The following is a 72,089-nucleotide window of genomic DNA, read 5'->3' as shown; positions in this document are numbered from 1 at the left end:
AGTGTTGACAAGACTGTGGAGCAAGGGGCAGGTATTCACACATGGCTGGCAAGAGTTGGTATTGTATAAATATTTTGGAAAATAGATGGTGTTATTGACTGAAGTTTAATATAAGCATATCCTATGGCCCAGTAATTCCACTCCTGGATATATACCCAATATAAATGTGTGGACATGTATCTCAAGAGTCATGTCCAAGAATGGTCACAGCAGCATTATTCATAACAACCAAAGATTGTAAACAAGCCAAATATCCACCAGCGTTAGGTTGGATAAATCATGACACAGTCATTCAATAGAATATGGTATAACAGAGAAAATGAGTAAATGACAGCTACAGGCAACAACGTGGTGATTTCACAAACAAAATATTGAGTGGAAAAAGTGAAGCATATAAGAATTCATACTGTGTGATTGCTTATAACTCATCATTGATGGAAGTAATACATGTTGAAATCTGAGGGATGCCATTGAAAGATACTTCTAGGGGAATTTATAATCTTTAATGTTATCTATTAGGAAAGAATATTTAAAGTCTAAATGAAGAAGTTAATAGAAATAAAATAAGCCTCTAGCTAGAAGGAAATAATCAAGATTAGAGCAAAATGAAAATAAGGGTAAAATAGAAAGGATCAACCAAATCAAAAAGGTCGTTCTTTGAAAATGCTAATAAAAATAAACAAACATCTAGAACAAGTGACCAAGGGAATGAAAAGAGAGAAGCTATTAGCATATAACACAAGGAATCAAAAGGGGGTATAAGTATAACAGAAAATTTAAAAATAACTATAGGCCATTATTATGTCAATGCATTTGAAAACTTTGACAAAATGGACAATTACTTGAAGAAACAAAACTTTAAAGTCTCACAAAGAAATAGAACACCTGAAGATGGCCACGAACATTAAGGACATGTAGTCAGATTTAAAATCTGCTCACAGAACCAACAATGAGGAAATCAGGTCCAGAGACCCCTGTAGCTGTGTTCATCGGATGCTTTCAAACGCATCATCTCATATCAGACAAGATCTGCCAGTTTGTAGAAAAGGGAGTGTGCCCCTCCACTCACACAGGGAGAGTGACGTAACTGTGATGTCCAGGCCTTCTCTGGGGCAGGACCCAGCCACCCACCCCTCTCCTCCTCCAACCAGTGGGGGAGGGGCTGACGTCACACATGGAAACCAACCCAACGGGCTGCCACTCCCCAAGCATTTCCAGTTTCCTCTTTTGCCCCGAGTGACTGGAGAGTAGGGTCTCCCTCAGGGAGGGAGGGGCAGGCCAGAGAGGCACCCTGAGGCCCAGCACAGTCCTGAGGAGACAGCATCCAGCCCCCCCAGGAGGGTCCCACAGCAGGATCCAGCACCCCTCTGGGCACACACCTGCTCTTGGGCTCCCTTCTCTTGATCTACCTGCCTCTTTTGTCTCCAGTTTCTTCCCTGAGTTTATTCCATGCATCTTTTCTCAACATCTGGTGTTGAACACAAAGCTCATTAATTTTCATTCTATCTTTTTCCCTAACATAACACCTAAGGTTATAAATTTCCCTCTTGTGCCCTTTTACCTGCATCTCGTGGGAGTCCATATCTGCTGCTTCTGTTACTGCTTGGTTTGTGTCTTTTGTAATTTTCCATTATCATTTCCCCTTTGGCCTATGAATTTTTTTGGTTTCCAGATATATCTGGGCTTGGGGCCTGTCCTTCTGTGATTGACTTCTGATGTTATTGTGTCTTAATTACACAGCATGTCCCATATATCATCTTCAGTATTTGTTGAAGCTTTCTCTGTGGCAACTATGTGGTCAATATTATAAAAGTTCCATCTGTGCTGAGAAAACATGAATGTCCAACATATTGGGTGTGGGTTCTATATCTGCCCAATATGTCAAACTTAAAAATTGTGTATTTCAAATCTCTTTATTTTCATGATTTTCATTGTGCTTGATGCATCACTTTCTGAGACATGTGTTGAATCTCCCAGTATGCTGGTGAACTTGTTAATGTCTCCTAAGTGTGTCATTGTCCCTCTGAGGCTCCACTGTTGTTTATGCCTCCTGGTGCGTTATCTCTGTCATTGCCCTATTGCCACATACCATGTCACTATAGCCCCTTCATCCCTGCCCTGCTTCCTGCCTTAATGGCTATTTTCTACATCGGCTCTCTTTGGGGTAGAATGTGTCAAGTCCCTTTTCCTATCGCCTCACTTTTGACTTTGATATGTTGTTGTATTTCGTGCCTCCCTACTACTTCTCTTCCTGCTCCTCCTCCTCCTCAACATCCTCACACTCCAGGTCCTGCTTCAGTCCTGGTTACTGTTGGTGTTGGTTTTCCCTTTCACTCATCATCTCTGATCCCATTCCCGACATGCCACCCCAGCCCCGCAGCCTCTCTCATGTGTTTGATATGTGCCTTTCCAGTCCATTTATTTATTTACATATGTTGGCAGAAAAGGAAAATACAAAGTATCATTTATACGAGCTTCTGTGGTGCACATTAATGACGTTGGGCTATAGGGTTCATCCTGATTCTTCCCTTTCTCGCCGGGTATTCCCAATGTCCCCGTCACACCTCCTGTCTACTCTGGGGTCCTGGCCTCATGTCACTCACCGCAGACCTGACGATGGACTTGGCCTTTCATGTGGCCTCAAGAGGTCTATGGTTAGACTCACTCTTTTTCTCCATAACCACTTTTCCTCTGGAATTCTAACTTTGCTGGCGTTGGTTTGTTTGACACAATGAATGCTTCCGTCTAAAGTCTCATGTCCTTCTTTAATTCTTGGAAATTCTCTGTCAGTGTTTCTTCAAATATTTTCTCCCCATTAACTCTTGTCTCTCTTTCCAAGACTCATAGTAGAGGCATGGACACTTCTTTTTCTACCTTCCACACCTCTCAACCTTCCTCCTATGCTTTCCATCTTCTCCCTTCCTGGTGCTTTCTGGAAGAGTCCCTCATTGAAATCTTCCACTCCATTTCAACAAGTTTATTTTTCATACACCTCCAATTGGTCATCTTCAAAACTACTTCTTTTGAACTTCTGTTCCCAGTAAGCTCCCCATGACTCCAAGGACTTTAGTCACTGTCTTAAGTTCCTGCTCTGTCTGTCCCATCAGTCTGTCTGCTCTGGCATAGGCAGCTCCCTTTGGGGTCTTTCTGTCATAGGCTCTGGCTTCTCACCATTTGGCCTTGTGACCTCATATTTATTCCCTTGAGGCATCAGCCACCTTGGCCGGGCATGTCCCCCAGGACTGGGTGTCCAGCCCACTCATGCTTCTCCAGGTAAGGCTGGGGTGGGAAGGGGAATGCTCAGAACTGGGCAGGCCCGAGCCCACTGCTGCTAGCTCTGCACCCAGGCTGGCCCCAGCATATCCTTATGTCACCACTCTGGAGACCCCACTTTGCTGCCCAGTGTCCCACCTACAGGGCAGAGGGTGATGGCGGAGCTGAAGGGGCAGGCTGGAGCAGCTGGTGACTGCGCATGCACGAATGTTCTTAGTTTTGCTTTGTTTCTGAGCTTCCTGTCTGCTCTGAGTACTCTCTGTGCCCAGTGGCAGAGGGGCCTCTCCAAGCTCAGAGGAGAGGCTGGCTCAGCCCCAGCAAGTGGATAAAGGGGAGAACCTGGCATGACTTTGAGGCTCCTGTGCTAGTCCTCCACACCTGTGCCCATCATGCCCTCAGTAACTGGGACCAGCCCCTGTCTGTCTCACCAGGCATCCCCAATGGTTTCTCATTTGCTCTGGTCCTGTCTTACAGCATTCCTGGGCTGATGTGGGGGGAGGCTGCCAGCAGCCCTCGATAGTCCACCATTTACTGCAGCACCAGAAGATTTCAAAGTTCAAATGCAAATGCCCTCCTCTATCTCCACTCTCACCATGCCCTGAACACCTCTCATGACCTCTGGTCCTCCTGCTGACTCTAGTAATTACTAGGCCTCCAACCTGAACCTGCCAGCCATCCACCTTCTCTGCTCCTGGAAAAATGCAGCTGTTGCGGTCCGAGTTCCATGAAGTCACAACCTCTGACCTCAGTGGCCCTCACCCTTTGACTCAACCACTCTTGCTTTGTCTCTAATCTCTTCGTCTCTCACTGTCCAACACTGGCGTTATGAATGTCCCATCCCCTGGAACCTCATCCTGCTGTGTCTCCCCTCCACACACATACGCTCACACATTCTCAAATGCACACTCTTACTTGCTCACACACACTCACACACTCACACCACCAAGAGAGGTAATGAGGCAGCTGTTGTTCTGCCAAAGGCCCACTTCCCCATAAGCTCTGGGACCCTCAATCCTGGCTTCCCCCATCATTTTCTTCCCTACTCCTCTCTCTAAGGTGTATATTTCTACTTAAATCACTTCTTTCTTCAGAGAAAAAAAAGGGAAATAAAAAACCTGCCCGAGTCCCATGTTCCTCTTCAGCTCTGGTCCCCTCATCTTCCCACTGCAGCCAGCTTCTTAGCAGAGCTGGTGCCAGCTCCCCAGCTTGGGCCTGAGCACCATTAACTCCCCAGCCCTTGTGGAAGCCCATGTGGTACCGAGGTCCAGCTCTGGGTGGTCGGCCAGTGAGGAGGCTCACTTAGCGTGATAAAGTCGGCATTCCCAAACTTAACTGATCTCAGCGCCATTTCCCATGCAGCCCCCTCACATCCCGAGGAACCCAGTTGGGGGGCCAACGACCACAGCCACTGTCTCCACTGATTCATGCTGATCTCTTCTTGAAGCAGCAAATTGGAAAATCTGAAGGACATCCTTCTGTCCGTTGTCCGCTCCATGGCCCTGATGGCCACCTCACTCTGCACCTTCTCCCTTCCTGCCTTCCATGCCCCTGACTCTACTTCACAGGGCCTCTCCATCTCTCCTGCCTCCCACCTCCAGCCGCCCTCAGCCTTGGCCCTTCTTGCTCTGTGCACTCCCAGGGGCCTCTGGGTCTTCGAGGACCTACTCACTGGGAATCCTTCAATTTCAGTGACCCCAGCCTGAGTTCCCCTGCACTTCAGTCCTGCTCAGTGAAGGACACATCCTATTCCACGGATCCAACACAGAGCTGGTCAGCTGTCCTAGAGGAATGGATCCCCTCTACCCACCCCTGGACACCCAAGCTCAAGCCATGACCCTTGGCAGGGCCCTTGCCTCACCCCAACACCTGTTGGGTCCCCAAGTCCTCGATCTTGTCTCCTCCACGCTTGCCCTCCCCCACTGCAGCCAGACTTGAGGGCCTTCGACGCCTGGCCTTGATCACCAGAAGCCTCCTAACTGATCCCTGCCTCCCCCTACCCATCGTCCTTGAGTGCAGCCTCAGGATCTTTCCGAAGCACAGTCTGACCCAGTGGCCTCCCTAGATCAAGGCTTCCTGTGGCTCCACACCACCCACAAGGGCCAAGTTTAAGCTCCTGAGCATGTTTGTCACCCTCTGAGCCCAGTCTGCTTTCCTGGCCTCCCTTCTCACACCCACCCTGCCTCCCACCAGGAGGACCACCCCAGCTGAGTGAGGATGGAGCGCTTTCCTGGGCCATGGGACTTTCCGTGCTAAAACAGGGAAGTCCTGGGCAGAAGGATGAGCTGATCACTCTAAACGTACCGTTTCTCCTGCCCCCTGGTCTTTTGCTAGCTGTTGCCTCGGGCCAGATCACCCTCTTCCCCGGAAGGCCTGCGCCTGCAGGACTAACTCCTGGAGGACTCTCGCACAGGGGAACCTGTCACCCTCCCCGTGGGGTGGGGCTCCCATCTGTTCCCACAGTCCCTGAGGACTTAGCACCTTACCTCCATAGGCTTTGGCTCCTGGGGAGAAGGGAGATACATTTTAACTCTGCATCCCCCATCTAGTGAGTGCCTGCAGGCACAGGGAGGTGTTCACTTACTGCTCGCTTAATCAGAATGAAAGATGGATTTGGTGTGTCTGACCACAGCCCTCAGTTTCTGGGGGGAAGCGGAACCAGGAAGAATGCAGTAAAGCTTGGTGCCAGATTTGCATGACTCATATCCACCTACGGGGAGCCCGGGACAACAGGCATGCCCTTGGAGGATGCTCTTAGCCTGTGAACCAGGACTGCCACCCCTCAGAGCCCTGAAAGGGGTGAGGCCCAAGGGAGGAACCCCAACACCTTAAACGTCGGCCCTGAGTCCCCGGGTGTGGGACAGACACACAGAAGACAGAGCCACTGCCTCTCCGGTGAGCAGTGAGCCCTCGGTGACTCAGAGCTGCAGGAGAAGGTGTAGGCGGCACAGGGAGACCAAGCAAAGGGTGTGCATCTGAGGACCTCATCTCTCCCCAGCCCGGCCACGGCTGAGGACAGGCCTGGAAGGAGCCTGCGGTCAGCACAGAGGACCCTTCGTCCCCTGCAGGGAGCAAGAAGCACCCCCCAACTCCAGACACCACTGTCCTCTGACAGGAGGATGCCTCCAGCCATCCCAAAGAACACTGGCCTTCCATCCCTGCCATAGACCCACCACCATTGTTTCCAGCAGCCCAAGGGGCACATACAGCTATTACCACTTAAGTAGTGACAGAGGCACTGGGGTGGGGGGGCAAGGACAGGAGCTACCCCATGAACCTCCCAATTGTGATCGTGAGCCGGGGGGCAGGCCAGTCCCCAGGTGATGCCCACCGAGGTGGCCACAGGGGCACATCTCCAGGCACCGCGTCAGCACCAGAGAACTCTCAGACTCCCGTTGGCGGAGGCCCTAGATCGCTCACCAGGCACTCGCCACACTCCGACACCAGCTGGGGGCCAGGAGGACTGCAGCTGACACTGTGGGGGACCATGCAAAGGTGTGTGGGCTGGGCCCTCTGAGACAGGGCAGGAAGCATGATGTTGTCACATGGAGAGGAGAATGGAAGGTGCTCCAGAGAAGGCAGGCCTGAGCAAGATGCTCCAGGCCCTCAGAGTCCATGGGCCGGAGCCCCAGGCCCTGCAAGGATGTTGGCTCACACCCGCCCTGGACACTCTTGCCTTGGTGCCTCCTCTAAGATGGAAATCAGGTCTGAAGGGGCAGCTCCTGGGGAGGCTGGCAGCTCTCCAACACCCTGCTCTTCCACAGACCTGCTGAGCTTCTCCCCAAGGCGGCAGGCAGCGTCCACAGTGCTCTGCCCTCCCCACCCTGTGCAGGCAGTGTCCTTCCTCGGCCCTCGTCACCATGGCCCTCCTGTTGCCATCATGGTCCCCACCTTCTGCGCTTCTCTACTCTTCCACCAGTTCACAACCCGTCTCCCTCAAGACCCCAGGCCCCACGAGGACAGACGTGCGTCTGGTCCAACCCTGATCCATGGACCAGTGCCTGGCACAGGGGGTGCTCAGCGAGTGTTTGTTGGATGAACAAAGGGGGCAATTAGCACTTAGAAAGTCTTTCTATTTAATTCCAACAAAGAAATTTCATCCGTTTTGCTTTGTTTGCTTTTCATGAGTAGCTGAGCTATGTTGACCACCTTCATATCTGTGTTAGTGAGTGTTCTCCAGAGAAACAGAATTAATAGGAGAGATATATATACACAAAAGGAGATTTATTATGAGGAGTTGGCTCACGCAATTATGGAGGCCGAGAAGTCCCACAGTCTGCTGTCATGGTGTAAGCCCCTGTCCAAGGGCAGGAGAAGACCGATGTCCCAGCTCAAGCAGGCAGGCAGGAAGGGAACAAATTCTCCTTCCCTCCACTTTTTGTTCTTTCAGGCCTTCAACTGATTGTATGAGGCCCACCCACACTGGGAAGGGCAATCTGCTTTACTTAGTCTACTAATTCAAATGCTAATCTCTTCTGGAAACACCCTCACAGACACATGCAGAAATAATCTTATTCTGGGTACCCCATGGCCCAGTCAAGCTGACACATAAAATTAGCTACCAGCATATCTTAGTTATCCATGCCTCAGGCCTCATGCCTGGTCAAGTGTCCTGGTGGACTGGCTGGCCTGCTGAGACAGGCTGCTGGAACTTCAGGCATGTTAGCAACCAAAAGGACCCTCATCCATCAATTTACACACCAGTCACAGCACCACACGTTCCAGGCTCACATGACCCTAAGAGGACAGTGATGAAAGAGTAAGCCACACAACTCCCCAGTGGGGAGTGCAGTGTGAACCCTGGTCTAGCCGGCTTCAAGGCCAAGGCCGCCAACCACTGGTCCACTGACTCCCAAGGGGCACAGAGCCTGGGACAGTCTGCCCCTTCCCCCATCACCTGACGATGCCACGCCAGGCACTGCAGAGCCCTGCACGTGACAGAGGGGACACACACCCAGGGGACTCTAACGAGACTTCTAGAATCCTGTAGCTAGAGGCTTGTATATATTTATACATTTATTTATCTGAATGAATTTGTGGCAACTTACAATATAACACAAACATAAGAAAACTGAAAACCATCACAGCTAGACAATGGTTGTGGGTGTTTATGCAACAGTATCACATAGATACCTGTTTGTTGGCACGTGTAGGGACACGCGTGTGTGTCATCCACACCTGCACACAGGTCTGCCCAGTCTTCTGCCAGAAGGGCTGCAGGCACAGCCTTCTGAATAGCTGGGAAGATGACCATCAGCGCCCGACCCACTTGGCATTTGGAAAATGTATTTGATGGGAAGGTCTAGGAAAAGAAAATGGCCGCGTAAGGCTTCAATGATTTCTTAAGGACATGTTGTTAAATGATTTAATTCCTTCCTGAGACACTGCCCATGAATTGATGACCTCTGCTTTTCCTTTCTCCAGTTCAATGAGCAATGGCTTTCCTGACAGGCCAGTAAATTTCTCCCATTGCTTCTGCTAAGAAAATTTCTTTAAAAGATGATGAGAGGAAAGTGCTTTATTGCAAAGCTCTCTGTACCCCTCCTCCTTTCCTCACAGGGCATAAAGCTGCCGTGGAAGGAAGGACAAGCCGGTGGTAGTGCTCCCAGGATGAGCCGAGCCCCGTTAAATTAAAACAAATGAAGGCGACTTCCAGATGGTGACTCACACACAAAGGAGGCCGGAGACTAGGGGACGGCTGGCTGCCTTCCCGAGCGCTGCCCAGGCAACAAGATGAGGCAGGAAGGGAGCACCCCCCAGTCTCCCACCCCAGCCAGGGCACCGGAAACTGCACACTCACATCTGAAGGGGGAGGATCCCAGAGGGACCAGAGTGAACCCCACTGGCCTGCCAGAGCCTAGGGTGCAACCATCCAACAACACAGTCTGACGACCACCTACTGGGGGCCTTTCTGCGGGCCGGGGCAGAGCCAGCCGGCACCACCCGGAAGCGCTGTGCAGAGGCCTGGAGAGCAAGGGAAGGCTCCTGGAGGAGGGGACAGCGCATGACCAGCAGGACAAACAGGAGACTAAGCATCCTAAGGGGAAGGCACGGGGCGGGGCAGGAGGCTGAGGAAACGCTGGATGTGGGGGTCTGCAGCACGAGAAGAGCTAGGAGGGGTCTTGCTCAGCACCTGTGACACTGCCCCTCCCCGTCCCCGCCTCTGCAGCACAAAACTGTCAGCTGGGGACGCGCTGCAGGACTCCCACCCCACCCCCAGGGCAGCTCTCCGCCTCTGAGGCCACGCCCTCCTGGCGTGAGCGCTCGGGAAGGACCTCCCCTCTCAGGTGTGGGCGGGTCTTGGAGAGGCCCAGGGCCCAGGTAAGGAGTCGATCTGGCTCTGGCGATGGGTCTGGCAGTAGCCGCCTTCCAGGGCTGAGCTGGGAGCTCACCCACCCCGGGCCTTCGGATGGACGGTTGACGCCGTGCCCCAGCCCCTGTCTGTGTGTGCCCTTGCCCCAGCTCCCCGGCCTCTGGGGCCTGAGTGGGAATAAAGCACAGTGTCCAGGTTCAGGCTCAAACGCACAAGACGTGCCCCCAAAGACCACTCCAGCCAGGCCGGGCAGCAGCGGGGGTTGGGGTGGGAGGCACGCTGCGGTCAGGAGAGGCAGCCAGGGACTGCAAGGGACAGTCCCCCTTTCGCCGCAAAGTCAGGGCCGTGACTTACCAGAAAACGATCTGAACTTCTGAGAAAGAAACTAAAATGAAAAGGGAAACAGGTAGAAAGATATTTGTATCAAATATGACAGACCTATAGCTAGCACTACAATATATAAAAAATCCCTTCAAAATTTAATGAATTCATCGAGTCCTTGATCGGGGGAGGTGGGGGCGTGGGGGGCAGGACAACCACATAAAGAAGAGCAAACACGGCAGTCAAAGAAGTTGAGACTGAGTGATAAGGTGCAGCTTTATACCAAATTAATGACTTACCGCCAAACCCAACAGCGACAAGTTTGCGGTGCAGAAGCAGGTAACGTGGGGCCGGTGGCCTGGGAACCGGCCCCATCCTTCAGGCTGGCCCCACAGGCTGCTGCATCCAACGCTCCTACTCTGGGGCAGTGATTCCACATGTGGGCGATCACGCCGAGGAAACAACATAAGAGAGGGGCGACACTGCCCGCGCTGACAGGCTCGCGGTAGCACTGTCTGCATCAGCGAAAAACTGAGGACAATCTAAATGAGCCCCAGCAAGAGGTGGGAAGGCCACCACAACACAGGAGGTCATGCAGAGCCTGAGTCCCCTTTTTGTGGCACTAGGTTAGTGAGCAAAGCACAACACAGACATGGCCAACATTGCCTCAGGTACAGGCCAAGACAGCCAAGAAATAGGAAAACCGTGACAGCTGAATGGGGCACAGGGCTTGACCCATTTACCCTCCTGTGCACGTGAGGTTGGTTCATGTTGATTTGCAACACTTCTGTTTATTTCAAGTGTCTGTGTCACACAACACACCATGATGTCACCATAGGTGTGTGCTCCTTGACACCTGCTCCCTGGTTGCCACCCCTGAGGCCCTCAGTCCCCTCTCCTCTTTCCCAGCCTACACGCCTAACCCATCCTCAGCAGAGAGCCCTTCAAGGACACAGTTACCTCCCATCTTTGCTTACTTACTATTTATGCCTGACCTCCTTCCAGAAAGGATATCCCACATTCAGTAATAATGGGCAAAGTATAAAAATTAAACACAAGCTCATGTGATGAAAAGAGAGACCAGGGGCTGTACCAAAAGACCAGCCCAAGGCAAGTAGGTCTGGAACCGAGGGTAAAACTTGTCACTGAGCTTCCTGGAAGCCAAAGTAAAAAGGGAAACAGTATTTATTATAACCCTTATTATCCAGTACAAGAAGCCATAATTATTTGTTGGGAAAGACCAGTGTGTTCCTAACCCTACTCTGGGAGACCTGTTAACGTGTGTTTGCTCATATAAAGGTGATGAAGACACCTCAGGGCCTCCAGTGGTTTCCTGGGTAATACAACATTCTCCACGTGACCTGAACTCACCTCAGCCTCATCAAAATGCCACGTTAAGTTCTGGCTCTCTGACACAGTCTGTAACGTAATCAGGACAGGTCACTTTCTGAACTAATCCAAAACGGAATACCGTCAGAAATGGGAGGCCGTCTTGGCCGCCACCTCTGGTTCCCCGACACAGTCTTGTTTTTCATTCCATGATAGACATCAACATAAGGGAGGAATGAAATGACAGAGCAGCAAGTGGTGCTCGGCTCCTGAGCCTTGAGGGTCCTGGTCCCTTCTAGGGCATAGAAGACTTTGCTGCCATGGGGCTCAAAGGTACCTGGAGGACTCAGGCAGGCAGCAGAATGGAGGGTGCCTGCAGCCCTCAAAGCCCTCCCCGTGGGCCCTCCCCATTTACGAGCCCTCCCCGTGAGCCCTCCCCGTGACCTCTCCCCTTGGGCCCTCCTCGTGCAGCGGATGGCAGGATGTAAGGACACGGTTCTCCCAAGGGAGCTGATCCTGCCCTCCACTGACACCTGCTTCCTCTCCCAGCACTGCCCTGTGGAGGGAGGGGCAGGGGCCCGGAGAGACCTGGCTCCTACCCAGCCCCATTTCTGTGTCAAGTGTGTCATCTGGGACGGGTCACCCACGGTGGGTCACTGAGCCTCCTGAAGCCCCATTTTCTCCTGTGTCATCTGGGGGTGAGGGAGTGTAACCTGCAAGAGTGGTTTAGGGATTGATGATCTGTAAAGCTCCTGGCACACAGTTGGCTCTCAACACCTGGGAACACAAATTTCCTGGGTGGCGTCTTCAGCCACAGAAAGTGCAGCCCTCACACCTCCAGCTGCAGGCCCGGCTCTCAGCGCATTTACAGGAAAGGGAGAGGAGGAAGTCACCGGTGGGACATGAAGCAGCAGGCAGGTTAGCAGAGGAAACTGAGGACGCCGCCGCCGTGTCATCATCGCCATCCTTGCGTTATCTCCCCCTGTCCAAGGCCCTGACAGTTCTCTGTCCAACTGGCAGCCACTCTGACTAGTCGGACAGTGGGGGCGTGGGGTGGGTTTGTGGGGAATCCTGCTGAAGCCAGTGAGATCTGTCTGGGGACCCTCAGCCTCTGGGGCAGATCCAGGCCTGGAGCCCAGGCTTCAAGAAGCCCCTTGGAGACAGCTGACACCACTCGTCATCTCCTTCCTGACGGCTCCACTCATGGAAGCCACAGAGTGCTGGCCAGAGAGCACAGGGAGGGAGGAGGCCAGCCCTCCCCGCCCCCCAGCTGAAGACAGCTCAGAGGGAACTCCACTCAGCCCCACGTGGAGGGCCACATGGGACAGGGGAGCACATCAGGGCAGACACTCGGAGACATGCCCAGCCACTCGGATGCACTTGGAGAAGAGGTTCTCTGGGAGCCACCCAGGAAACCTGCCCTCCCCACAGGGACCAGCTCTCCTGCAGCGTCCTCACCTGCACCTAGTCCTGCCTTGCTTAGAAAACCCAGACCCTCGACTTGGCCCCAGACCCTGACTGAAGCCCACCCTGCACGGCCCCCAAGGCCCCCACTCACCCGGCCATCACTCCTGCCCGTCCCTCTGCCTGGAAGGCCCTGTCCCCACGTTTCGACCTGCACGACACTGAGTTGCCCCTGAGGTCAGTCCTGGGTGCAGCCGCGGTGGGAAGGTGGGGGCTCAGGAAAACCAAGGAGTAAGGTGCACCCTTCATCTGTCCCGTCTCCCCCCCAATCCCAGCGTCTGCTGAGGGCACACTCTGGGCCGTCCTGGGGAGAGAGCCCACGGGAATGAACACAACGCTTTGTTCTGATTACAGCTTTTTCCCACAACAGAGAGAATTTCTGGACTCTCCCCAAATTTCCTCTCCTCTTAAAATTTTCGATTAAGAGCCTAACCTTGATGGAAAATGGCTGTTTTCCGGAAGGTTCTCCAAGGTGCTGATTCCTCATTGCTGAGTGCTTTTTCTAAACAGATGAAGACTCTTGATAATTCTGAATTAAAAATCAGAGCCCAGGACTTCACTCAAAGAAGGGAGGAGGGGACAAGACACCCTGGTGAGGCCGGCCCCGAGCTGGCCACTCCCTGGGGGCTGTGGTGAGGCCGGCCCCGAGCTGGCCACTCCCTGGGGGCTGTGGGCTGTGCAGGGGCTCGGAGGCCCTTCCAGCCTGGAGAGAGGCTGTCAGCCGAGGAGCAGCAGGGATGTCCCGGGAGCCAGGCTGGGCTGCCAGCACAGCAGCTGAAGTCTTGAGGAAACTTCCTGATTGCATTAACGAGGTGGCACCACCAGGACATAATCAGATCTCCCTGGAGGACGTGGCTTCCAGAAGGGCTGCTGCTCACACGTGGCAGAATTAGGGCAGCCGGGGCCAGACCCAGTGGAAGGAGGGAAGCCCGTGCTGGGACCTAGGGCAGGAGGTCCGGGGCTGCCCCGCAGGGGCTTGTGGGTGCAGGGCCAGCGAGCAGTGCCGTGGCCCAGCCCTAGGAAGCAGCACTTCCCAGCGATCACGTGTGCAGGCACCTGGCGTGGGAGGCCCAGTTGCAGGCCGAGCAGCCCCCCATCACAGGCCTTCCTGGTTTGACAGGTCAAGAGGGGTGCCTAGAAAAGCTGCGTGCTGCAGGCAGGAGCAGACCTGAGCCGAGCCTCTCACCCCGCTCAGGGCCATGAGCCTGGACTCAGAGGACGGAGAGAGCGAGCTCTCGTTCCAGCTCCCCCATCCTAGCTCCGGCCCGTCTATGCCTCAGTGGGGCAGGACTAATCACAACAGCTTGTCAAGATTGCTGTGAGGACCACCGAAAACCCCAGCACAGGGGCTGTATGATGCAGGGTGTAGGTGTAAGCATCAGAGCTCCACAGGCCTGGACAACCTAGGCGCTTGCCTGCTGCTGGCTGAGACCTTGGGCATCTGCTTATCCTCACTGGGGCTCAGTTTCCTCATCCATGAAATGGGGTAATCCTAGGGTGGTTCTGAGGTTTGAAATATCAGAATGTACGTAAACCACAAAACAGAGCCTGGCCCAGAGAAAGCACCCAGTAGACATCAGTGGCTGATGCGAAGTTTACTGTCACTAGAAAGAGACGACAGGACCACTCCTGCCAGAGGTAGCAGCTGAGGCAGGTTGTGGGGGCAGTAATCTCAAAGTCTGCTCCTTCACTTTGCAGTTCCAAGACCCTTGGGGACACAACTCCTATTAACCCAACCTCAGAAGACTAAGGGTTATACCCCAGGCCAACGTCCTGCAATGATGCCTCCTGGTTTCCTCTCTAAGAATACTTTTTATAGAAGTTCCCAGGGCAGCCAGCTCTATATTCCTATCTCCTGACCATGAAGAGAAAGTGTATTCGAGAGTTTCTCAACATAGGTTTGATGAAGAAATGTACAAATGCAGGGATGAAGGACACAGCCAGAGACCACGACACAGAGCAGCTCAGGCGACCTGCTGACATGCACAGGGCAGCCTGCTCTGGGCCTCCATCCCCAGCAGGACCCCTAACCCCCTTCCCTATCCAGCACAGCCTCCGTCATCTGGGCCAGCCTCATCCTGCCCTCCTCTGCCTCCGACCCCCTTCACCTCTCTTCTCTTCCCTCGGCCCTGGGACTTTGCTGATGCTGACTGCTCTCACGGCCCCCAAGCCTCACACCTGCCCGAATGCATGTCCATGTCACCCACTTGAGTTCTGGGAGAGGGCGTTTGTCCTGCTCGCCTGTATAGAGTGGGAAGGACTCGGCTCTGGAACCTGGGTGTGGACCCGGCTCTGCCACATGGCCTCTCTGTGCCTTTGTCTCCTCGTCTGCTCAGTGAGGCTCACCAAGTCCTGGACTCACAGCAGAGCCCAGGCTCAGCACACAGAACGTGCTCAGTAGCTGCACCTGACACAGGAAGGCCTGACGTAAACTAAATGCCCAATGAATGCTTGGTGACTGAGGAGAGCATCGCTTCTTCCAAGAGGAAGAGAAAGAAAGAGGACTAGAGACAGCCGAGATGGTTTTGAGTGTGGCCTTGAAGGATGGGCAAGGATGGACAAGCAGGCAGGGGAGGGTGAAATTCAAGGTGCAGAAACAAGAGGGCGTGGGAGTGCGTGTGTGCATGTGTGTACATGCACATATGTGCACGTGTGCCGGGAGGAGGCCCTGAGTGCACTGTGAGGCTCATAGAACAAGATCCCTCTAGAACCTCACCCTGTGCCTGAAGTCAGGGGGACAAGGTGACTCTTCAACAAGCATTTGTGGCTCCTTCATGTGGGCCAGGCCCTGTGGAGACCCTGGCGGCAGTCCGCCTTCCCAGAGCTGGGAGAGCCAGTCAGCTCCATCCCTCAGGGAAGCCCTGGGGCTGAGGGGCCGATGGAGCTCCCTGAGCCCCCTGGATGGACCCAAGGAGGCTTCTGGCAGGATCTCTGTTAAGATCAGAAGGGAAGCGGGCACAGGGAGAATGGATGGGCTGGGGGCAAGCCAGAGGGGAGGAGGATGGAAACAGTGACACCCTTGGTCTCGTCACTCCACCTCTGCAAACTCCAGTGCCTCTTCAGTAAATGGGGTGACAATCATGCCTCTGCTTCTAGTACGAGGGCGGAGACGAAGTTCCTGGTAAAGCACCTGAAATTGGGCTTGTGCATGGAAAGTTTCTCCATCCACACCGGAGTGATGGAGAGGATGGTGGAGAAGGTGGACGTGGAGATGGCAAAGCAGCACAGAGCCAGGTCCACCCGGGAAAGCCCACGCCCACCGGCCGCAGGGAGGCCCGGGGCAGATCCCTTAGGACAGGAGACGACAGCCAGCAAGTCCAGCTGTGGGGAGATTTCAGCAGCAGTAATATCAGGACTAAGTGGCATCACAAAAGAAAACGATCCAAGTATTAAAATCAAGTGGGTAAGACAAGATTACTTAGAAGCGTATCTTTCCATGACTGCAGCGATGGGGAAATAAGCAGGCCTGGAAAGAGCCGTGGAAGGGGCTAAGCAAGTTCAAGCAGGTCCTTAGGCCACGGTCTTGGGGGTGTGGACTTTTCTCTCTTCCCCAAACCTGTAGCAGCAGGTGATGCTTGCGCCCAGGATGGTCTTGGGGTTTCAAACACTGTGTCTCCCTGAGTGTTCCTCTCTCCTGACCCAGGGAGCCTGGACGTGCAAGGCGTCCACGCAGCTGAGGAATCCCTGGGGGCAGCAGCAGGAGAGCCCCCACCCCACCCGTGTTCTGTGTGGTCCTCAGAGGCCCCCCCCTCCACTCCCTCACCCCTGCTTCCTGGGATCACCGTCAAATTAACCACCAGCTTTTCTTTTTTTATATTTCTTCTCTTTTTCACATTTAAAATTTTAATCCATTTATTCTAAAGCATAGTGTAAGAAGTGACTTTATGTTTTTTCAATGGATTAAGCACAGTCATGCACCAAGGAACAACATTTCAGTCCATGACAGACTGCATATATGACGGTGTTCCCATAGGATTGGTGCCATATAGCCTAGGTGTGTAGTAAGCTAGACCATCCAGGTTTGTGTAAGTGCTGCAGGGGAGGAAGAAATTTTCCTCTACCCTCTAGGTTCTTCTGGCTGGCCTAAGAGTTAAATTGACATGAGACAGATTAACAGGAGAAAAACAAACAAAAGTTTAATAACATGTGTACAGGGGAGAAATCCAAGAAAACTGAGTAACAAAATGGTCGAAGGCCTCACCTTAAATACCATCCTCAGCCAAAGACAAAAGAAAATGTTGCGGGTGGAGAGAGTCAGGGACGTTTTCAAAGGGAGGGAAGGCAACTCACAAGCAGGTGAAAAGGAACAAATATTTGGAAAACAAGTGTTTGGCTGCACAGAAACAGAACCCAGAGGGGAGCCCATAGAACAGGCTTTTCCAGGTTCCTCCTTGTCTGCCAGCTTGTTCGTGTTGTGCTAAGGTGAGAGCTCGCTTCCTGAGACAGGTTTTTTAATCCGAATTCTTTTAGGCAGTTAAGGGGGAGGTAGCAAGAAAAACTGAGTCTTGTTTCTTAAAAATAATCAGCCTAAAATAATCCTCATTTTGGGGTGGCAAATTTTGTTCCCCTTTGGCACACTCTGTGATGTTTGCACCATGAGGAAATAATCTAACAACGCGTTTCTCAGAACACGTCCCCGTCATTAAGCAACGCAGGACTGTAGTTGTCTGAACCACACTTGTTAAATAACTCATCTCTCCCTCGTTTCCCTGGCGCCTTGAAGTGGCACCCCCATTGTTGTGTGCCCACTGTGTGGGTCCCCTTCTAGGGTTTCTGTTCTGATAATCCCATGAGCATAATCATGTGGAGCAGCCACCTTCCCAAGGGTCAGCCTTGGCCCAGGCGCCAAGATGCCCTCGCGGCAGCCTGTGCATTTCTTGATGTCTCGGACTTCCCCTGCCTTCTCTGACCACTCGCTCCATCTTCTCAGTCATGCTCCCTCCACCTCCCCTGAGCTGTAGCACTGTCCTGGTCCAGCCCCCAGCACTCCTCTCTCCCTACCTTAAACAGGCTCCCCAGCTTCTTGCCCCAAAACACGACCCCCAGGAGGCATCCTCATCTCAGCTTCTCTCCTGGGCACCAAACGCCCAGCATTAGCTGCCTTCCCAGCATCTCCCCTTAACTCCTCAACTCCACCCCTGGGGGCCTTAATGCACACGTGGTGCAAGCACACAGGCACGTATATGCCAACACACACACACATGTGTACACACACACAGTTATGCTAAAAAATCTATTTTATGTAGAAGAATCTCAGGTTCGAAGATGTGTCGAAAGTCATGCAACTACTGAGTGGCAGAACTCAGGTCTCTACTACTCTTAGCTCTACTCTGGGTATTTTTTAATAGCAGGTTTACAAAAACACAGGGTTCCAAATATTGGGGAAATAAAGTGAAAGAATCCACGTTATGTGGTCAGCCCAGTGCCAGGGAACATAAGAGCTAAATATGCACTAACTGTGGTGATTCATAATTATTTCTGTTCTTATTGTCAGCCCCTGGCATGGATCAGAGACGCAGACTGCCCGCTCTCTCCGGATCACGCTGAAGAGGAGCCGAGTTCACCTGCGGCCCCTCGGCATTTGCTTGTCTTTGGCGCCCCCTCCTGGCCTCCGTGTGTAACTCCCTGTGACGGGGCCGGGAGGAGCGCAGCGCGCGGGCGCTCTCGCCCCAGGACATTCGACCCCATGGCCGCTCTGAGACGGGCGCACGGTCCTCCTCCTCTAACCCCCAGGATCGTGAGAAGAAGAAAGTCCCCCGCACTGCTGGGAGCTGGGGCTGTCTCCTGTCTGAACACACAAATGCGCACACTCTCACACTGCTATGCGCACACTCAGGTGCGTTCACACATGTGCCCACACACTCCCTCGCACACTCTCTCTCACCTGGGTGGGCCCATTAGGCTTACACCCGACTTGACACCACTTACCATCATAAAGACACACAGTATTAGAACTATGATTACCTCTTATGTTTATTGTATAGTTGGGGAAACTGAGGCCCCAAAGGAAGATACACTATGTCCAACTCACAGCATTGGCTGAGCGGGCACCCGGGCCAGGTGTTAGGGCAGCAAGGAACGTGACATTCGTCATCAGTTCCCAGCCCAGAAGCAGCACCACGGAACCAGGCTGGCTGCAGTGGCGAGGGCCCAGCGAAGGTGCTGGTGCGGCCTCGGTGAGTCACAGCTGAGGACCTCGTCCAGGACCTTAGCATCCAGTGAGGGAAGCAGGTGTCTCAACTACAGACACCTGCAATAAAGTGTTAGGCGAGATGGGACTGACGGCTGTGCGGGGCCCGCGCGGAACTGGGAGGCCTGCGGTGGGGGGCCAGTGGAGGCGACCCCAAAGCTGAGCGTGAAAAACAAGACGTTCTTGGAGGTCATGGAACAAGAAGGGCACGATGGGCAGGGAGGGGTTGCGGAGGCTCCGGTGGGAGGAGAAGCATGGGAAGAAGGCTAGCGATTAACAAGGTGGTAAACCCAGGCCCCTTCTACGCAATCCCCACGGAAGCCCCAGGGAAGGCGGCCGCAGCCTCACAACTCCGCACGGGGGCCTCCTAACAGTTCTGCCAGCATCAGCCCCCGGAGCCATGCCTTCAGATACTAGGATTCCCATTGCACAGAGGAGGCCTGAGGCTCAAGGAGGGTTAGTAATCTGCTTAAGGCCGTAGCACTTAGTGGTCGAGGCAGGATTTGAAACCCGCACACTGGCTCCAAACTCCATGCCCTTTGTAAAAAAAAATTGTGGTAAAATATACATAACATAAAACTTACCATTTTAAGCATTTTTAAGTGTACAGTGGTATAGTGGTTCAGTGGTATAAGTACATTCACATTGTTGTGCAACCATCACCACTGTCCATCTCCAGAACTTTTTCATCTTCCCATCCTGAAACGTGCAACCCATTGGACCACTCCCCATTCTCCCTTCCCAAGCCGCTGGCAACCACTGTTGGACTTTGTCTCTATGAATTTGCCTATTCTAGGTACCTCATAGAAGTGGAATCGTATAGTATTTGTCCTTTTGTCTCTGGCTTATTTTACTAAGCATAATATCTTCAAGCCTTGTCCATGTTGGAGTATGTGCCAGATTTTCCTTCCTTTTTTAAGGCTGAGTAATATTCCATTGTATGGGTACACCACATTTTGTTCATATGTTGATCCACTGGTGGCTACTTAGGTTGCTTCCACCTTTTGGCTGCGTGAATAATGCTGCTATGAACACAAGTGTGCAAATATCTGTTCAAGCGTCTGCTTTCAAAAAATCCACTCTCAGCACCATGAAGAAGTGGTTCTCATAAACCTCAGGGAAGGTGAGTAGCGTGGGAGAGCAGAGTGAGAGCTGAAGGAGCTGGGCAAATGTAGTGCAAGAGAGACAGGCTGAGGGGCCGCCCTGGGAGCTGCCACAGGAGGAAAGCCTGCTGGGGAACAGGCGTGCGGTCTCCCAGACACCCTCCATGTCAGGGCAGCAGCACCCCCGGGGGCTTGGCGCTCTCTCAGGAGCCTTGGTTCCTCTTCATTCCTGCTGGCCCATCTCCACATAGTGGGGCAGCCAGGAGCCCAGGCCAGGTGAGAGGCAGCTAACCTACAAGAAGCAGAGAAGTGGGCAGTCCCTCAGCTGCAAGGACAAACAGAATTGGGACACCACCCCACCCTCACCCCCCCTTAAACCAGGGGAAATGCACCCACCCTGCAACTAACCACCAACTGTGCTCACTACGCTCTGAGACAGCGGAGCACTTACCTGGCAAGGCACAGCTAGAGCAGATGAAAATGTCCCCGTCCTGGGCAGACAGAGCTGGCCTCTCTCCACTGCCCCGCCTCCCGACCCCCTTCATCCTAAGCCGACAGAGAAACATCCTGCATGTGTTCAAAGATTGACTAGCTCCAAAGATCTGAGCAAACTAAACAAACAGGAGAACAGATTGCAGTATCTCGCTCATTTTTACAGAGAGATTTGAACCCACATCCGGCAGAGGGTCAATGCTCCTGTCCGGCTCGTGTAGAGCATTTGGGAACACTAACACTGCCAGATGAGCAAGGAACCTCCACACCTTTCACAAACCACATTCTCTCACCAGGTTACGATAAAAGTAGAAAGAATAAGAAGACAATGTTAAAAATGCATTTTCGAAACAAAATTAAGTTTCATAATGAAATGATGAAATGTTTGGAACTCAATGACAATAAGATGTCCACATAAAAATTATAGAATTTAAAATTGGTATTTAGAGGGAAATTTATGTTCTTAAAATGAATTTATAATAAATAGGATTAAAAAGGCAGAAGGAGAAATCTGATGGGAACTTGGGTTAAAGAGAAAATAAAAACTAAAATGAAAAATTATTGGAAACAGATAATGATAAGAGCATGACCTATCAAAACCCATGGGATGTGTCCAGAGAGGTATTCAGGGGCAACTGGATAGCCTTAAGTATACATGCGTGTACTTAAATATAAGAAAGCTGTAACTAAGCAAATAACACAAGAAGCTTTTTTTAAAGAAAGAAGAAATAAACTGATTTAATTTAAAAACAACCATAATAAAAGTAGATGATAAATAAAACCTCAAACCTGTTCTTTGAAAGGACGATTAAAATAAGCAAACTTCTGGGAAGTCAAGAAAAACAAAAAAGGGAAAAGGTACAAATGTGAAAATAGAAGGTTCACAAAAGAGGCATGACTAGGGATCTGAAGGAAATGTTAAACCACAAGAAGATGTAGGCACAGCTTCATCCTGGCCGATTTTGTTTTATCATGATAAAATGGAAGATTTTCTGATACATAAATCACCAAAATTGGCTTAACAGGAGGCAGAAAACAAGCAAGGAAAAAACTAAAGAGGTAGTGAAGGTATGGGAGGGGCCCCAGCAGCCCCAGGGCTGGAGCCAGCGGTATGGACGTGACCAAAGCGTAGGAGAAAATGGGAGGCTCCCCAGCTCTTTCTACGAGACTAACAAACCAAACAAGGGTCTCACACACACATTCACATGCATGTCTGCACAGATGAGCACACACAGACACCCCTCCGACACACACACACACTCACATGCACACACTGCTGTGATATGGAAAGATCCCCCAAGACACTTATTATAGTTAAAAATAGAAAGTTTCCAAAAAAAACAGTCCTATTTATTCTTGGGGTTTTTTTGGTTTGGTTGGTTGGTTTTGGTTTTTTTGTTTTTTGCTGAGGAAGATTGGCCCTGAGCTAACATCTGTGCCAGTCTTCCTCTGTTTTGTATGTAGGATGCCACTACAGCATGGCTTGATGAGTGGTGTGTAGGTCCTCACCTGGGATCCGAACTCGGGAACTCCAGGCCACCAAAGCAGAAGGCGTGAACTTAAGCACTATGCCACCAGGCTGGCCCCTGTCTTTGTTTTCTAAAGACTCCACCATGCGATTTGTGTTTGTTTTTCAAAGACTCTGAAGTATATGGATGTAAGTGTCCAGAAAGAGATCTGGAAGACACGCTCAGACAGAGGAGCAGGGTTAGCTGTGGAGAGGAGAGTCAGACAAGAGGGCGGGGAGGGGGTTAGAGAGGAAATTCGTTCTTTTTACGCTATTCCTATACTTGGAATGTTTACAAACTGAATATATTCATATATTCCTTCAAAATAGCTAAAGTAACAGTAAATCAATCAATTTATAAAAGTAAATAAAACCAATAATTAACTTAATTCAATTAATATGAAAAGTAATTAAAACTTCAATAATTATGAATTAAATACTTTTAAGCTCAAGAATAAAAATTAAAAATTTAGAAAACCATGTGGAAAGATCTTTTATACCAGGAGGATATTTCAAATAGAAGGTCATCTCTGTAACCAAAGAGGCAGGAACGACTCACCCAAACATGACACACAACCTAAAAGCCATGAAGGAAAATGCCAGATTTGACTGTATGGACATTTAAAACTGCTACACAAAGAAGGGCATCATGGACTAGTCAAAAGATAAGCATCATATTAGGGAAAAAATATTTATAAGATTCATAAACAGCCACAGGATTTATACCCAGAATATGTAAAGAACTTTTACAAAATCAATATGGCAAACAACCCAACAGGAAAATGAGCAAAAGATGCGCATAAATCACAGAAGACATGAGAATGGCCAATAAACGCTTGAAAAGATGCTAAAGCTCTCTAGTTAACTAATAAAAATGCAAATTTAAACAATAATGAAATATTTCTTGTGCCTACCACGCTGACAAAAACTAAAAGCACTGAGCGCATTCACCACTGGCAGGAATGGGGAAAATTTTCAGTTATTTTTTAGATATTTCCTCTTATCTATTGATCTTTTCCTCTCCTCCTGGCTCTCAAGTTAGATACCTGTGAACGCTTCTTCCTCCCCCTCTGTCCCTCCTTAACTCTCTATCTCCTCGGCCCCTCCCTTACTCTTCTGGAAGACCCCCAACCTGATCCGGTTCCTTCTTTTGTTCTGTTCTTTAATTTTCCTGTCAAGTTCATCATTTTGGCACTTGCATTGTTCATACCCAATATCCCCAGCTGGTTCTTCCTCATAACGGCTCGTCTAGCCTCCCGTTTCCAATATCCTCCTGAGGATATTTATCACGCACACGGAAATGCTTTTCCTGTCTGGTCTGTTCATCTGCTCCCCCTGGTGTTCAGTTTTCCCTCTCGCAGTTTACTCTTCTCACATGTCTCATTTTTGGGCCACTCACTGTCCATGGGGAAGGTCAGCCACCTTAGCTGGTCAAGGACACTGGGAGGAGGGGCAGGGAGCCTTAGCCCCAGTCAACACCTCCCAGGTAAGGTTAGGGAAGGTGGGCGAGGGTGAAAGAACCTGGCTCAGCCTCCCCTCTTTGCTTGTCCCCACTGGGCTAATCTGGCCCTCAGGGAACTCCCCTGTCCTTCTAGTCTGGGTGCTGTCTTTGTCCAGGGGCTGCAAACCTGCTTTGTAATTGACTGCCCCTTGGGATGGGGAGGTGCCATGGGGCAGCCAGTCAACCTGCCCAGGTGTAGCACTCACTCCAGGAAGGTTCCGGGCTGCTCTGGCACTGCCTGGACACCTGTGGCTGGTACAGGATCCCTGGGCAGGCAGTAACCCAAGATCAGTGCAGGTAGGAGAGGAGCCACTCCAGCCTGGTCCTGGATGGACTCGGTAGCTGCTTCCACTTCATAATATGCCCCATCTCCCATCGCAGACCCCACTGGGCTCTGCCTCCCCAGGGATTTCTCATGGGTTTTCATCTTAGGTTCTGGGCTCCATCAATTAATTATACCTTTTGTGGCACCTCCAAGGTCTGGGTTCATAGGATACAGCCAGCAGCCCATATTAATTAATCCATCTTATTAGGAACCAAAAGCAAAATTTGAAACAAAAATCATAACATCAGATGTTTTCATGGGTGAAGAAAATGGAGGCATGCTGACATTGCTGGTGGGAATATGAATTGTTACAACCTTCTGGGGGATAGGTGTTGTGGCAACATGTTCCAAATGCTTGAAAAATTGATGACAAGATGGTGTAGACTCACCTGTCACTGCTCCCTCCCTCTAAATATGACTAAATGCACTGGAAATAAGCTAACAGATAATCATGAGGACTCTATAAGGTGGAAAGAGGACGAGACTGGCTGGGAAGCAGAGGACTTGAAGGACTTGAGCTGAGTTTCTGGGTTTTCTTTTTATCTCCCATTGTCTTAGTCCGTTTGGGCTGCTGTAGCAAAAATGCCAAAAACCCCATGACTTAAAAAACAGAAATTCCTTTCTTATAGTTCTGGATGCTGGGAAGTCCACGATCAAGGCACTGGCAGGAGGGGAGGAGGTGGAGAGGAGAAGGGAGAAGGGACTAGGCAAAGAGTTCTTAAAATTGACACCAAAGGTACAATCCATAAAAGAAAAAATTGATAAATTGGATGGAATCAAAATTAAAATTTTTAAGACAAATTACAGACTGGGATAAAATATTTGCAAATCACGTATCTAACAAAGAACTTGTATCTAGAATGTATAAAGCACTCTCAAAACTCAACAATAAATAAACAGAATTGAAAATGTACAAAAGACATGAACAGATATTTGACCAAAGAAGATATACAGATGGCAAGCAGATGAAAGGATGGTCAACATCATTAGCCATTGGGGAAGTGCAAATTAAAACCACAACAAATTATGACTACATATCTATTAGAACAGCTTTAAAAAAAAAAAAGAAAGAAAAGCGATAACACCAAATACTGGTGAGGATGCAGAGAACCAGAGTGTTCATACATTGCTGGTGAGAATGTAAACTGGCACAGCAAGTCTGGAAAATAGTTTGGCAGTTCCTTTTAAAGCTGAAAATGAGGGGCCGGCCCGGTGGCGCAGCGGTTAAGTTCGCACGTTCCGCTTCTCGGCGGCCCGGGGTTCGCTGGTTCGGATCCCGGGTGCGGACATGGCACTGCTTGGCAGCCATGCTGTGGTAGGCGTCCCACGTATAAACTAGAGGAAGATGGGCACGGATGTTAGCTCAGAGCCAGGCTTCCTCAGCAAAAAGAGGAGGACTGGCAGTAGTTAGCTGAGGGCTAATCTTCCTCCAAAAAAAAAAAAAAAAAAAGCTGAAAATGAACTTTCCACTTGACCTAGAAAATGCAATCTTGGGCATCTATACTGGATAAGTGAAAACTTATTTTCACACAGAATATCGTACATGAATGTTCATAGCAGCTTTATTTCAAAAACTGGAAACTATTCAAATGCCCTTCAATGGTGAATGGTTAAACAAACCATGGTACATCCATATTATAGAATACTATCCAGCATTAAAAAGAAACAAACTATTGATATGTGCAACAACTTGGATGAACTCAAGGAAATTATGCTGAGTGAAACAAGCCAATTTTGAAAGGAGAAATACTACATAACTCCATAAAGTTGTGAAGTAACATAATTACAGAGATGGAAAATAGACAGTTGCTAGGGGTTAAGGATGGGATAAGGGGGTGTGGCTATAAAGTGGTAGCATGAGGAGGCCTTGTAGTGACAGTAGTCATGGATCATGATTGTGGTGGTAGGCAGACAAAGCCACACACATGATAATGTTGCACAGAGCGACACACACACAATTACTACATGAATAACTCTGAAATCTGAATAAACTCTGTGGATCGTAGCAAGGCCAATTTCCTGATCGGGATACTGTGTTACAGCTACGCTGTATGTTAGCACTGGGAGAAACTGGGGAAAGGGCAGAAGGAACTTCCCTGTACATTTTTTTGGCAACTTCTGGTGAATCTATAATTATTTCAAAATAAAAAGTATTTTAAAAAATGGCCTCAGGATCTCACTTGTAGGAATTTATTTTGAGGAAAAAAAGGACAGGGATTTCAGTTCAGGGAAAAATGGTATAAGTACATTTCACTCCATGTCTCAGACTGAAATACAACTATAAAAACTGGGTAGAATGCATGGAGAAGCTATTTGAGGACTTTTAAAATCAAATAACAGCAGGAGACTTGGGAAAGGAGACCATAGTTCAAGGTAACACTGAGCCGGTGATGAGTCTTACGATTTCCCTTCCCCAGCACCTCACAGCCTCTCCTCAAGGCAGCCTGAACTCTGAGGTGGACATTGGTGCAAACAGAGAGCTCAGGAAACCCTCGGGCTCAGGCTGAGGAGCAGGTGAGGGTCTCCTAATACCCAGAAAGATGGCGAGAGAGTCCCCCTTTTCGCTACTCTATTTTCTCGTGTCCTAGTCCTCTGCAGCCCACAAGTACCTCCTTTCTTGACAGGTAGAGCTGTGATCCAAGTAGGGTGGCGTTTCTGTTGTGTGTGTGTGTGTGGTTTTTTAAACCATTGTTTCATTACTCTCTGTCCTTTTACTGCTTGACCCTGGATGTGGGCATCGTCACTGCAAGGAAGCTGCAGAATGGAATAAACAATGCCCCAGTTTCTTGGATGGAGGACTAACGAAGAGAGCCCCAGGGAACTAGAAAGTACCAGGGAAATCATGGAGTGGGAGGAGTTCAGGACAGTGGCCCCCAAAAGTTCTTTATGAGCTCCTGGGCCCCCTCCTCAGTTGTGCATGCGTAGATCCAACCCTAAGCAGCATGCCATTGACTTTGAGAATGGACCTAAGAGATAGATCGATGTCTAGGTCCCACATAGGCTACTGGGTAGTGCACATGTGGAACTGACCCAGATAACACTGCAAGGGCTTTGTAAATGGAGCTGACATTGTGACCACAACCCACAGAAGGCTGGTTGGGACTCGCAGCTAAACAGTGCTTACAGAGACATGTACAGTATTCACTGCTTATACTAGAAAAGAAGACAGACCTCAAGTCATTTATATAAGCTTCTACCTTAAGACATTAGAAAAAGAAGAGCAGAATAAAATCAAGGCAAGCACAAGGAAAGAAATAATAAAGGACAGAAACCAATGAAATTGAAAACAGCAAAGGAATAGAGAAAAATCAATGAAACCCCAAAGCTCATTCTTTGAAGAAAATCAATAAAACTAATATACCTCTAGGAAGACTGACAAAGAACGAAAGTAGAGAAGACACAAATCACTAATATTAGGAATGAAACAGGTGATATCACTGTAGACCCCCAAGATAATAAAAGGATATAAGGGAATCCTACAAATAACTCTGGGCTCATAAATGTGACAACTTACACAAAATAAATCAATTCTATTTCATAATCTACCAAAATTCGCTCAAGATGAAAGAGATAATCCAAATAGTCCTATAACTATTAAAGGTATTGAATCCATTGTTAAAAAAACATTTTTAAGACATCTCAAGACCTAGATGATTTCACTGCCAAATTCTAACAAACATTTAAAGAAGAAATAACACCAATTCTACCCAATCAGTTCCAAAAACTAGAAGGGGAGGGAACATTTCCCAACTCACTTTATAAGGCCAGCATTACTCTGATACCATAATCAGATAAAAACACAAGAACTCTCCAGACCCATATCCCTTATAAACATAGATGCAAAAATCCTCAACAAAACATTAGTGCATCAAATCTAGCAAAATATTAAAAGAATAATATACCACAACCAAGTGAAGTTTATCCCAGGAATGCAATGTTGGTTCAATATTTGAAAAATACACCAATGTAATCCACCACGTTAACAGTCTAAAGACGAAAAAAACCACATGATTATATAAATTGATGCAGAAAAAGCATTTGGCAAAATTCAACACCCATTCATGATAAAAATTCCTAGCTAACTAGGCACAGAAAGAAATTTCCTCAAACTGAGAAAGAGCATCTACAAAAAAATTGGGAACAAGGCAAGGATGCCCACATTCACCACTCCAACCATTCCACTTCCATATTATACTAAAGTCCTTGCCAGTGCAATACATCAAGAAAAAAGGGCATATAGTTGGAAAGGAAGGAATAAAAATTGAACCTATTTGCAGACAATACACCAAACATCAGGTCTATGTATAAAACCCCAAGGAGTCTTCCCCTGCCCCAAAAGACCCAGAAATAATAAATAGATCTAGTAAAGTTGTAGGATATAAGTTCAACACACAAAAATCAATCAGTTTTCTAAAAACTAGCAGCAAACAATTTGGCACCTATCATTTGCAATGGCTCCAAAATTATTAAAAACTTAGGCATAAATGTAAAGAAACATGCACAGGATCTGTATGCTGAAAAGTATAAAATGCTGATGAAACAAATCAGGGAAGAACTAAGTAAATGGAGAGATATACTATGTTCATGGATTGGAAGACTCGACAGAGTAAAGATGACACATCTCTACAAATTCACCTACAGATTTAATGCAATCAAAATCACAGCAGGACTTTTTGCAAATGTAGGCAAGCTTATTAAAATTTATACCAAAAGGGAAAGGCCCTAGAATGGTTGCAACAATTTTGAAAACGAGGAATAAATTTAGAAGACTCACACTACTCAACTTTAAGATACTATAAAGCTACAATAATCAAGGTTGTGTGGCAAAGGGATAGACAGAATAGAGAGCCCAGAAATATACCCTCACAAAAAGGCCCAACTGATTTTTGACAAAGATGCAAATGTATTTTAATAGAGAAAGGATAGTCTTTCAACAAATGGAATTAGAACAATTGGTTGTCTATAAGTTAAAAAAAAACAAACACCAACCTAAATCTCACACCTTGTAGAAAAGCTAACTAAAAATGAAAATCATAGAGCTATAAAACTTCTAGAAAAAGACATAGAAGAAAATCTTCATGACCTGGGGCTAGAAAAAGAGTTCTTAGTCATCAAATTCACAATCCATAAAAGAAAAAATTAATAAACTAGATACATATTTAAAATTTTGCCAGATACTGTTAAGAGAATGAAAAGACAGCTATAGACTAGGAGAAAATATTTGCAAATCACATCTGACAAAGGACTTATTCCAAAATATATAAAAAAAACTCTCAAGGTCAACAATAAGAAAACAACTCAAATGAAAAGTAAGCAAAATGCTTAAACATAAACTTCACCAAAGAGGACATTGTATATGAAAGGCAAGTAAGCATATGAAAAGATGCTCAATATTATTGGTCATTAGGGAAATGCAAATTAAAGCCACAATGAGATACTACTACATACCACCACAATGGCTAAAATAAAAAAGTACTGGCAATACCAAGGGTTGGTGAAGCGACAGAGTACTGGAACTCTCCTTCATTGCTGGTGGGAATGCAAAATGGTACAGCCACTCTGGAAAACAGTTTGACTGTTCTGTTAAACCATGTGACCCAGCAGTCCTACTCCTATGTGTTTACCCTGGAGTAATGAAAACTTATGCTCACACAAAAACCTCTACACAAGTGTTTGCAGCAGCTATGTTCATAACTGCCCCAAACTGGAAACAACCACAACGTTCTTCCATTGGTGAATGGATAGCCAACTGTGGTCTGTCTGTGCAGTTGGATACTATTTGGTCATCAAAAGGAATGTACAATTGATACGCAGAACAATTGGGATTAATCTCAAAGCCATGCTTTTTAGTGAAAGTAGCCAATTACTAAAGATTACCTACTGTATGTTTCCTCTTACACGACATTCTCAGAACAACAAAGCTGTAGTGATGAAAAACACATTCGTAGTTAGCAGGGAGTCAGGGCGGGAGAGGGTTGGGCTACACAGCGTGAGGGAGTGTTATACGAATCTATATATGTGTCAAAATTCATAGACCTATACACTTCTTTAAAGTGGGACCAGAGGTGAAACAAAAAATTTAAAAATCTATTCTGTACCAGTCACTTTGTATGTAGTATCATTAAATCTTCACAAACTGCAAGATCAGTTTATTATCCCCATCTTACAGCCAAGAAACTTGAAAGTTAGATATACTCAGGAACTTGCCCAGAGTCACACCACAGTGAGTGGCAGAGCCTGGAGTCCCTTACCCAGACCCTCTCTGCACCTCAGCACCAGCACAGTCAAGTCTGTGTGTAGTGGTCTAAGACATTGGGAAAGACAGGTTGCCCTCTTTGCTGATGTCGCTTACATGTCTGGCTTCTGTGCACAGCCTTGCTTAGCTGGACCTCCTCAGCTTTTAGCCAAGTGAACCCCAGCAAGATCACCTGGGCTTCTCGGGCACTGGTCTGCATAGCTGGGTTGGACTTGTGATCTTCTTTGCAGGACATGAAGATACTGAACTAACAGAAAGAATGTTGGACTAAGACCTACCTGTGTTCAACCTTGACCCCTCCCTAGATAATTCCATCCGCCCCCAGGTAGGTGTTGATGCCTCTCAGGAGTGCATTTTAAGCTCAGATAAAACATCAACCTGAGCTTCAGACAGCGTTCCTAACTACCTCCTCAGATGTCTCCACATGGCTGTCCCATAGATACCATGCCCTAAATCTGAGCTCATCACTCTACCTGAATCACCCATTTCTCCTCACAACTCCCAGATCCAATGTACCTCCAACTTTACCTCCTAAAGCTCTAGCACCCACTTCCTCTCTGCACCACCTTCCAGCACTCCTGTGTCAGCCTCCTCCCAGGACTTATCCCTGGACTCCCTCCAAACTCTTCTCTACCCCAGCAGTAAAGGGAATTTTTAAATCACGCAAATCTGACCATGTTGTCCCAGCTAAGTTCTCCAAGGTCTTCCCAGTATCTTGGGATAAAGATAGGATCTTAATGCAGCCTCATCCCTTGCCTCTCCATTTCCTTCTTTATCTTCCACTCCAGCTCCCTGCAACTCTCTGCCTGTCCTGGCTCCAACCACTGCCTTGCAGTTATCATGCTGCCTTGTGCCACAGGGCCTTTGCACATAATTTCCTGGTGCCTGACACTCTTCCCCTTCCCCATCTCCTATCCTTTGCCAAATCAACCTGCTTCTTCAGATTATGGATCAAGGTCACTTCCTTCCTTTAAGCAAGGCTTCCCTGATCTCCATTCTGTCTGGAGCCACAACGTCCTCAACATGGCCACTGACACAAAAGCCATCAAGTGATTGAAATGTGTGACTGCTGCTGAGGAACTGGAAATTTAATTTTAACTACTCTAAATTTAAATTTTAAACCTGGTACTAGATTCAGTTATATTTGAAACAAACCAGGGTATATGAATCTTACTTTTTCAACTAATTTTTGTGAAATCTAAATATAGATCAAGTATTTTCCAAAAAACTTAGCATTTGAATTGAGAGGTGCTGAAAGTAAAACAGACACCAAATTTCAAAGACTTGACAAAAAATAAGAATGTCAAGTATCTCATTAATGATTTTTGTATTGATTATATGTTGCAATGATAGTATTTTAGATATATTGGCTTAAAAATATGAAAATTCATTTTGCCTATTTCTTTTTCCCTTCTGTTAACGTGGTAGCACCGTATTTCTATCAATCAGATGGCAGTGTCCAGAGAGAAAAACCTGGTCACGGTGGCCCTTCAGGCTGGCGCTCTGGCTGCCTTCCCTCGGTGGAGGGCAGCAGCTTGCACGGGCCAGGCTCTTTCTCCTTGAGTCAAGCCAGTCCTGTGTGCTGGGGCCATCTTCAGTCAGTTCACAGGAGGGAAAAGAAATTTAAGAGGATGGTGAAACAGCTCCACTTAGATACCAACTTCCCTATTAGGTTCTCATCATGTTCTTTGTTAACTTTGCCAGAACTTATGGGTTTTTGTTTTTGTTTTTTGCTGAGGAAGATTCACCCTGAGCTAACATCTTGCCAATCATCCTCTATTTTGTATGTGGGTCACCTCCACAGCACAGTCAACTGACCAGAGGTGTAGGTTGATGCCTGGGAACCAAACCCGGGCCACTGAGTGGAACACACCAAATTTAACTTCTAGGCCACAGGGCCAGCCCCCAGAACTTATGTTTTTTAAAGCACATTATCACTTTCAAGTCCCCCCTAACCCTGAGATTGGCAAGCCACCTCCTACACATGAGGTCTTGGGCAGGTGGAGCATGCTCAGAATGGCTCAGGTAGGCAGAAAGCTCAGCAGCAGCTCCCCTTCTGTCTTCTGTGCACTTGCTGCCAGGCCACAGTGTCTTGGCAGGTATGGAAAAATCCCAAAGCACATTCACTGATAGAGCAGGAATTTAATTAACTCCTCCATTTACTGCAGCCCCCTGAGGTGCCCGGCACCGGCAGCACTAGGTCTGAGGACACAGTGGCGAGCAGCACAGGGTGGCCCTCTCAGGAGGGAGTAGTTCAGGGCAGGAGCTCCCAGATATTTGGATCTTAAGATCTTTACACTCTTAAAAATGAATGAGGACCTCAAAAAGTTGTTTTTCATGTGGGTTGTATCTATCAATTTTTACTACGTAAGAAATTAAAGCTGAGACAAATTTAAAGTATTTTTATTAATTTGTTTTAAAATAACAAAAACAAGCCCATTATGTGGTAAGATAAATAGCATATTCTTGTGAAAAATATTTCCCAAAGCAAAAATACTTTGTGGGAAAGTGGCATTGTTTTACAGTTTTGCAAATCTCTGTAAGTCTGGCTTACTAGAAGCAGCTGGATTCTCGTAGCCGCAGTCAGGCTGTCCCACTATTGCATGTCATGTGGCCTCTGGGAAACAGGGCTGTGCACTATACCATACACTCTGCTCTAAAACTTTACTCTAAAGCTGAGGTTTCAAGTTAATATTTTTCCCCTTCTGGAAGACTCGTCATGAAGGTGTCAAAATAAGTAGTTATCCACAATCATCAAGCATTCATCCCTAATGACAACTACTAAGCCAAAATTAACAGGAAAATATTTTAATGATATTTTTGTAGCACAAATAATTAAACTGAGATAGGTAAGAGGAATGTGAGGGAATCTACAAAATCATAAATTATATTGCTTTAATCTCAACATAACTTAGATGCTGCCAGCAGTTTCCACTTCTCCTCTCAAAGGCACAGTCTGGGCAATATATCCAACAAAGACGTCTTTCTTGGGCTCGTCCCCTGACTTGTCGTTTATAAGTACTATAATATTTGAAACCATCCATCTCTATCTGTCTGGAGCTCACTTCGACTGCTCCTCAGGCCCCTTCAGGCTAGACTTCTGATTTCTTCTTTCTTTCTGACCCTGAATTCGGAAGAGCTTCTTCCTGAGGTCCTTCTGTCGCTTCAGTTTCTCTTCCTCCTCCTTCTGCTTCGCTTTGAAGTGTTCTTTATTGTGCAGATGCTGTTGCACCTTGGCCTTCTTCATCTTCTGACTGTGCACTGTGCTCAGGGCATCCAGCAGTGCGAGGATCTGACAAGGACAAAACCCAGTGAGCATCACAACATCCTTAACAGTTCAGCACACTTTCCCTCCAAGAGTCAGGGGCCCAAACACTTCAGCTGACTATCACAACTAGAATTGATCCATGATCCAAATGAATATTAACCTAGCGAAAATCGATACTGAACTAGGGAAACATAATTTGCATGGAGATGTAAGTAGGAGCATCTTTATTTAGCAAAATACTTAAATAACAACCTTCACCACAAAACCACCTTCGTTAATCACTCTGTGGATACTACGTACCACTAAAACAGAGTGATTCGCCAGCTGTGTGCCTATTACTCCCCATTAAAATGCGTAAGGCAGAGCAGGACTAAACAAAACAAGGGAAATGGACTTTGGCCTTTCCTCCAACTTCTAGTTTCTAGTGCCTTGAGTAAGTTCGGCCCTTATCCTTTCCAGATGAAAAATGAGAATGCAGTAGAAATGCCAAGTGTGCTGCTGAAAGCATTATTTTCAAGTCTAAACGCAACATGCAGGAAGCCATCGGTCGACAGTACCTTCCTTTCATGAGGCTCCCGTATGACGGCTGGTCTCAGCCTGTCCTTCGGCATCTTGCCTGCCTTTGCCTGGGTCTTGGGTTTGTTCTTAAATGGCAGGGCCTTCTGCAAGGCTTTTGGAATGTGCAGCGAATTAAAATGTTTCTTTTGCCTCATGATCGGCTGAAAAGAAAAATAAAATACAGACTATGACATACTGATTTTTCACAAGATTAATAACACCAGAGTCTGCTGACTATCAGAAATGAGGATTTCATCATCCATCAAAATATGGACTGCCTCAATGGACATGCACGGCTCAAAACAGAAAGACAGCTAGAATGTATTTATAATTCTTCAAGAAATCAACTGTGCCCACTTCTACAGGATGGATTATGGGGTCTCAACAGAGCAGAGGAACAGATGCAACATTTCTTTTAACGCAAAATTCAAGCCTGATCTTTGGGGCACTGAGGTGTTTTATTTTCCTGAGGAAGATTTTCCCCGAGCTAACATCCACTGCCAATCTTCTCTTTTTGTATGTAGGCCGCTGCTGCTAAAGCATGGCTACTAACAGACGAGTGGTGTAGGTCTGCACCCAGGAACCAAACCTGGGCCACCAAAGCGGAGGGCACTGAACTTAACCACTAGGCTAGCAGAGTTGGCCCTGAGGTTTTTTTTTTTCCTAGCTTAACAAGAATAATCTAGCTGTTCATCTTGACTATCAACCTCTCTGGATTTAAGGATGTAGTTCTTTCTCCAATCAACAGCCAAAGTGTCCCCATTCCTGATTCTCATTAAGTTTAACTTTACTGTGTTTCTAATGGAAGGCCAGCTGAGAAAAATGAGATTTAAACAACAGAGGAAGGCAAAATACTCTCTACATTCAATTTTTAAGGTAATCTAAGTTCTAAATGCTTAAACTGAGAAGACCAAAATTCTTAATTGCCTCAGAAATAGTTAATAAGTTGAAAGTTCTGCCCTAGACATTTAACAAGGTCGATGCCAACTATATAGACAATATTTCTTCTGTCTTTAAATTTATCACTAAAGACACCATCCATGATAATATTCAATACTCTCTGTTTAGGAACCTAAAATGCTTTAAAATAAAACAAATCAGAGAAATCACCTTCTCCAAAAAAGAGTAAGCACCACAGGCTGGATAACAAGTACCATGTCCTGAAGTGTATTTTCCCAGAAATTCATGTAACATGATTCAAATTTTATTATTAACTATTATAGAAAAAGTAATGCTTGGGAAACTTCTGTTTCCAGCAGAATGGCAGACTGATATCCTGAACAACCCTCTCATTACAAAACAATTAAATATCTTACATTAACACAAACAAATCTTTTCAAATGTAGTGTTAACCTGTGAAGAAAATAATGAAAGTTCTCAGAGACCAAAATCTAAATGAAAATGGAAATCCAGACACGCACTGAGAACTTAAAATAAAATACTGATGAGGCCAACTACTCGCAAGGACGCGGAACAACTAGAACTCTGATAAACTGCTGGTGGGAGTCTAACCTGCTATGACTTCAGAATACTACAGGCGTCATCCTCTGTAACCCGGCAATCCCAGCCCTGGGGATCTATGCAACAGCGGCGTGTGCACACGCACACCAAACAAGTTGCACGAAAGTGTTCAGGGCAGCATTTGTAAGGGCCAAAAATTGGAAGCAATATCCATCAATGGAGAAATTGACATTGTCACATAATAGAATCCTACTCAATGATAACAATGAATGAATGTCTGCTATATACAAGAACATGGATGAATCTCATAATACCAAAAGAAAGAAGCCAGGCAAAATAGTATACACCATATTTTATAAAAGTCAAAAAGAGGCAGGACTGATTTACAAGTTGGGAGTCGGAACAATGGCTATCTTTGAGGTAGAGCTGGGGTAGTGACTGGGAGAGGTCACAAGGGGGGCTTCTGTTGTGCTGGTAGTTCTATTGTGTGATCCAGGTGGTGGTGATTTGGGCGTGTTAAAATTCAGTGAGCTGTACACTTATAATTTGTGTACTTTTCTGCAGGTACATTAACACTTCAGCAAAACATTTATTAAAACTTTCAAAAAACCAACATTACTTCAGTAAGAATTAGCACATTGTTTGCAAAAGTAATACATGTATATGGTGGAAAAAAAATAGTTCAAAAGAGTATACAATGAAAAGTTTAAGTCTCTTTTTTAAACCTTAGAAAACCAACATTACCACTTTACTGCATTCTTTCTAAAATACTCTATGAAGACACAACATGTTCGTTCAAATATAATGTTAGACTTTCTACTTGAAAATTCAAAGCCTAGACAACATTATGTAGAAGCATCTGGATGACCTCCATCTACAGGGCACATGCATGGCCGTACCTTATACAGAGAATCCTTGTTGGGCTTCAGTTTGACACCATGGGCAAGGCGGAGTTGACCAGTTGTTCGCATTCCTGACCAGGTATCTTTCTCACCAACTGGCTTCAACAAAGATGTTACTGGGTTATAGAAGGCTGGAATGGAGACAGGATACCAAGTTCTCATGAAGACAATATCTGGAAAGAGAGGAAATTACTTTAACATTTTCAAAAGAAGATTCATATCCATCTAGTCAAACAAAAGAACAAAACATTCACCCCAAACTTCCGTAGCTGGTAGCACAGCATTTGAAGAGAGACATCACCTAGTGAACTGCTCTTGAATATCACACAACTTTTACTGGGTGTGAACCACATGGCTCCAGACACAGTGTGACTTGGCACACTGCACAAGATGCTCCAGCTGGGGAGGGCTGGAGCCGACCCTGCTTTTCTAAAGACCTAAACTACAGCCTCTACTCCATGCTGGCTAGAAGTCAACAGTGAATGGTGACATGCTGTCGTGAACACATCACAGAGGATATTTACCACTCATCAGCAACTTATCCTCAAAGCTGGCCCGGAAAGCTCCTTCTGGAGCTCGGAGTGCTTTCTTGATCTGCCCCCTTATTCCACTGACAGTTCGAATCACAGCACCTTCAAACTTTGCCACTTCTAAGGCAGAATTAAACATTCCCTACAGGTACATGAAAAAAAATTAAAACACACAAAATCAGATACTTTACCTCTTAGTTCAAAAATATATCCTTGGTTAAAAAACTCATTGAAGGGTGATAAAATAATCAAAATGTATTTTTCCCCCTAAAAGTGGAATTACTAGGTCAAAAAGAATACAACTGTATTTTCCCCAAAGTAACACTAATCAAGACTCTATTGTGGACTCATTAGCACGTTCATCACTGGTATCTCTGTAGAAGAGAAGGTCAAAAAAGATACTTATTGGACTGAACTGGCCTAGACAGCCTTTGCTATCATCTCACAGGCCTGGACTACAGCTCATACGCTATGACTCAGGCGCACAGACTCAGAAAATAAAGAGAGCTAGATAAACGCTAATGGTACTATTACCTTATATTACAAGAACATTTTATGATAATCTTAACTGTGTTTTTAATGGAAACACCCCCACTAATGAAATTTTCAATAAATGTTGCTCAAACTATCCTCCCACGTTATATTGCAAGGCAGAGTGCCCATTTTTCTGCACACTTGCCAAGTATTTTTTTTTTAATTCAATTCTACTTGCAACTTTTTTTTTACTCATTTGTTTTTTTTTTTAAATCTTGAATTTATCTTTTTTTTTTTTAAGATTTTATTTTTTCCTTTTTCTCCCCAAAGCCCCCCGGTAGATAGTTGTATATTCTTTGTTGTGGGTCCTTCTAGTTGTGGCATGTGGGACGCTGCCTCAGCGTGGTTTGATGGGCAGTGCCATGTCCGCGTCCAGGATTCGAACCAATGAAACACTGGGCCGCCTGCAGCGGAGTGCGCGAACTTAACCACTCGGCCACGGGGCCAGCCCCTTGCCAACAAGTATTTTGCAAACTATTTTGTCTACTGATCTGTTTGACAAACCTATAATTTCTCCCCTTTCTTAACACAAACCAAAAAGGTAGGAAACAAAGACTAGTGAGTGATTGCATATTTTCAGTATTAGCTCTGTGACAGTCTCACACGGAAGTAACAAGTAATAGCCTAAATTATTAAATCTATTTTACTTCACCTGAAGATTTCTGAGCATATTTAAGTAACACAGAGACCAATATAAATAAGTAAATTAAAAATATCAAAGACCAAGTTTATTAAAGATTTCAAATACTTTTCTGAAAACATTAGACTTATATTTTAGAAGTATTTCATTCCTCCTTTAACAATATACACTTTTATAAATATGTGAATATACCGACATACAGACCTTAATGAATGAAGTATTCTTGAAAATTTTAAATGGAAAACCAGTTAGCTTTAATTTCTTCACAATTTTTATGGATTTATCCAGATCAAGAACAACTCCTGTGGCAGCTATCCGGAAATCAGGCTAAAAAGGAACCCCCAAAATTTGAATACAGGACTAATATCGGCAAGAGAAAAGCTACGATTCTTTGTAATGCAATAAATTACCGAAGTGCCTTTCACTTACAATCAGCTAAGAAAGAAGAACATCTGAAAGGCAAAACAGCATTTTAACAAAAGCAACCTGAAACTGTAATGCAACTAATGATGATGTCCTGAGTATTTTCCTGAGGGTGATTTCATATAACATAATTTCACAACAATGATCTATTTGGAATGAAAAGGAAAATGAAAATTTGCTCACAATGTTTAATAAGTTAAACTGTGGACCCGCAGGGAGGACTCCATCTGCTCATTACCCTGTTTTCTGTTAAATAGGGCCAATAACACCTGCTCTGATTGATCAAACGAAGACTGTGTGAACAGACTTTGCTACACCAGCATTACTCAGGGTAGTCCTATGTCTGAATGGTATCTGATATACCTACATATGGTGTAAATATAACTTCTACATGCCCTGGGAAACCAAAAAGCTCCTGTGACTCGCTTTACTGTGGCATTTGCTTTTTTGCAGTGGTTTGGAAGCGAACCGGCAGTATCTCCGAACTACACCTGTATATCACTCAGCACACGGTGAATGCTGCTTAAATACTGTTCGAAAAGAAGTCCAAAAATACATAAAAATATGAAATGCCATCAGTACCATGACAATTATCCTTCTAGCTCCCTCTTCTCTACTCCCACACCCTATTTAAAAAGATGTAAGAAAATTAAAAGCAAAGTTTATTATAAATACTAAAAATGAGTCATTTTCCACTTAAAGTTTCATGTACATATTCCATATTCATATATACTTCTCAAACACAATCTGTAAAATAAAACATCCAAGATATTTACCATTACACCACTAACAGACTGGACTGCCAAGAAGCCAGTTCCCTGTGGAGTGATAGGACCTTAAAGAAAACAGAAACAAACAAACAAAAAATATATATATAGTGAACCACACATTTTGGATTCTGTTTTACATATATACTCCAATCCAAAAAAAGAGAAAAATCTTACGAATTGGGATTTCATGAATGGAAAAAAGCAAAACTATTAATGATGAAGCCCAAAAGGTTTAAATTAACCTAAAAGCAAGTTATTCTAACCATATTTTACCCCAAAAGGTTGCTCCACAATGCATGTGCTGTGGGGTGTATTTCAGAAGCCTCTGTCTTCCATTGTGGTCTTCAATATAATAGAGCGGGATGGTCTGAAATCTCCTCCACCCTACAGAAAAAATGATTGGATCTCGGGACTTCAGGATTTTCTTATACCAACGATGTTTCTTCAGACGCATCTGAGGGAGAAGAGATTTCAGTAAGATTAGTGGTGGAAGCATGTTTGAAGACCCTCAAGTGTCAAGAGTGCAGCAAAGGGTACCTACCTGTACATATCCGACATTGCCCTCACTATTGCCCAAACCACCCAAAATAATTGGGTAATGGGGGTCAAAGTTAAGCACGAATTCACAAGGGACATTTTCTATCTCAATTCGGACATACATCCCAGGTCGAAACCCCTCATATTGAACTCTGGCTTCATCGTCTTGATCTTCAAATTCTGCCCGGTTAAGCTATATATGAGAGGAGAAAAGAACAATGAAAACCCCACAATGCCGTTATCTTTAATAAATTAAGATTAACGTTTAAAAAATGAGCAATTTCTAAATAAAAGAACCATGGACAGAATTATTTAGGCTTTATCGCTATTAAAAACAATATACATTTCACCTTTACAGTTTGTTCAGGATTATGTCCCAGTTGTTTTCTTCTCTGCTGCTCTAAGGTATAGAGAATGTAAACAACCCTGAAAGGAGCCCTTAACGCTGGTCAGCAACCACCCTTCACTTCCCCAGTCCACACTTGCTTTTCTTACTCTCCAAACAATTATTTCACACTTTTTCTCCTTTCTTTGAACACCCATTATCTCCTCCCTCATCCTTACTCTCAGCTGTTGACTAATTCACTCAAAAACTAAGCAATCTAAAAGAACTTCCACAGTCACCCCATCTACCAGGGGTGACAGTCATATCCAGCCTTTTATTATAGCTCTGCATTGTTCAATATGGTAGCTACACGTGGCAAATGAAATTGAAATTAAAATTAAATAAAAATGTAAAAATTCAGTCCTTTAGTCACATTAGCCACGTTTCAAGTGGTATCAATATGTGGCTAGAGATTACAAAACAGGAGAACACAGATAGACATTTCGATGACCACAGAGAGTGCTGCTGGGCAGCTGTTACAGATTACTTATCCATGCCTCTATTTAATGCCAAACTCCGCTTGCATACTGGATATCATCCATTCTTGTTGGACTTTATTCTAACAGATCTTGCCTGTTATTTCTCTCACCTTAAAACCTTCTTTTGACTTCACTTCCTCCAACTATTGCCCCATTTCTCTGCTTCTCCCTGAAGCAAAATGCCACAGAAGTTTTCTACAGTTACGGTCTCCAGTTCCTCTGCTCCCATTCTCTTAAATCCCCTAAATTGGGACTTTAACCCACACTCCATAAAAATGCTTGCCAAAATCACTAAAGGCCTCCACATTCCTAATCTAGTGGTCAATTTTGTTTTCATGATAGTTAACATATCAGAAGGGTTTAAAACAATTTATCACTTCCTTCTACGGTGGCTTCCTGCAAACCTCACGTTCTCTTAGATTTCTTCTATCTCCTGAGCACTGCTCAGTCCCCACTGCTGCTTCTTCCTCTCTGCCATGCCTCTTACAATGGAGTACCCAGTGTCCATCCTGGTCCTCTTTTCTCCTGTCTCTATGCTCATTCCCCGGGTCATCTCATCCATTCCATGGCTTTAAGTAGCATCTAAATGCTGAGGACAGAATACATAAATCCCTGGCCCCAACCTCTCTCCCAAACTCCTCACTGACTACTCCACTGTCTGAAAGATTAGCTCAAACTTAACAGATCCAAATTTCATCTTCTGGGACAAACCTGCACCAACTACAGGCTTTCCTATCTTAGTTATGATGACCCAATCCTTCCAGTAAGCCACCCTTATTTCTCTCACACACCCCACATTCAATCCACCAGGAAATCCTATTGTTCTACTTTTCAAATAAAGTATATCCAGAATTTGACTCTTTCTCTTTCACCTCCACTGCCACACTGCTCCTCAGCTCCCAGTGTGAGGCACTTTAATCTTCCTGAACTCTTGCTGGAGCAATCCTTTCAAAGGTAAGCAGATCACGCATGTCTCTCCTTTGCTCAAAACACCCCACTGGCCCCCAGTTCACTTAGAGTAAAAAGTTACAAGTCTTTTACAACAGCCCACAAGGTTTTAGGTAACTTTAAATTGCAAATGGCCTGAAGCAAACACTTCAGAACTAGCTTTACATTTCTTAGTCATGTCTATCAAGGGTCCGAAAAGACGTGAAACCACTATGTTAATGACTAACCAGGAGATACTTCTTTGACTAGATGAAGGCCTACATTGAGCAAAGCCTGTTGACCACATTTTCACAAAGTATATACTTAACTTACATAAGGCATATTAAGGTATGTTCCAGCTTAAAGGGTTTCTTGGGAGCCCCACTTGTCAAAGCACAACTCAAACACTCACCATGACTGCATACGTATCTTGGTGTCTCCTTCAGAGTGAGTTCGTCAACTCAGCCTGTTCAGCCTCCCCAGGCAGGAGGGCCAGACTATCTCCCTTTCAGCGTTCCCCATGCTCCCTTTATCTCCATATCTGACCTTACACTTGAAATATCCTCTGAACTCTGACCAAGGTGAATTTTCAGAAACCCTTCCCTGGAGAGCACGGGTGTGTTCATAAGCCATACAGGCCAAGAATCACATACCCATTCAGAATATATCATTATGGTTCCAGGGAGCAGTAATCAGAATGCTAAAGCAACGCTTGCATTTAAATAAACACACTGTCTCAAATTACTACACTGTGAGACCCTCAAAAGTGGTGGCTGTATCTCAGCCATTTTTGCTTCCTTGATGCTTGGTACAAAATAGGCACTAATATCTTTCTGGTGAATTTCTGACTGAAGAAACAATTACAAGACTGCATGAATGAACACACATCTGCATCTCGACCTAAGAGTCCAGACAACAGGCAGAGAAGCAGGTCAGGGAGCAGACACTTAAATAAAGTTACATATTCACAACACTATACTATAGCCTTGAAATGAGGCTGACAGGAACTGAGTTTTCGTACCTGTGCTTGTTTCTGCATTTCTCCTTTAAGATCGTCGAAATATGTGCTTTCTCCTTCATCATATTCTGCATCAAACATTTCCTTCAATTTTCTCTTCTTATCCAAATGCTTTTTCTTGGCGCTTTCCTCTGTGCTGCGGTCAATTTCTTCCTTAACTTCTTCCTCTACATCTTCAATCTTCAATTTCCAGAAGAAAAAATTGTATAAAAGTTTGTGGAGATCTTTTCTTTAAACATTAAAGCAGATTTTAAAAGTTCTATTTGAGCTGCAAAAATCTTAGTTACAATCATAATGAAAACAAAACAAAACAAGCCTTTGGCTCTAAATAACCTGTATTGCTATAAGAGACGTTTAGACATCTGCATTACAATTAACTGCCATTCCTTAATCTGGCTGGGAATGCCAAAGCACCGGACAGATGCTCCCCAGACACTGCTCTAAAGGAATGTTAAGGAGAACAGGGAATAGTACTTTAAAAAGGGCACTTAAACTTAAGAAGAGGAGAGTGATGGCAGAAGGAATGGTGGAGGGAAGGCAGTGACTTAGGAGCTAAATCTTTCAATGACTCAAGAATCCTAATGACAAGAAGAGGTAGTAAGTGTCACCCAAAATATCAAGAATAATAAACCAAAAACCTTTGATCTGTCCCCACTCTCCATATTTTTAGGAAGGAATCCATCCATCTGTAATCTACACAGATAACAAGTAGGATTTGCCTTCTCAATATGGGCCTCTCTCAGAACATAATGACCACAGATCAATGACCAGTGACTGGAACCTGGCCACAGCAAAGTCATACCTGAGTATCTGGGCCTGATTTTCCCTTGTGCACATCTCCTGTTTCCAGGTCTTCAAAGTCACCATAGAGCTCCTCTGGGAAAAGAACAACCAAATGAATCTCCTGTGAATACGGCCTGCATGTGACACTCGAGCACCACCAGGTGGACTGAGCACTTCAATTTCACTGTTCCTACTGCTGCACACTCCAGAAGAATCTTGTACTTACACAGGCTTTTTTTTCTTGTTAAATTATCAGTATTTCATCACCTGTTTAGATTAAGTAAATGGACCCAATCCACGTTTCCATACTTTACTTCGAGATCCCACTTAGCCAAGAGCTACTTTTTGAGTATAGGTGACGGATACTCTGTAGCAGAGAAGCACACAGGTGGGATGCATGGCCCTGCAGGTGAGTGTCCAAGACCAACAGTCCAAGGAGTGACTTGAAAAAATCAAGGCTTGATAACAGCACACGTGAAAAAGCGTCTTAATAGTAAGATCAATACAACACAATGTGTGCCCTACCTAGGGAAAATCTCAGATTACGTAAAAGACAGCATTTAGAGTAAGAGCAGTATGCAGAACAGCGCCGAGCCACATGAAGAGCTCACTCATTCACACATTTTTGGAGCTCTGACTTTAGTTATGGGTCCTACCTTTAAAAGAAAAGATGTTACAACATCTTAGGAGGCAACATCTAGAATGGCACTAAAATATTTTCATGTAAGAGCCAAAAAAACAAAGAGCCAAAGAAAATATAATAGATGGGAAGATTCCATTTGCAAAAAAAATTTAAAAAGGATAAAATACTCAGGAATAAATCTAACAAGAAATGTGCTAGAAATTTATTTCAAAATTTTAAAAGCTTTAATATGCTACCAAAGGACACATGGAATAACATTAGCTAACACTTTTAAGTGCTTTACACAGGCACTGCTCTAAGGACTTTACACGCCTTAACTACATTCTTCAACACGACCCAACAGAGGTGTTATTAATGTTACCTACTGAACAAATAAAGATGACCATGTATCTGGAAAGGAGGACTCAATATCAGGAAGATTCCACTTCTCCCTTTAACATAATTACAGTAAGAAATACCACTAAGGATTTCTGGTCTGGAAAAGATAGTGTAGACATGTTTCCTCTGTTCCTCTCGACTACGTATAACCAACTCCAAAAAGAACACAAGAGCACTGGAGACAACCAAAGAACTGTGAAAGGTGGGAAGAGAAAGAGGAGCTGGTGAGGGTCCCCAGGACCAGAGGAATGACATAGTGGCCAGTGTCTCACTACTTCACAACCCACAGAAAGGCGACTCAGGGACATTGCTTCCCAACCCCCAAGCTATCAACAGAAGGCAGCTCAGATAGGCTCATTCTTCCTCCAGCTCAAACTGGATCTCACCAGGAACACCAGGCAAACCAGGCAGCACTGGCAAAGGCGATGGATTGGAAGCCCCACTGACAGTGAGGGCAAGTGTTGCCTTCCCTGAAGATCTGAATCTCCCTTCCTCCACCAAGATACACCAGGTGGGCCATTGAGCCAGGCATGAGACTCTCCTCCCCTACCTAAAAACAATGTGTGCCCAGGCAGGACCAGCAAAGAAACCCCCACAACAACAAACTGGCCCCACTGGCCAAGACAACCTTCCCCCACCTAGCTACACCAGGCAGCCCAGCCTGGGGAGGCTTCTCTGTTCCCTCAGGTGACACCAGCAGGGATCAGTGGCACCAGATAAACCAGGCAGACCAAAATAGCACTGCAAAGGCTCTGAAATTAAATTGTCCTTAGAACCACAGTTCACAAAGTAGACCAGGACCTGCACACTAAACCTAAATAGGATGACTGCCTGCTAAACTAAAACATTACATAGGACCCAGTCTCCTAACATAATAACCAAAATGTGTAGGATACAAGAGAAAATCACCTGTCATACCCAGAACCAGGAACATTCTAATTGGAACGTGAAAAGACAAATGACTGACACCAATATTGAAATGAATCAGATATTGGAAGTATCAGACTAGCATCTTAAAGCAGCCATTATAAAAAGGCTTTAACAAGCAACTATAAACCCTATGGCAACAAGCAAAAAATTGAAAACCTGAGCAAAGAACCAAATGGAAATTACATAACTGAAAAACACGATACAAGAAATCTTTAAAAGCTTACTAGATGGGCTCAATATTAAGAGTAGAGATAACAGAGGATAGAATCAGAGAACTTGAGGCCAGATCAATAGAATTCACTGCGTCTGAACAACGTAGGAAAAACAGCCTAAAAATAGATAAACAGAGCCTCATGAACCTGTGGGACAGAAACAAAAGATCTAACATTTATATATCCCACAAGGAGTGGAGGTGAAAGAAATGATGACTGAAGCTTCCCAAATCTGGTGAAAGACACAAACTTATAAATTCAAGAAGCTCAGCAAACCTCTAACAGAGTAAACCCAATGAAAGCCACACCAATCAAACTTCTGAAAACTAAAAACAAAGATAAAAATCTTGAAAGCAGCCAGAAAGAAATGACAGATTCCCTGGAGGGGCATACCAATACAAACCACAGCATATTTCTCCTCTAAAACCATGGAGGCCAGAAGGAAGTGGCACAACATTTTTCAAGTGCTGAAAGAAAACAACTGTCAGCTGCGAATTCTATATCTGGTGAAACTATCCTTCAGAAATGAAAGGGAAAAAAAGGACATTCTTAGATGGAGGAAAACTACAGGAATTTGTTGCCAGCATACCTACCCTTAAAAAATTGCTAAAGAAAGTTCTTAAACAGAAGGGTAATTACAAAAGGAGAAATCTGGGACCACAAGGAAAAAAAGAAAAAACAAAAATAGGCCAGAAATATGGATACATGCACTAGATTGTCCTTCTTCTTATGAATTTTTAAAATCATATTGAAGATTAAAAAAACTTACACCACCATCTAATATTCAAGCCAATGATAGTTAAAAATAGGGAAAGTAAAGGGGTCTAAATGGACGAAAGGTTTCCACATGTTACTCAGAGTGATAAAATGTTAGTACCAGTAGGCTATGATATTACAGTATGGATGTCACAATACCCAGAACAACCACTACCAAAACTATACAGAGATACACTCAGAACACTGTAAACATATCAAGATAGAAAGAAGAAAAGGGAAACAGAGGAGAAACAGAAGAACTAGAACCAGAGTTCTAATAAAATATCAGACAAACAATTACATATCAGTAAATACCTTAAATGTAACTGACATAAATACACCAATCAAAAGACAGATTGACAGAGAAGATAAAAACAAATAACCCTACTGCATGGTGTTTACAAGAAATTCACTTCAAATTTAACAGCCTAAGTAGGTTGAAAGTAAAAGGACAGAAAAAGATACACCATGCAAACTCATCTTTTCAAAAAGCAAGAGTGGCTATATTAATAGCTCATAAAGTAAGCTTCAGAGCCAAGGAAATTACCAGAGCCAGAGAGGGACTTAATTGAACTGTAGGACCTAGAATTTCATGTGCTGCCTTGACATCTTTGAGCCTCACAGGGCCCCAAAGGCCTAGCTGTGAGTAGGCCACCAGATATGCTGCACCCTTTGGGAAAGGATCCCCATTCTGCTAGTTCTTTTATCAGCTGGAGCAGCTACACCCCACCCAGTCCTCAACCTAACAGATCTCACTTCACCTCTCTGCCAGCCCATGAATTTATTCCAACAAGCTAATCACATCCTCCCAAGGGAACCACTGGTCATCCTAAGCTCTTTTAAGTATGAAGCCTGACTCCCAAAGCCCTGGTTGTTCGCTCTGCTCCCAAGTGCAATCCCTGCATGGCATGCGGTGTCCTCGTCCTTCACGCTCTGAGTGTCTGTGACTAATAAACTGCTCTCACTCTCATCTGTCCAGTGTCAGGTGTTGCCTGTTCTGCCATGCCCATGACTCTGGGGCTGGAATCCCTCCCTCACCAATGGAGTGAACAGGAGGTCACCATAATACATAATGACAAAAGGATCAATTCACCAGGAAGATGTCATAATCCTAAAAGTCTATGGACCAAATAGAGCCTAAAATAGATGAAGGAAAAATTGATAGGGCAGAAAAATAGACAAATCCACAATTGTGTCTGGTGACTTCAACATCCTCCTCCTAGCAACTGATAAAACAGGACGGAAAATCAGCAAAGATACATAAGATTTGAACAACACAGTCAACTCACTAAAATCTAACCGACATATATAGAAACTATACCCAACAACAGCAGAATATACAATTTTTAAAGCACCCACAGATCATCTACCAAGACAGGGCACATTCTGGATAAGAAAGCAAATCCCAATAAATCTAATAGGTTTGAAACCATAAGAGTATGTTTTTAGAATATAATGTAATTAAACTGGAAATCAATACAGTCATGCATCACTTAACGATAGGGATGCATTCTGAGAAATCCATCATTAGGTGACTTCGTCGTTCTATGAACATCAAAGAACGTACTTACACAAACCTAGATGGTATAGCCTATTACATGCCTCGACTATACGGTACTAAGCTTACAGGACCATCATTGTATACATGGTCCATGACTGACTGAACCTTATTCTATGGTGCCTGACTAACAGAAAGGCAAAATGAACATTTATAAACATATGGTAAACAACACGCTTCTAAATAATGCATGGGTCAAAGAGAAGTCTCAAAGGAAACATAAAAATGCATAGAACTGAATGAAAATGAAAACACAACATATGAAAGTTGGTGGGGTGGAGATAAGCAGTGCTGAGAATGCAATTTATAGCACTAAATGCTCACATTAGAAATGAGATAAGGTCTCAAACCAATAACCTAAGAAAACTGAAAAGTGCAAAAGAACCTAAAAGAATCAAAGAACAGAAATAATAAAGATAAGAGGAGAAATGGATGAAAGTGAAAATTAGAAAACAGAGAAAAATCAATAAAACCAAAAGCTGGTTATTTGAAAAAACCCAACAAATTTAATACATCTTACTGACAAAGACAGAAGACACAAATCACCAATATTGTAAATAAAACGGGATTCTTGAAACAGATCATGCAGCCATTAAAAGGGTATTAAGCAAATACTATGAACATTACACTCAGAATACCCAAGCTGGCCTCTTGGAGAAGGCACTTAATGGAACTTCCACTTCCCCAACAGGCTTTAAAATTCCTTGAAAACCATGAGCTACCAAGATTCAGAGAAGATGGAATAGATAACCAACCTAAAAGTCCTATAACCATTAAAGAAATAAAACTTGTGAATATAAGCTCAAAATTTCCAAGCCCTAATGGTTTCACTGGAGAATTAAACCAAATATTTAAAGAACTCATCCCCATTCTACATGATCCATTCCAGAAAAGAGAAAAATTGGGAACACTTCCCAACTCATTTTATGAGGCCAGTATTACCCTGTTATCAAAACCAGATGAATACAAAAGAAAAAAAAAGAAAACCCAACACTACAGATCAGCTTTTCTCATGAATGTAGACATAAAATTCCTCAAGAAAATACTATCAAATGAAGTTCAACAACATAAAAAGAATTATATACCATGACTAAGTGGGGTTTATTCCAAATATGCACGGCTAGTTCAACATTCAAAAATTAATCAATGTAATCCACTATATCAAAAGGGTAAAGAAAAATTCATACGATCACATCAATGGACACTAAAAGGCATTTGACAAAATTCAACACTGATTCATAATTAAAAATAAAGCAAAACAGAACAAAACTAAAACATCTGTCAGTGCACTAGGAATAGAGAAGACAGAGCACATAAAGAGCATCTACAGAAAATCCAAACTAACATCATACCTAACAGTGAAAAACACTGGGAACAAGGCAGGATTTCTACTCTAGCACTAGTCCTAGCCATTACAATCAGGAAAAATATAGAATATAAATAAAAATAAAAGGCTCACAGCTTGAAAAGGAAGAAATAATACTCTCCCTATTTGCAGATAACACAACTGTCTACATAGAAAATTGCAAGCAATCTAAAAAAAAACCCCTCCTAGAATAAGTGAGTTCAGCAGAATAAAGATAAACACAAAAATCAATCAAAATGAAATGCTTAAGTATAAACTTAACAAAATATACTCATCATCAGCATGCTGAAAATTATAAACCACGGATGAAAGAAATCAAAGAGTTTAATAAATGAAGAGACATATACTATGTTCCTGGATTAGAATACTCAAGATAGTAAAGATTCTGCCTAAATTGATCTATAGGTTTAACGTGACTCCTATCAAAATTTCAGCAAAGATTTTGTAGCCATAGACGAGCTTATTTTAAAATTTATATGTAAAGTCACAGGCCCTAGGATAACTAAAACAATCTTGAAAAAGAAGAATAGAGTGTGAGGAGTCACTCCACCCAATACTAATATTCATTACATAAGGACAGTATCCAAGATAGTGTGGTCTTGGTGGAGGGACCGATATATGAATCAATGGAACAGAAGAGAGAACCCAGAAATAGACCCACACAAAGATGCTCAACTAATTTTTGACAAATGTGCAAAAGCAATTCACCGGAACAAATAGTGCTGGAGGAATGACATGTACATTCACAGGGAAAAACAAACCCTGACCTAAACCTCACATCTTATAAAAAATCAAATAGATCACAGACATAAACAGAAAACAAACAAACAAAAAAAACCTGTAAAACTTTCAGAAAACAACATAGTAGAAAATCTTCAGAATCTAGGACTAGGAAATAATTCCTAGACTTGACACCAACTACACGATCCCTAAAATGAAAAAAACTGATAAATTTGACCTCATCAAAATTAAAAACTTTAGCTCTGTGAAAGGTCCTATTAGAAAACAAAAAGACAAACTACAGACTAGAGAAATTATCTGCAAACTACATATCCAACAATGGAATAAAATATATAAAGAACTCCCAATGTTCAATAGTAAAAATACCCCACCCCAATTAGAAAAAGGGCAAAAGAAATCCACAGATATTTTACCAAAGAATATATACAGATGGCAAATAAGCATACAAAAAAGTGCTCAAAATTCTTAGCCATCAGGGAAATATAAAGTGAAACCACAATGAAATACCACTACTCACTTACTAGAATGGCTAAAATAAGTAACGGAACACCAAATATTGGCAAGGATGTCAACAAATTGAATCATCCATATATTGCTGGTAGAAATATAAAAATGGCCCAGCCACTGCGGTAGTTTCCTATAAACTAAATATGCAATTATCATAAGACCCAGCAATTGTATTATTGGGCATTTATGCCATAAAAATAGGAAGTTTATATTTACATAAAAACCTGTACACAAATGTTCATAGAAGCTCAATTCTTAATAGCCCAAAACTGGAAACCCAGATGTACTTCACTGGGTGAATGGTTAAACAAACTGGTACAGCCATACCATGGAATACAATAAAAAGGAATGAAAGGGATACAGTCACATGCAACAACTTGGATGGACCTCTAGGGAATTATGCTGAGTGAAAAAAAAGTCGACCACAAAAGCTTAGCTACTCTATGATTCTATTTATTTAACATTCTTGAAAATGATAAAATTGTAGAAATGAAAAACAGCTAAGTGGTTGACAGGTAGGAACTTGGGAACAGGTGACAGCAGGGAGGTGGATATGTTTATAAAAGAGCAACACAAGGGATCCTGTAGTGATGGAAATGTTCTGTATCCTAACTGCTGATAGATAAATAAACCTATGCAAGTGCCAAAATAGCACAGAACTAAACACACACACATAGACATGCATATGAGCGTAAGTACAACTGGGGAAATCCACATAAGATCAGTGGATGCTATCAATGTTAATATACACGTTGTGGTCTTGTACTATATACATAGTACAAAATAAAAGATCTCTCTGTGTTAGTTCTCACAAGTGCATGTGAATTTACAATTCAATCTACAATTATCTCAAAATAAAAAGTTTAATTAGAAAAAAAACCACCAACTTTTCTTTTGGACTGGAAAAGATAATTCTCAAGTTCATATGGAAAAATAAGCAAAATCAGGACAAAACAATGAGAAATCTTTTTTCTATTTTCACAAAAACTTCTTAAGGATAAGATAAATTCCAAAAGCTCTTTAAGGCAAAACCGATATATCTAATTTCATTAAAAAAAAAAAAAATTCCAGGGCCGGCCCCAGAGCCTCGTGGGTAAGTCCAGCGCGCTGCGCTTCGGCGACCCGGGTTTGGTTCCAGGCGTGGGCCTACGCCACTCGTCTGCGACCACGCTGCAGCAGCACCCACATACAAAACAGAGGAGGACTGGCACAGATGTTAGCCCAGGACACATATTCCTCAGGAAAAAAATTCTACATAAAAGAATCATAAATAAAGTTAAAATATAAATGTACAGTTAAAATATACATGTTAAAATGAGGGGGGTAAATGTAGCACCTCATTATCACAAAAAGCTAATTTCTCTAACATATAAAGAATTCTTATAAATAAGTAAGAAAAAGATCAATAACAACCCAATAGAAAAATGGGCAAAGCATGTGCAAAGACAATTCATGGAAAAGGAAATACAATTGACCCCTTAAAGACTGCTCAGACTGGAAGAGATCCAATATTTTGTTAGCACTCGTTTATTAACTGTAACAAATGCACCATCCAAATGTAAGATGATAACAATAGGGCAAATTGGATATGAGGTATATAGAAACTCTGTATCATATTCACAACTTTTCTCTAAATCTAAACTATTTTAAAATAAAGCTTATTTCTTTAAAAAAATAGGCAAATGACTTGAACATCTCACAAAGGAAGATATTCAAATGGCCAATAAGCACAGAAAAAGATACTCACTGTCATTAGTCATCAGGGAAATACAAATTAAAACCGCAATGAGACACTATTTCACTCCCACTGGGATGTGAACTGAAAATTCTCATCCTCTGCTGGCGTTCTCTTTGAAGACCTGTGGGGCAGTTTACTTTGTGGTCACCCCATAGAGACAGGATGGACCTCCCACCCCAAATTTGGTTTGGATACTAAGTCAGAGGACAGCCCACCTGCATCAAGAGGATATGGAAAGATTTTTGACTTACATAATTAGTCTTTCTGGGGAGAGCAGAGCAGACTTCCCAAGGTAGTTCAAATATAGTTTGAGAGGGAAAGGAGAATAGCCTGTGGGTGTTAATTGCGTTAGCTGGTGATGCTTGCGTGAGGGCAGGGGTGTACGTGGTTTGAACTCATTCATGGTGCCAAAAGAGGAGCACCTGGGCTTTTTAATCAGCTTGCCCAGATGGAGGACAGGAGGGTACTTAAGAGCTGTCATCAGTCAAACATAGAAATGGAGTCAGACACTATTACAGCTTCTTATCAAGTCGGGCATCCGCCTACTCTATAGTCCAGCCATTCCACTCCTAGGTGTTTACCAAGGAGAAAAGAAAACCAATTTCCACAAAAAAACCTTTGTTTTTTTTCAGAGCAGCTTAACTGTAACAGCCAAAAACTGGAAAAAATGTTCAAAGTAGCCTTAATTGTAATAGCCCAAAACTGCAAACAACCTAAATGGCCATCAAGAGAAAAACAGATAAATAATTGTGACATACCCATGCAACAGAATACTACTCAGCAATAAGAAGAAACAAACTATAACATGAATGAATCTCAAAAAAAGTATGCTAAGTAAAAGAATCTCTAAACAAAAGAAAGTATGTTTTATTATGTAATTCTGGAAAAGGCAAAATTAATCTATAGTACAGAAAGCAGACCATTGGTTGCCACGGGGCTGGTGTGGTTGTGAGGGCAGGGACCGACTGCAAAGGAGCATGAGGGTACTTTCTGTGGGGATGGTACTATTTTATTTCTTGCTTGTAATGGTGATGTATGAGCACATACAATTGTCCAAACTATATTCTTAAAACAGGTGTATTTAATTGTATGCCAAACGCATCTCAACAGGGTTGATTTATTAAAAAGTAAAACATCATGCTGAGGGAAAGAACCCAGATACTAAACACCCTGTGATTACATTTGTAGGAAGTCCCAGATCATGTGATACAAATCTATGGTGATAGAGATCCAAAAGCGGCTGCCTGGGGTAGGGATTGAGCACGGATGATAAAGTGCACAGGCAAACATTTTGAGGGTGATGGGAAATGTTCTTACCCTTGGCTGATGGGTATAGGTGTATATAATTGCCAAAAGTCATTAAGCTATAGCCTAATTTTTAAAAAGCGCCTTCCTTAAAAACAAAAATAAAAAATTTCTAATCCCACAACTAATGAATACAATTAAAAGGAAAAGTCAAACTTCATTAATTTTCTAATCATGAGGTAAACAGAATTGAAAAATAAATCTAAAAGTTATGGAATTAACAAAATAGATAACTTGCAAATCTAACTTTAAAAAAAGGGACAATATTAGAAATGAGCAAGTGCAAGTAACAGATGGCTTATGTGAGTTTTTCAGTAATGGAAACCTGTAAAACAACCCATTTAGTGCAGCGATACAAAAGGGATGTCTATGAGAAAAATAAAAGTAATAAACTCCCCCCCAAAAGACTAATAGATCTAACCACACGATATTTTAAAATGTATGTTTAATGTAACACTAAACAAAATTTAAAAATTAAATGATAAAAAGCAGAAAACAATATTTGCAACAAATGAAGAAGGATAAATATTCTTTAGAGAGTAATTTTACAAATCAGTAAAAAATATATTAACATCTCCTTAGAAAAATGGACAAAGGATACAAACAAGGAATTCAAAGAAATGCCAAAGCCAACACACCTTCAATAAATATTCTCACTTACTCGTAATCAAAGAAATGCCAGTTACAAATAGAAGAAGAAACCATTTTCATCTATTAAATTGGCAAAAAATCATTTCTTATGGTCAGTACTCAATACTGAATGAAAGCAGTAAAATAAGTCCTTAAGATAGACTGCTCAAGGGCACATAACACAACTTTCTGCAAAACTTTTTGGCAACTGCGGTCCACAAAAACGACTCAACAATTCTCACTTTATGAATCTATCTTATGAAAACAAAAAACATGATCCAAGAGTTACTTCAAGGTGGTCCAACACAGGGTTATTTATAATATGGACAAAGTAAATTGCTTAAATGTCAAACAGAACTGTAAAGTGAATTATAATACTTAAATCATAAATATGAAACCTTTGAAAAAATTTAAGGACACGATTTATATAAAGTATAATTATAACTAGGAAAGTTTATATTTATATATACATATAAAATTTTAAATGATTGGAAGGAAATATCTCAAAAGGTTAACAAAGGTTTCTTACAGGTAGTGGAGGCTACGGTACGATATGTACTTTTTATTCTAAATGTTCTACAATGCATATTACCTTTATCATCAAAAGAAATATAAACATTGAGTACATTTTCCACACACAAAAATCTATTTTTAACAAATGCATGATAAAATTTATGGAAAGCCTTCCTTTTTTCCTCAAGGTCCATATCTAATAAGTCAATTAACCAGGTGGGGAAAAGAAGATCACCACGAAAGGAGGAACCAGAATACTACCCACAAGTCCTGTCAGAGTTCCCCAAAGCATTTCACAATTGACCAATATTTTCAACTTTACTGTTAGAGATAACGGAAGAAAATAAAGAGAAGGCAGTCTTCTCTGAAGAATACAGCCCTTTACTTACCGTCTTCTGCTAAGATCTTGGCTGCATCTTTATCCTCTTCCCACTTCCCAGTCACGAAGCAATCTCTGATACTGTTCATAACCTTATACAGAAAAGTCAGCCTGAGTTGACATGCTCCAATCACTCAACAAAACAACTCCTATTAAGTAGTAGTAGTAGGTGACAACTTGCCCTTAAATACTTTCCAAGCCATTTTATGGATATTCTAATTCCAAGTGGGCCTGAGATAGTATACCCTAGATGTAGAGAGTATAACCATAGAGATAAAAATATAAATGTCATAACATTAAGCAGTGGAAAAGGAAAGTACTACTAGCTCCCTTACCTCATAAGTAAACAAATACTAATTCAACAGATTTTCAAAGTTTCTTAGTGTTCCTAAGGTTTTTACATTCTTAATAAATTAATGGATCTAGGCATTGACCATTTACAGTTGCTAACATCACAAGATGATGTTATGTGCTTCCTAATTAAAAAAACACCACCACCTAGGAAGCCAAAAATAAAAATCAAACCTAAATCCAATCAAACTTCTAGATGTGCTGTCTATAAAGGAGCTACAACCATGTGGTTATTTAAATTCTAATTAATCAAGATTAAATAAAACAAATAAAATTAAACATTTAGTTGTTCTGTCTCATTAGCCAGATTTCAAGTGCTCAACAGCCACAAGTAGCCACACTGGACAGTGTATACATAGACTACTTCCATCAACACATTCAGCTTTATTGATATTGCTCTCTATCAATTTATAGGAAATACAGAGGAGAGAGGAGTCTGATAAACTGAACACAGGGATGCAATGCAATCTACAAAATTCAGAATATGAGAAACTCTACAAATCAAATACTTGGTTTCTTAAACAAGTAAAATCTAAGGGCAAAAAAGAGATAGGCAAAGGCAAGGATTATAGATTAAGAGATTTAAAAGGCATAGTGAAAAACAACAACAAAAAAACCTGGTAAAACTACACTATGGTGTTTAATGAGGCAAACTTGGAGGATGAAACTATGAAGAAAAGAAGGAAATGATTACCATAAGAGTTGTGGTTCCCTCTGCAGGGAGAGAGAGGACTATGACCAGGATGGACACATGATGTACTCACCTAGTAAGCCGTTAAGTTAATCAATTGTTTTTATGTGGTCTTCTGTAACCTGATTTACATTTTAATGTAAAAAATGGTTACATAAAATCTCACAAAGTACATAAGTGCTACCCAGTGAATTACAATTGGGAATGTGTGAGTGACTGGGTCTCTCTGAGGAGTGACATTTAAGCCAAACGGAATGATCCAAAGAAGCCAGCCTTGGGGGATCAGAAGAACACTTCAGAAGAGGAAAAAAAGAGCGGGCAAGAGGTCTAAGATGGGAACAAGCCTGGCAAGTTTGAGACCTGAATGAATTCCAGTGTGACTAGAGAGTTGTGAGCAGAAGAAGAAAATTTACCCTTGTCACAGATTTCTGTTTGCTTACGAATAGTAGAAACTCTAAATTTAACTCAGGGACACTAGGTATATCCTAGTTATAAAACACAAAATATTTCAAATGTGTGAAAACTTATGTGCAATGCTTGGAAATAAAGATTAATGCTACTATCCACACTAAAAGTTGAACATTTTCCTTTTCTCAGTAACACATGCACGTGGTCTGACTAAACTCTGAACATGTTATTGCCTAGGATGCAAGAAATATTTACTCCAGTATGTGGTGAAATGCCCTTTTATCTTAGAAAAAGAAAAAGCTAATAACAGGTAGGCAATACTGAAATCACATAATCTTCTTTCAGAAGAATTCCTTTATTCTCAAGTCAAACATGCTATTCACACCCAGCCTTACCTCCTCTAAGTCCCAATCATGAGGAGCCTCCACATGAAATCTGGAGCAGTCCAGAGAGTCGGCCTTGTGCTTACACTCTCTGGCAGGCTGGCTGACACGAAACAACCCTCCAAGCTCTTCCCTGTTATCATCATCATCTTCTTCATTATCCTCTGTCACTAAAAAGACCACCATGATGGAAAAGTGAGAACAAATCCACACTGTAGAGGACTTGGGACTGAGCGTCCCTGTTCAAGGTATGTACGGTAGGGCCCAGGAGCACATCTGCCACAGACAGAGAAAGGCCAAAGAACTACTGTCAACATGTCTGGACCATGTCTGCCCTCCCGCAAGACAGCAGCAAAGAGTCCACCGAGGAGGGAGAATACTAAGGGTTGTGGGAAGAAAGGGACATTTAAAGGCAGGGCTTTCAATTACCATGAAGAGCTTCTCTTGTAGAGTGTTGAGTCTCTAATCATTAAGAGTACTCAGGCAAAACCTGAGTGGAAACAGGTACACACCAATCCTCTGATTTGATGCTCCTGGCTCACATATACTCCTTTGGCCTTGGTCTAATCATGTATTAACAGAGGACCACAATATAAAGTTCACCACTTTATGTTTATTTTTTGCATCATTGATTTACACTTTTTCCAAAACAACATATAAACAGTTTAATAAAATACAACATCAGAGGACAAGGGCAAAAGGGAAAAACAGAATGAGTTACACAGAGTTCTCATTCTAGGAAAGGAAAAATACACATTTACAGGTAGAAATATTTTTCTGGCACTAAATTCTATGCAAAAATTCCCATGTAGGACTTTGTATAGGAGGCATAAAATGATGTAATGGAAAGTATTCTCATCAAAAGTTTTACAGTAAACCCATAAATCTAGTTCATATGATTGATTTATGGTCCTCATGAGCTAATGGCTAAAAACACCTGCTGAATATAAACTATGACAGCCAGGAATATCTTATAGATATCAAAAGTAGCACCCAAATCCTCCAACCAATTCCTCACCCCCTTTTCAGAAAAGAGCCGAAGACACTAAAATGTTTCTAGATCTGAACCAGAGCTCTTTACCTGTTCCATAAATAAGCTTTCGAAGGTTTGGAGTCGCTTGTTGCTGCCTCAGAAAGGCCTCAGCTGCCTTCCTGGAAAGGTCTTCCTTCCACTTGAGGGCACCTGAAAGGACCAGCACTAACATCAGTTAAGTCTGTTTATCTTTCCTCTGTGTTTCAAGCTTACTGCTCATTCATCCTGAAATCCTTTTATGAGGTGCAATATCTGAACTGCTAATAAAATCTCCAAAACAGCAGACCCCCAAATGTAGACTCTATTTGTAGAACATTTTCAGTGTCAAGTTTAAAATGGCAGTTAAATTAAATTTGAGCATACCTGAAGTTTCTGTGGGAAACTTATTTTCTTCCTTGTAACTTTCTTCCTCCCTGAGTAAGTCTTCTACATCACTGGTCTCGTTAATCAAGTTCTCTAATCCCAGCTTCTGACCACTAACCACCTGAGAAGACTCTGGAATCTTTTTTCTAGTAACCTCTTCGTTTTCTGAATCCTCTCCCTCTGTACTGAGAGAGGAGCTTTCTTCAGATTCATCTTCAGATGCAAATGCCTCTTCAGCTGTGCAATGACCTGAATCTGAAGTGGTGAGGATTGCTTTTTTCATTGTCAAAGACTTCTCTGGATTCAAACTGTCACTCAAACCTGCTTTACTACCTTCTCCAGCAGCCTTAGATTCTAAAATATCCCTCTCTCCTTCTGAAGTGGAATCCTCTTCTTCACTGCTTTCATCGGCTTCCCCTGCTTCTTCTTCCTCTGAGCTCCTCTCAAGGTCATCGTCACTATCAGCAAATGCTGGCAAATCCACCTCAACATCTTCTTCCATCTCCTCAAGTCTCTGCCGTTTGACACCTTTCCCAGTCATATACTCTTTATCAGCCATTTCAGCATCCTCCTCTTTTTCTGTTTCATCATCACTAGAGCTATTTTCCAAGCTGTCACCTTCGGACATTTCTTCATCATCTTCATCATCGCTATCTCCAGACTCATCTTCTTCATCTCCAAAAATGGCTTTCCGACGGACTCGACCAGTTTTCAAATCCATCTGCTTTTCCTCTTTTGGCATCCACAGCCTATATCACCAAGTAAATGCAAAATAATTCAATTTGTACAATAATTGGCCAATCTAGAAATGGCAAGTCAATACATATGCAAAGAATTAGAAAATAATGTCAAGGAATGGCTTTAAATGACATAGCATAACAAGTGATTCGATAATACTGGAAGAATTAATAAGCAAACTCATGCACAATTCCCTAATGCCACTCTTCAAAACAACTTATAAAGAGAAGCAGGAGACAACTTTTTTTCCTAAAAAAAAGGTCTAATTTTAGGAAAAAACTGCTCAGAAGGGAAGTGAGTGTTTAATAGATCTTTTAGAAGATGGATCATTTCCAGATGGTCCTTAGAGAAATGGCTGAATCCAGGTCCACGGCAGGGAAAGTACAAAGTAAGCCTGGAACATCTTGTGTCAGAAAGCAAGGAAGTACTCAAAGACTAATGGGGACATGCCAAAAGGACACAAGAGGCAGACAGAAGGGACAATATAGAATAACTTTGAAATAACGATAGTCATCGGATAATAACAAATGGAATTTTTAAAAAAAGTTTACTAGTCAACAGTGATACTAAAATAAAGGGGTGGAAGTGAAAGCCCGTTGTTAAAGAATGCCAGCTAACAAATGTAGAAGGAGAAAGATTAAGAACATTGCCACTTTGAAATCACCTATGCAATACCTGATAAAGGGTCATCATCGAGATGCTAAAACCAGAGGATAAAATAAACTAAGAAGCTACTAATGTAGCAGTGTATATAAAACTGCTGTATATAGAAAACTGAAAAAACCCATTAGGAAAATACTAAAAATTGTACTAAAAGAGGACAGATAAGTTAGAATGCACCAATAATAACAAAATGATAACTATGTAAAAAGACTATAGAAAGAAAATGCTCACAACACAGATACGAACATTTTACATGTATTGTGACTGTAACTGTGAGAAAGAGTATACATGGGGACAAGCATGGCTAAAGGAATACTCAAAAGAAGAAAATAGCTACTAACATTGATTGTAATAATGGGATCTTTTAGTGAATACTTCTTACCTGCCAGACATCATGCTAAGGAGCTTATGTCCACTATTGTATTTAATCATCACAACAACTACGAGATATTAGGAAATTGAGGTTTAGAGCAACCAATTTCCCCAAACTAGTAGGTCTATTGCACTTAACTACCATGCTATATCATCTGCTAGTTAGAGCGCAGCAGATAGTTGTTTCCAAAAAAATTTCCCTTCATTTGGATATATTTATAATAAACTATAAACTCAATAATCTCAATCATTTTCAGACTGATTTTTATTGAGAGTCATAAATCACCACAATAAAGCCAAACATCCACTATAAGGTATACAAATTCCCAATCCAGACTGAAAATAATTCACATTAGCCAGATATTAGTGGAAATCAACCCACAGGAGATACTACAATGCAATCTAATTACAACTTTTAGAGACAAGCTATGTGGCTTCTGGACAGCCACCTGTACAGGCTCCCTGACTCTGCTTGTTCTCTGGATTCTAAAAGAAAGCCAAATGACCTCAGGTTTCCTAAGAAACAAAAAGCAACCTACGGAAAAGGTTTTGTGATATCTGAGGAATATTCTGGGTCTGTTAAAAACTGACTCTTGTACACTATTTCAAGAAAATACTTCCATGTAATGTCACATAAGTGAAGAGCCCTCAGAAACGTAGGCACACACAAGCAAAGCAAAACAAAACCACCTGGAATGAATTCCAACAAAATGTGTTATGACGGCAGAGTTATGGGCGATATGGTCTTCTGTGATATATTTTATTAAAAATAGAAAAAAAAGGACACTTACCCTTGATTATCTATATCCTCTGACCCCAGTGGTTTTGAATCAGAAAAAAGTGTCACTCTACTTGAAGCCATCTTGGCATCGATAGTGGAATGGGTGGAAATGAGACTCTGGACCAGTTCATGGGTGGGCCTTGTCTCGTCCTGTCAAGGCCATCAAGAAAGGGAGAGTGAGGAACACACAAGGATTCTGAAGAGACACACTGGTTTCAATCAGTTTCTCAAAATTACCCTAAACATAGGGGCTGGCCCCGCGGCCGAGTGGTTAAGTTCGCGCGCTCCGCTGCAGGCGGCCCAGTGTTTCGTCGGTTCGAGTCCTGGGCGCGGACATGGCACTGCTTGTCAGACCACGCTGAGGCAGCGTCCCACATGCCACAGCTAGAGGAACCCACAATGAAGAATACACAACTATCTACCTTTGGGGGCTTTGGGGAGAAAAAGGAAAAAATAAAATCTTAAAAAAAAATTATCCTAAACATAGTTCCTGAGCTTTCTTACTGCCTAAAAAAAACAATTCTTACAAAAGCCTAAAATTGATCTGTCTTCATTAAACTTTTCCAAAGGTCATGGAGTATACAACCTGATAACCTTAGTACTAAGCTAGGAAAATCTTAGGTGCCAATGCTACAGAAAGCATTTTTTTTAGCCCAATAAAATCCCATTTCAGAACAAAGAAATAAAAATCTGGAGACCATTTAAAAAAAAATTGTGCTACCGTTTGATTAAAAAATTTCACTTCAAGGGTTCGCTGCATAGAAAGATCTCTCCCAATGAGCAAAGCTGCACGCATGACGGTGCTCACTGCAGCACGGCCCAAGCCAGGGGGCAGGGGTGGGACCCGTGGCCCTCTGAGGGGTGCTTCAGTAAACGAGGCTTAGCTGTACAATGAAGTACTGCACAGCTTAAAGAGACCGAAGCAGCTTACAAATACTAACAGGGAACGATGGCATCACATATTCTTAGGTGCCCCAAAACGTTGCAAAAGCATTTATAGTCAGATTCCATGTAACAAATATTACTTCCCTCTCTCACACCCACAAATACCATATATATGTATATTTGTATACATATATAATAATCTAAATACATAGAATATAATCTAAATAGATATGTTTATGTTTAGAGAAAAACAGAAAAAAAGAGAAAGACCAAAGAGAGCTAGAAAACACACTGATTTTGTATACAGAGACAGGAAGTACGGTGCCAGACTGCCTGCACTGCTCACGCTGGGAGACGCAAGATCCATGTGTCTTGGCATCAGGGAGGTATGGAGGACACGACTCTTACTTTCTGCCTGGTGCAATTAAGTATTCTGTATATTTACAATGTGCATTGTGGCCTTTATCATAAATATGAATAAAGATAAAAAGCTTCAGTAAATAAAAGCTGACTACATTACTTCCTGCAACCTCTCTCTCACCGATTCCTGGAAACCATGGCTGCCACCAAGGTCGACATAGACAGCATCTTTGTCATACAGCACACCACCAACTCCAGAGAGAGGTGCGTAAACCAACTTCTCCTTCTCATTTAAACAGCGCTTCTTTTGTTGTTCAGGAAGTGCACAAGGGTCTGGGAGGAAACTGACATCACTCACAGCAAAATCTCCTACACCTGGAAGACAGAGACGGGAAGACGGCTTTAGCTGATGGGTGTACTGACTGTCGGTAAAAATGGCCCAGTCGAAAGGCTTCAACCACGACAAGCACATTGTTTGGCACTGTGCCTCTCGGGCCAAACACCACCATCAGAGCAGAGGGGATCCGGTCAACTCAACACCTTTGCTGGCCGATGCAGAGCTGGGTTACTCTTAAAACTTCCAGCAATGTGGCTCTATCTTATTCAGTCCTTTTTCAGTTTTCCTGAGAAAAGAAGTCATCCCAGGAGTTTTACAAATACAGTGTATTTTACAAGAAAAGCATACCTGGCATGTGAATTTGGCTTCTATTTTTCAAGTGTGCTCCTCTTAAGTAACCGTAAAGAGACACCTTTCGGTCACACTTGATATTTGTTCGGATATCTTCTGGGTTTGTCAAATCTTCCATCCTAGAGAAATAAAAAGCAATTATACACCAGAAATGAATGTCAGAGTTCTTGTACCTCCCTTAACGTGTCAATGATGCATCACATTCGCTAGTTCACTAAATATGCTGCTTAGAAAATTATTAAATTCAGAAATAAGGAAGCACAGTTAACCATCTACCAGAGGAAAAGGAGCCAACACATGACTGCATCTCTCTCACAAGAAATGAGAAGTGACATGCACTAGGGGTTGAGGAAGAGTAGAGAAAATATCCCAAAAAACCCTTTATGAAAGAGGATTAAGCTGTGATCTGGGTTTTTTAGTGTGGCTTGGATTTTACAAGTGGAGAAAGGGTACTCCAGGCTGAGAAAACAATATGAAAAAAAGCCTAAAGGCAGGAAAGCACAGGGCACATCTGAGTGACTGGAGCACCACAGTCCAAAGACAGTATCACTGAAAGTTAAGGCTGAAAAGGCAGGATAGGCCACATCCTGCGGCCTTAAATGCTTCAAAATCCTCATTTTCTGAACATTTCACACTTTACTCTCAAAACTACAGCATCTTTAAAAATACAAAAAAAGTAGATATTTTCCATCAACTACATTAAAAAATAAGCAGAAAATAAACCTTATTACTATTCTTTTTTAACCTTTTTAGCTTTGAAATATGTAGGCCAGGAAGAAAATGTTTGCATTCACTTTTTACCTGTCTACCAGGATATAAGGGTGAGAGGTTTGCCATGTAAGAGGCCTAAACTTCATAACTGTAATAAAACGGCCCAGATTGTGTATTTCTTGGTTTTGATATTCTCCATGTACCATTCCAGAGAGGTAGAACAGCTTGGCACCCTAAACATAAAAAAAAAATTAATTAATTAAATTCTTGTCGATATTGCACCAAAATAAAGGTCTCTAAATGAGAAGCAATCCTAAGAAAGGGCGACTTCTAGCAAATCACTGTGCAATGCTTCCAGAACTTCTCTGGCTTCTTTTCAGGACTCCTCTTATTAGGGTTTCATAGGGGCAGAACGGCAAACACATTCAGTTTCAAGACTGCTCTCCAGTCAAGCAGTGGCATCGGTCTACAGTACTGCACAGAGAGGGCAGTGAGGCCTGTGAGCACAGAAAAAGTTCTGTGACTGCTGGGCCTCAGTAGTATGGAGGGGAGGCAGGAGTAGCAATATGTGTGCACCACAGTTCCTGGTCCCATAACTAGGAGATACTTCAGAGAAACTCTATTAAATCACAAATCAAAAACACTCAGAGTCAGACACAACCTGGTGCTGGGGGATATGGAGACAAATGACACACCCCAGGAGGTCTGCAATCAAGACTACATCGTGGAAATATTCCACGGACTATGAACAGACACATAAAGGAAACTCAGGAGGTGAATCCTGTAAAGATGTTTGTTAATCTCTCTTACTCATCCTGTCTATTTTTAAAGGTTAACAGTATTAGTATTCAATAATTAATTCTCTTCCTACCGGGTAAACTTCTGTCCAGAACCTGTGTTTTAATCGTTTCTTTGTCTTCTTCAGTTGTTTATTATACTTGAAGGAATCTAGGTGAGTGAGAACGCCCATAATTTTAGGAAAGCCATGTACTTGACAGATGTTTAGAAACTCAAATGTTTCCATTTCAAAGCCAAAGCTGGCATCTATAAGCATCAGGACCTAAAAACAGAAAACACAATTTCTCAAGGAAGCTACTCAAAACAGATCATCAGCAACTATGACCTGTGGGCCAAATATGGCCCATCACCCATTTTATAACTCAAGTTTTACTGGAACACAGCCATGTTAACTCATTTATGTATTGTCTACAGCTGCTTTTGCACTACAATGCAAAATTAATTAGTTGCAACAGACACTATGATCCACAAAGCCTAAAATATTTACTATCTGGCACTTTACAGAAAAAGTTTGCCAACTCCTGCTCTAGACTAAATCAAATGATTACTTAGGAATCACCATGACAGAGAAAACACCAGGCTTTGACTTGCTCTAAAAGGCAACCATGAGACAATATCCACCATGATATAAACTTCCATTTTAAGAATTTGGATACATGAGAAATAACTCAGAAAAAGCTGGGTCTAATTGGGTCTTCATTTGAAAAGTACTCACTTCAAGAAATAAAGGGGTTTTTTTTGGTGAGGAAGACTGCCCCTGAGCTAACGTCTGTGCCAATCTTCCTCTATTTTCCATGTGGGACGCTGCCACAGCAAGGCTTGATAAGTCATGTGTAGGTCCATGCCAGGCATCCCAACTGGTGAACCCGGGGCTGCCGAAGCAGAGCGCATGAACTTAACCACCACACAACTGGGCAAGCCCCAGAAATAAAGTTCTTTGTAAGGTATTTTTAAGCCAAATAACAGATCCCTGACACCCAAAAAAGGAGAGGAAGTGGTGATCAATGAAAAATTTCAAAAATGTATAGAGGGGCCAGCCCCATGGCTCAGTGGTTAAGTTCGTGCACTCTGCTTTGGTGGCCCAGGGTTCGCCAGTTCGGATCCTGGACAGTGACCAAGCACCGCTCACCAGGCTGTGCCGAGCCAGCGTCCCACATAGAGGATCTAGAAGAACCTACAACTAGGATATACAACTATGCACTAGGGGGCTTTTGTGAGGGAAAAAGAGTAAGATTGGCAATAGATGTTAGCTCAGAGCCAATCTTCAAAAAAAAAAAAAGTATAGAAAATCATTTTTGTTTCAATCTTCTCACGGGGGAAAAAAGGTTTTTGCTGGGAAATCTGTAGTAGGAAAACTGTATCTTATATGTTAATCTGTAATAAGCAAATTGCTCAGAAACTAAAAAGAAGACTACCAGTTTAGAACTGAGTCAAAGAACAGTAAAGTTATAAATGGTAATCTATAAGAGAATATAAGTGGACAAGTTCAATTTTTAAAATTTATGACTCTTCAAACATGCAAAATAATTTCAGAGTTGATTCCTGCAGACTTCTAGTTTTAAGATATTAAAGACATCTCTATTTTCATATTTGTGTAGCTAACTAGAAAAAAATTTTTTTTTTAAACTTATCTTTGATCAAACCAGAGAACATTCATTGCCCTAAACTGCAAACACAGGAAGGTGGCCACCGAGCACTGTGAGACAGCCTAGCTGCCACTGCAGACTACAGGCCAAGCTGGCACATGGAGTTCTCCAACACCACCAGAAGAGGTCGAAGGTGAGTGGGGTGGCTGTGGACTATCCCTATACCCCATTTGATACCACAGACCGCCAAGCGGCAAACAATTAACAGTAGGGTTAGAAGAATAGCAAACAGTCTTTGGTCACCTAAAGTAAGCCTGTATTACTCCTCCAATGCACAGACATGTGCACGCACACACAAATCCATGCATTATGTGAGCCTTCACTGTGACTTAGGAGGCTTTATGACAACCTAGAGCAATCAATACAAGCCAGGTCAAACAAATCTTGGTACATACAACGGAATACTTTAAAAAAAATGGGGTTGAGCTACAGTACTTATTACATACCTCCAAGACACATTCAGTGAAAAAAAGCAAAGCACAGAACAGTGTATATAATAAAGAGTGTGTGCTTTAAAAAGGTTGCATGTGTATTTTATATATGTATCTAGAAGGATACTGCTGAGAGGAACTAAGAGACTAGGGGTCAGAATAAGGAAAGAGAAAACATGAATTGTGCGTAGCCTGTAGTGCAGTTTGAACATTTTACCAAAAGTGTTGTGTTCCTTTTTAAATCTTAAAAAGATTTATACAAAGGCATCTTTCTTAATATGTGTATGTTTCTAAAATTAGAGACTTGGTATATTTTACGTAAAAGAGAAACTAATGACTCATGCTGAACTATTTCAATCATTTCAAATATACAAGGCTTAATAAGTTTATACTATTTTGTGCTGATAATAACACTTATTTTTATTAACAGTAGCATTACATGTTCAAAATTTGAGTGATATTTAGTTTTCTGACATTAAAATGGCACAGTTGTAAGATCTATATTAAATTACTTTTGATTTTATATTTTAGGAGACTTTCTGAGCCAAAGGAAGTCACCAAACAGCTTGTCAGAAAGTGTTGAATCAAAAAAACAAGGTATCTGTTACCCTACACCTCCTAATCAATATGGCTTAAATTTTTTTTCATTTGGCTTTATCTTTGCTAGTTTAAAAGGTAATTAATGAACATGACCATTTTTGTAAATGTAATGGAGGCTGCACAAGTTCCATATGCTGAGTACTGTCTAGATTTTCTATTACAAACTCTGACAACTTCTCAAGGTAATCCATGTACTTAATCATTAAGCATGGAGGTTCTGCCACCATTAAGAGCAGAGCTCCCATCCTCAGACAAATTACTTAACTTCTGGGAGCCTCAGTTTCATCATATATAAACTGGAGATAATACCTACTTACCTCTAAGGCACACTAGGGGATTAGATGAGCTAAATTTGTAGAAAGCTGTTAGCACAGTGCCTAATAAGGGTCCAAGAAATGGTACTATTATATATGTGAGCTTTTTATTAGTTACGTCCATTAAAGGTTTTCGCCATCCTGTGGTTAGCTTTAAGATTTTAGAATACAATTCACCGTGCATATTCCATTTTTATTATAACAATTATCATCATCATCAATTCAAACAAATCTACCGTATCCTTGATGATACTCACCATTCGTTTAATAATCATAAACTTTTCTTCCCTTCAACATGGGATAAATAACTTATCACGCGGCTGTAAAGAAACCCAGGTTGCCTCCACTGACTTACCAAATCTGCTACTTTAGCCAGATCAATCATCACGTTAATGTCACACCCACATTCAATAATGGTGAGTCTGCGCTTTTTACCTATGAGTGAAAAGATGAAAATTTTATTTTATTTATTTATATTTTTGAGGAAGATTAGCCCTGAGCTGCCATCTGCCGCCAATCCTCCTCTTTCTGCCGAGGAAGACTGGCCCTGAGCTAACATCTGTGCCCATCTTCCTCCACTTTACCTTATGTGGGATGCCTGCCATAGCATGGCTTGACAAGTGGTGCGTAAGTCCGCACCCGGGATCAGAACCAGCAAACCCTGGGCCGCCGAAGTGGAACATGTGAACTTAACCACTGCACCACAAGGCTGGCCCCTGAAAATTTTACTTTTAAAAAATCTTGGAAAAAATCTATCCATTAACTCAAATTATCATTTTTAACTACATCCACTAAAGCATCACATATACTTATAGAAGTATGCCAGAAGTTCATTCTTATAGGAGAAAAGTGATGAAACAAAATAAATTCCATCTTGGTTTTCTTGCTATGTTCTCTAATTTTAAACTAGTATCAAAAGTCCACCCATACGAATAAAATACTCAAACTGGAACAGGCAGACAAGCAGGCTTGATGACAACCGTGATCCTGCTGTTTAGCAGCAGACCAATGTTTCTATTTCTATCAAAGTTTCCTGTGTTCCCACCAGAGCTAAAAACATTCTCAAACCTAATGTAACAGAATGTTCATGTAACAATCATTATTTCTAAATTAAGTTAAAAGAAATCAGTAAAGACAATAGGAATGCTTTAAAGATAAAGAAAAGCTTCAGTCCAACTATATTATTGCTATAATAAATTTCAGATTCTACCATTGCCATTTTGGGAATTTGTTTCGTCTTCTCTCTTAGATCACACAGGACAAACTTCCTCACTTCCACAAGAATGTGGCTTCATGAGGGCAAGCAGGTGTGCCCAGTGCACAGCAGGTACTCACTATCTGTGAAATACCTTCAGGTGCTCCCCATGGCCAAGCCAGCCTGCCAGGCCTGTCAAGCCTTTCCGAAGAGCACACTTGGCAAATCCATATAGCAGTCAGAGTAAGGTATACATCTACATCATTATTATCCCTGGGAATCTATCCTTTTCTGAAGCTACAGGCAACTCAGCAAAAGTACGAGAGATGAACTGAAGTGACAATATTACTTTAACATTTACCAGTCAAGAAAATGTTCAACAAAGACATGCATGTCCCTCAGATGATAACACTTGCCACGACAGTCTGTGGCAGCACCCTCCTACCTGACACGATTGTTACGGGCCCTCTGATCTCTGTCAACTTCTGCCTGGTAAAATTCCGAATAAGGCACTGAATCAAAGTGCTCTTTCCAACTTTTGGAGGCCCCATCACCACCACCACTATTGGTGGGGGCTCTAGTGGAGTTCGATCAACCACTGGAATGTGATGCTTTTTTGTCTTCAAATCCTGAGTCCTATTTGTAAAAAAAAAAAAAAAAAATTAAATTCACTTCTAAAATATAAAAAGCCTCATCCTTATAAGTAAAGATTTTAAAGAGAGCAAAACAGACAATATATGGAGACCACAGACTTGTTAACTCCTGGCCCCAGGTATTTGGATTAAAGTGGACTACACTTCAGTACATATATTAACAGATTGACTTCAACAGTACAGACTAGTGAAAACTATACACATTTTACACCTGATTGTTTTATTAGTTGACTGTACCAGTTTAAAAAGAAAACAAAACAAAAAAGGCCAACATGGAGGCACTGTATCATAATGAATAAGAACAGAGGCTTTGGAGTTAAATTTGGCCGTCCTACTAGGAGAATTCAATTCAATAATGTTTAAAGCACACTGCCTGGCATATAATAAAGACTCACTAAATAAAGCTATTTAACACTACATATTACAATTATATGAAACATATCCAGAAAAAAACACAAGCACACCTATTACAATAGAAATTATTTAAAGTTTATGAACAAACAAATTCTCTAAAGAAAAACTCTTGGGGTCAGCCCCGTGGTGCAGTGGTTAAGTTCACACACTCCGTTTTGGTGGCCTGGGTTTGGATCCCAGGCACAGACCTACAGCCTGCTCGCTAAGCCACAACATGGTGGTGTCCCACATACAAAGTAGAAGAAGACTGGCAGAGATGTTAGCTCAGGGACAATCTTCCTCACCAAAAAAAAAGCTCTCAACCTTTTCTCTTGGGCCGAAAATGCCAAACAGTGTGCAGATGCTGACAGCAAGGTGGCTTCCACAGGAAAGACTTCTCTCCTCTTATTAAAAGAAATATGGCACCATCCCCATGTCCTTCAGACCTGGAATAGACTCATGAATCCAATGTCATCTGGAAAGGCTCCTACTCTCTAAAAAGAATAAATGGAAGAACCACTAGACTCCAGCTAAACATACCTGTGAAAGGATCGAGCCATCCGCACAGCAGACTGCACTGCAAAAGCTTTGGGGTTTCTCTTCCGCGCATCTTCCTCGTCTCCAAGTTGGAGATCCTGCAGGTGCCGTTTCCTTTTCTTCTCAGCTTTGGGCCCACTGTTTTTCTTTCTGTGTTTCTTCTGGTCCTTAGTCTCCATAGTGGCTTTTTACCAATTCTCAAGTAACTCTAACCCACCTAGAATTGGGTGAAGGTAGGGGAAACATTTTACAATCCAGATAATACCCAGGAAAAACAGTAAAATTCATTTACTTCTTTATGAAAAGATATGTATTTGTTCACCCAAGAGGGATAGAAACTGCTTAATATTATCCCCAATTTCACTTCTCTCTGTTATGAGATAAATTAAATTAGTTACCTCTGCTTAGGTTACTCTTTATTCATTGTAAGTGTCTACACCAGCACTGTCCATTTCTGTAATGATGGAAATATTCTATATCTATACTTTTCAACCACTAGCCACATGTGGCTACTGAGAACTTAAAATGTACCTAGTGAAAATGAGAAATTGAATTTTTAATTTTATTTATTTCATTCAATTCTAAATTTAAATAGCCAAGTATGACCAGTGGTTACCATACCAGATAGCTGAGGCCTAAATATCAAGTGGACTAAAGAAGTGGTTTCCAAACCTAAACTGTTTTTAAGATATTTTATTTTAAAAAATTAAAGCACTTTAATAACCCTCCAACATGACGGCAGTATTACTTTTAGTGTTTGTTGACTCTGTAAAACTTTTAAATTACAATAATCGTCTATTTACATTAAAAGTGAGTATCTATGTGTGCGAAATATGATTCTGGATGATGCCGGGAGACTACATGGATTTGCAGAAACCCTTACAATAATTTCTGAGAGTTCCAGGAATTCACGACCCACAAACTGGGAACCATTGGATTAGTGAGTTTTTTAGGAAATAAGGCTGCACACAATCCAAGCGCTTGGTTAAAAACAAGGGGGAGGAGGGGCCACTTCATTCAATTACGGTACTGAATTGATTTCAGCTCAATAAACATTTGTGTCTGCCTATGACGTGCCAGGAGATGGCTACAGCTATGATGTGGCCAATGAAGAACATCCAAATGTCTTCCGTGTGTATTAAGGCCCACATCAAAAGGCTACACTGTAGGAGGTCAGTCAGCGATTTCCCACGGCCACACACCAGCGGCATAGAAAGTCCATATACACCAGCATAATGTCAAGAAACACTGGCTGGGAGCTAGGAGAGCTGGGCTCTAGGAACGCTTACAAACTAAACAGCTGTGTGATTTCAGAGATATTATTTTTCTTCTCTACTATATTTGGTTCCGAACTTGTACGGATGCCTTTCTCCCAGCGAGGGGGCGGGGAGCGGGGCGCCGGGGAAGCGGGACAATTTGGAGTCAACACATCGGACTCAGGTCTACGTCACTTGCTAGATTACGCCGCCATCAAACGACCCCTCATCTCTCCCCGCCACCTCCCCTCCCCGTCTGGGCTGTCTGCACCGATTCATTCAGCCACTCCCCCCAACAACCTCGGAGCACTTCTCCGGCAGGTACGAAATACGCCTGTCCAGCGCATGAGGCGCTCCTCGGGACTGTCCGGGAGGATCGAGGGAAGACCTTACCACGCGCGAGACTCGAGATCCTCCCAGAGCCTCAGTCCCGGGGACCCCACTACCACCACCTCCCCCCAGCCAGCGGCCGTTACCGAGTTCACACTTGCTACTCCGGCTCAGGCCCGCATGGACAGCGCCGGAAACGGAAATGCACTGTGCGCGCGGCCTCTACACGCCGGCGGGGAACAAATAGACAGAAGAAAGAGACCGGCGGACTTTCAGGGAAAAGCCGGAAGGCAGGCTTGTGATTGGCTAAGGGCGGGCGCAGACGGAGTCTGCGCTGTGCGCTCCACCTGGAGCCACGCCCCGCCACGCTCCACCCCGCCCCAGGACGGCTGGCGCCCCTGGGCCAGTGGCCGTTTGGAGAACAGTGCGTGAGCTAGTCACGCCTGAGTCCTCCTGGAGGCCGCGGCGACAGCGCGGTGTGGAACCCGTTCTTTGGTGCGGGACAAAAGCCGGAAGTAACATATTTAGCTCTGGTCACCGGGGAGTCACCGCGCCTGTCCCCTCCGA

The 72,089-nt window shown here is 43.3% G+C and overlaps 1 protein-coding gene across 4 annotated transcripts; it reads right to left on the bottom strand.

The window, feature by feature from the left end:
• Positions 1–32,863: 32,863 nt before the first annotated feature.
• Positions 32,864–71,735, bottom strand: BMS1 (BMS1 ribosome biogenesis factor). Of its 4 annotated transcripts, none has more exons than XM_046653958.1 (23): positions 71,669–71,735; positions 69,940–70,153; positions 68,799–68,989; positions 67,514–67,593; positions 64,241–64,429; positions 63,460–63,602; positions 62,656–62,777; positions 62,152–62,345; positions 60,736–60,875; positions 58,172–58,920; positions 57,857–57,958; positions 56,788–56,945; positions 54,953–55,034; positions 43,306–43,379; positions 42,507–42,683; positions 39,699–39,887; positions 39,431–39,611; positions 39,164–39,222; positions 38,169–38,291; positions 36,785–36,932; positions 36,258–36,433; positions 33,897–34,058; positions 32,864–33,363 (listed from the first exon to the last, which is right to left on the bottom strand). In XM_046653958.1, the coding sequence occupies exons 2-23, from the start codon at positions 70,113–70,115 to the stop codon at positions 33,133–33,135; spliced, it is 3,846 nt and encodes a 1,281-aa protein (XP_046509914.1). In that variant the 5' UTR covers positions 70,116–70,153; positions 71,669–71,735; the 3' UTR covers positions 32,864–33,132. The 4 variants fall into 4 exon arrangements, with proteins under 4 accessions (XP_046509914.1, XP_046509915.1, XP_046509913.1 ...); XM_046653959.1 differs by lacking the exon at positions 71,669–71,735 and adding an exon at positions 71,586–71,642; XM_046653957.1 differs by lacking the exon at positions 71,669–71,735 and adding an exon at positions 71,493–71,512.
• Positions 71,736–72,089: the final 354 nt, after the last annotated feature.

Source organism: Equus quagga, chromosome 2 (assembly GCF_021613505.1).
Source record: "Equus quagga isolate Etosha38 chromosome 2, UCLA_HA_Equagga_1.0, whole genome shotgun sequence".
Taxonomy (NCBI): domain Eukaryota; kingdom Metazoa; phylum Chordata; class Mammalia; order Perissodactyla; family Equidae; genus Equus; species Equus quagga.
The sequence above is the reverse complement of the archived record's forward strand: the minus strand, read 5'-3'. Positions and strand labels throughout refer to the sequence as shown.

Bases quoted from the DNA above. Each gene is read 5' to 3' on its own strand.
- BMS1 (XM_046653958.1), bottom strand. From the start codon at position 70,115: ATGGAGACTAAGGACCAGAAGAAACACAGAAAGAAAAACAGTGGGCCC. The intron at 56,946-57,856 runs GTAAAGAGCTCT...TGGTCTTTTTAG, and splicing joins AAAGCTTATTTATGGAACAG to TGACAGAGGATAATGAAGAA. The intron at 38,292-39,163 runs GTAAATATCTTG...GTTCCTTTTTAG, and splicing joins AGTCTGTTAGTGGTGTAATG to CCTGATTTCCGGATAGCTGC.